General features: G+C 43.0%; 1 protein-coding gene across 1 annotated transcript; it reads right to left on the bottom strand.

Annotated features, from left to right (window-relative positions):
• Window positions 1-17717: 17717 nt before the first annotated feature.
• Window positions 17718-44594, bottom strand: LOC124554046 (poly [ADP-ribose] polymerase tankyrase-1-like). The gene is made up of 3 exons (XM_047128082.1): window positions 43831-44594; window positions 39122-39271; window positions 17718-18380 (listed from the first exon to the last, which is right to left on the bottom strand). The coding sequence occupies exons 1-3, from the start codon at window positions 44148-44150 to the stop codon at window positions 17894-17896; spliced, it is 957 nt and encodes a 318-aa protein (XP_046984038.1). The 5' UTR covers window positions 44151-44594; the 3' UTR covers window positions 17718-17893.
• Between the last annotated feature and the right edge of the window lie 27495 nt (window positions 44595-72089).

A 72089-nucleotide genomic window follows, 5' to 3' on the forward strand; every position in this document is an offset into this window, starting at 1 on the left:
GTTGAACATATTTACCACCAAAAGCTGGAATTTATCTCAATTTCCAACAGGATAACACATGGAACTGCCCTATGTCGTTCCACACCAGCACCTTTTCACAGACTGAGTTTTTTCCCACCTATTTTCGACTGGGAACTCTGGGAAGGGATGGAGAGTGGGGGAGGGCAGGTGGGAGAGGGAAAGTGGAAAAAGTGGAGGGTGAAAACCCGTGCCTTTATCGGTGTGATGTTGCGGCATCTACACCAGGGGGCAGGGGAGAGAAGTGGGGATCCATCATCTCGAATAAATTAAAAGTGTCCCAGGGCGAACACTATTCCCCTACTGCTGTACGGTATGTGGGGGATGGGAAGTGGCTCAGGGAAGTTTGACTAATTGTTTAGTACTCTTATGCATACCTGCACGTTGTTCAGTTATGCTTCGTAAGCTTATAACAGTAGATATGGCATTATTCACCTTACTGTGATCGTGTGTTAAGATGGCACTGCACGTCAACCACGCGGGTAAACATAGTAAATTATCCATTACTGAGTAATAATGTTATTTGATTTAGTCGGTTTACTTCTTCACAACAATAAAAAATGATACAACGTGAAATCGCCAAGGATGTACGTCATCGAGCAGAGTCTTACGCAACAACCCTCCATCGCAAAGGTAGTGTGACGTGGAAGCAGTTACTCGGCCTGACATCGCTATGCCTCTCTTCGTTGCATTCAGTGAACTCGTACACGATGTGCATGTTGGCCAAATACCTACCAGAAAACCTTTCCATCTTTCCGTGTATCTCTGCCGACGTTCAACGGACACCACTGGAAAAACAAACAGGAGGCAGGAGCGTGCCGTACCGTATGTAATCTTGAGGGCGAGATTTGAAGTAGGCATTAGTATTGTAAATAGCAGGTGCGCTGAATGAATGGAACAACTTTGTCTCCAAGCTAGGCACACACCAAATTCTGTCGCACTATTGCGCATACGTTTTCACTGTAAGAGATGTACAAAGCTAACTGCAGAAAAATACCAAACTAAATACAAAAACTCAGATAAAGCTACCAGAGAGAATGAGTCCCTTATACCGAAACACTCAGAAGGTTTCCCTGAAAATCCTCTGAAAGTTTGTAGGTGGAGATGTGGTTCACACTGTATGATAAACTACAGGGTGTCTTTAAAATTAATTCATTCATGTAGTTTCGTGAAAAACTGTATGGCAGAAAACACTATCATGCCGGCATAATTATTAACGTCCATTTTGGGTATTTTTATTGTGAGTTTTCGTATTCCAAGTCACAATAGGGCATGTGCTGGGAGATGCAAGCTACCTATGAAGTAATGAACTATGAAATATTTAGGAGAGCAATGCTTATCATAGAGTATTATGAGAACAATTTTGACAATGACACCGCATTTAGTTGCAGTTTCTTACCGGTAGCTCGTTGGTTCGATTAGGAAGAAGGGATTTGGTAGGAGCGTAAGGTATGATTGCTTTAAACTAACGTTGACATTTGTAGCAAGTACTGTGCATTGCGTGTTACAAGCTTGGTGACAATTTTTGTGACTTTATGCCAACACATGAAACATATGTTTTTCAAAGTGCTTACTTCAGTTACTTAGCGAATCTAGATCCGACATGTGAAACAAACCTATAGCAGAACAACACTCAACATTATACAGTTTTGTGACACGAATGTTTCAGTCGATTTTTCTACATCTTTTCTTGACCGAGTTAATGTTCGTCGCCCTAGACGACAGACAGTATTTGTGGAACGTACAGGCCAAAATGAGCACAGTTACAGGAAGCTTAATAGAGCCACCATGCCACAGGTTACCATCCACATGTCTAAAGTGCCCCTATTCCTTTAGTTGTTTCTTTCATATAATCAGAATATTTTTTTTATTGGGGGGGGGGGCGGGGTGTTCTCAGTCTTCTGACTGGTTTGATGCGGCCGCCACGAATTCCTCTCCTCTGCAACCGTTTTATCTCAGAGTAGCACTTGCAACCTACGTCCTCTGTTATTTGCTGGACGTCTTCCAGTCTATGGCTTCCTCTACAGTTTTTGCTCTTTACAATTCCCTCTAGTACCATGGAAGTCATTCCTTCACGTCTTAACGGATGTCCTATAATCCCGTCCTCTCTTTTTGTCAGTGTTTTCTACTTATTCCTTTCCTCTCCGATTTTGCACAGAACCTCGTCTTTTCTTTCACTATCAGTCTACCGAAGTTTCAAAATTCGTCTGTAGCACCACATCTGAAATTCTTCGATTCTCTTCTGTTCCGGTTTTCCCAAAGTCCATCTTTCAGTACCATACAGTGCTGTGCTTCAGACATCCATTCTCAGAAGTTTCTTCCTCAAATGAAGGCATATGCTTGATACCTGTAGACTTCTCTTCGCCAGGAATGCCCTTTTTGCCAGTACTGGTCTGCTTTTGATCTCCTCCTTGGCCGGCCAAAGTGGCCGAGCGGTTCTAGCCGCTACAGTTTGGAACCGCGCAACCACTACGGTCGCAGGTTCGAATCCTGCCTCGGGCATGGATGTGTGTGATGTCCTTAGGTTAGTTAGGTTCCAGTAGTTCTAAGTTCTAGGGGACTGATGTCCTCAGAAGTTAAGTCCTATAGTGCTCAGAACCATTTGAACCATTTTTGTCCTCCTTGCTAGAGCCATTATAGGTTATTTTGCTGCCTAGCTAACAGATTTCCTTAACTTCATCACTCCTGATGTTAAGTTTCACGCTGTTCCCATTTCTAATGTTTGTCATTACTTTCGTCTTTCTTCGATTTACTTTCAGTCTGTATTCTGTACTCATCAGATTGTTCATTGCATTCAGCATACCTTGTAATTCTTCTTCACTTTCACTGAGAGTAGCAGTGTCGTCAGCGATTCGTCTCGTCGATATCCTTTCACACTGAATTTTAATTCCACTCCTGAACCCTTCTTTTATTTTCATCATTGCTTCTTCGACGTACAGATTGAACAGTCGTGGGGAAAGTCTACACCCCTGTCTTACATCCGTTTCGGTTACAACGCTTCGTTCTTGTTCGTCCAATCTTATTTTTACCTCTTGGCTCTTTTATATATTGTATATTACCCGTCTCTCCCTATACCTTACGCCAATTTTACTCAGAATTTCGAACATCTTGCACCATTTTACATTGTCGAACGCTTTTTATAGGTCGACAAATCCTATGAATGTGTCTTGATATTCCATTAATCTTCCTTCCAGAATCAATCGTAATGTCAGAATTGCCTGTCATTTGCCTTTACCTTTTCCAGTGCCAAATATATCGTCATTTAGCACACGCTCAATTTTCTTTTCCATTTTTCTATGTACTATTCTTGTTAGCAACTTGGATGCATGATCTGTTAGGCTGATCGCGCGATAATTCTCACACTTGTCAGCTCTTGCTGACTTCGAAATTATGTGCATGATGTTTTTCTGAAAACCAGATGGCATGTCCCCACACTCATACGTTCTGCACACCAACGTCAAGAGTCGTTTTGTTGCCAATTCCCCCAATGATTTTAGAAATTCTGATGGAATGTTATCTACCCTTTCTATCTTATTTGTTGTAAGTCCTGCAAAGCTCTCTTAAATTCTTTTTCTGCTACTGGATTCCCTATCTCTTCTAAATCGAGTCCTGAGTCTTCTTCTATCACATCAGACGAATCTTCCCCCTCTGCATTTAACAGTGGAATTCACATTGCACTCTTTATGCTATCACCCTTGCTTTTAAGGTCACGGAAGGTTGTTTTGTCGATCTTACATTCTGAGTCAGTCTTTCCAATAACCATGTCTTTTTCAATTTCTTCGCATTTTTCATGCATCCATTTCGTCTTAGCTTTACTGGTCTTTGTGTTTATTTCATTCCTCAGCAATTTGCATTTTTGTATTCTTGAATTTATCTGAACATTTTTGTACTTCCTCCTTTCATGAAGTATTTCTTCTGTTACCCATGGTTTCTTCGCACTTACCTTCTTTGATTCTACATTTTTCATTCCAACTTCTGTGACTGCCAGTTTTAGAGACGTGCATCTGTGTTCAACTGTACTGCCTACTGAGCTATTCCTTATTGCTGTAAGAACTTCAAGAGTGTTTAGTCATCCATTAGTACTTCCGTATCCCACTTCTTGGTGTATTGGTTCTACCTTACTAATTCCTTGAACTTCAGCTTCCTCTTCATCACTACTACACTGTGATCTAACCTGTATCGGCGCCTGGGTACGCCTTACAATCCAGTATCTGATTTCGGAATCTCTGTCTAACTATGACGTAATCTAGCTGAAATATCCCTGTATCACACATTCTTTTCCAAGTATACCGCCTCCTCCTGTGGTTCCTGGACATAGTATCCGCTATTACCAGCTGAAATTTAATACGGAACTCAGTTAGTCTTCCCACTCGCTCATTATTTGTCCCAAGTCCGTATTCTCCTGTAACCTTTCCTTCTACTCCTTTCCCTACGACTGCATTCCAGTCCCTCATGACTATTAGATTCTCATCGCTTTTTAAATACTGTATTACAGTTTAAGTATCTTCATATCTTTCTCTATCTTTATCTTCAGCTTGCGATGTCGGCATGTATACCTCAACTATCGTTGTCATTGTTCGTTTGCTATCGATTCTGGGAAGAACAGCCCTATTACTGATATGTTGATCATAACACACTCTTTCCCATGTCTTCCTACTCATAACGGATCATACTCCCGTTATACCATTCTCTGGTGCTGGTGATATTACTCTATACCCATCTGACCATAAATCCTTGTCTTCTTTCCATTTCACTTCACTGATACCTTCTGTGTCTAGATTGAGACTTTCCCTTTTCTGATTTTCTAGCTTTCAACCACATTAAAGCTCCTGACATTCCTTTCCCAGCCTCATGGAACGTTATCGTTTACTTGCTTATTCAGTATTTCCCTCATAGTCACCTCCCCCTGGGCAGTCCGCCCCCCCCTCCTAGAGATCCAAATGGGGGACTATTATGAATTATTTTGCCAATGGAGAGGACAAGAGGGTACCCTGAACTTCTGTCCACTCCTGCGCCCTCTTTGACAAGGCCGTTGGCAGAATGAGGTTAACTTCTTATGTCAGAAGTCTTCGGCCGCCAATGCTGATCATTAATCAAAACTAGAGTGATGGCGTGTTTCGAACCTAGGACCGAGGACGTTTTGATTACTAATCATAGATGCTATTCCAAGAGCATGGGTGCATCAGTATAAATACTGAATCTCTTTCCATAACTTGTCTGATATCCTCATCACATGGTCTGTTCTCTTTTTCTGTCCACAGCAACTCATCAAACATATCATTTGTACTCAGTGGACCCTTTCTTTTATTCGCATTGTCAGTGTCCATTATTCTGCCTCGTGTGTCACAATATTTTGTACAAATAACTGGTACTGCCACTTCCTTGGAATTTTGGATGTATTTTCACTTCCCACCTTTCAAATTTTTACAGTCATCAAAACTGTGACACTACTGTGGGCTGCAAATTAATATCACACTATCTGTTATCAACTTCGTCATTCTATACATATCATGGGGCATGGGTCGATTACATTTGTTTGGAAGGTTCCTTCAGAGTGTTGTGCATATCAATAATAATTCGCATACAACAGACTATTGCAACCTAGCCGGCCGATGTGGCCGAGCGGTTCTAGGAGCTTCAGTGTGGAACCGCACTGCTGCTATGGTCGCATGTTCGAATCCTGCCTCGGGCATGAATGTGTGTGACGTCCTTAGTTAGATTCAAGTAGTTCTAAGTCTAGGGGACTGATGACCTCAGATGTTAAGTCCCATAGTCCTTAGAGCCATTTGAACTAATTGAACTGCAACTTACTCGTATTCTAGGGCAGTGAACCACTGTTTGCAGTCATTATCAGGCAGACGTGTCGGTAGGCAGGAAACGAGTTGTAGGTAAGTCAGTGGGACTATTTGTAAAAAAAATCCGCAGTTCTTGGTGTTAACGTTGCTGTCTTTGGATCACGGAGTCTTGGGTTCGATTCCCAGCTGGGTGGGGGATTTTCTTTGGCCCGGGACTGGGTGTTTGTGTTGTCCTCATCATTTCATCATCATCCGGGAAATAGCGAGACCAAACATTGAAAAGATTGGGCGCTCATAACTATGCCGTTGAGAACCTCTCAACACAAATTTTCCCTAAACCCAATTTGGATAAATACAGGGTTATTACAAATGATTGAAGCGATTTCACAGCTCTACAATAACTTTATTATTTGAGATATTTTCACAATGCTTTGCACACACATACAAAAACTCAAAAAGTTTTTATAGGCATTCACAAATGTTCGATATGTGCCCCTGTAGTGATTCGGCAGACATCAAGCCGATAATCAAGTTCCTCCCACACTCGGCGCAGCAAGTCCCCATCAATGAGTTCGAAAGCATCGTTGATGCGAGCTCGCAGTTCTGGCACGTTCCTTGGTAGAGGAGGTTTAAACACTGAATCTTTCACATAACCCCACAGAAAGAAATCGCATGGAGTTAAGTCGGGAGAGCGTGGAGGCCTTGACATGAATTGCTGATCATGATCTCCACCACGACCGATCCATCGGTTTTCCAATCTCCTGTTTAAGAAATGCCGAACATCATGATGGAAGTGCGGTGGAGCACCATCCTGTTGAAAGATGAAGACTGCGCTGTCGGTCTCCAGTTGCGGCACGAGCCAATTTCCCAGCATGTCCAGATACACGTGTCCTGTAATGTTTTTTTCGCAGGAGAAAAAGGGGCCGTAAACTTTAAACCGTGAGATTGCACACAACACGTTAACTTTTGGTGAATTGCGAATTTTCTGCACGAATGCGTGAGGATTCTCTACCGCCCAGATTCGCACATTGTGTCTGTTCACTTCACCATTAAGAAAAAATGTTGCTTCATCACTGAAAACAAGTTTCGCACTGAACGCATCCTCTTCCATGAGCTGTTGCAACCACGCCGAAAATTCAAAGCGTTTGACTTTGTCATCGGGCGTCAGGGCTTGTAACAATTGTAAACGGTAAGGCTTCTGCTTTAGCCTTTTCCGTAAGATTTTCCAAACCGTCGGCTGTGATACGTTTAGCTCACTGCTTGCTTTATTCGTCGACTTCCGCGGGCTACGCGTGAAACTTGCCCGCACGCGTTCAACCGTTTCTTCGCTCACTGCAGGCCGACCCGTTGATTTCCCCTTACAGAGGCATCCAGAAGCTTTAAACTGCGCATACCATCGCCGAATGGAGTTAGCAGTTGGTGGATCTTTGTTGAACTTCGTCCTGAAGTGTCGTTGCACTGTTACGACTGACTGATGTGAGTGCATTTCAAGCACGACATACGCTTTCTCGGCTCCTGTCGCCATTTTGTCTCACTGCGCTCTCAAGCGCTGTGGCGGCAGAAACCTGAAGTGCGGCTTCAGACGACCAAAACTTTATGAGTTTTTCTACGTATCTGTAGTGTGTCATGGCCATATGTCAATGAATGGAGCTACAGTGAATTTATGAAATCGCTTCAATCATTTGTATTAGCCCTGTATGAAAACTGGTATTGAAGGTAAATTGTGCTACACTTGATGTTGCTGCTTTCTTTATCAGTGCAGAGATCTCTGGAATACGATAGTGGGACTATTTTCTTTTTGCTGTCCACTCATGGTATCAGTAGTAAAGGCTACTGCAGTTACAGCATGATAAAATGATTGTAACCATACAATAACGCTGATACGTCTGCTAAATATGCTGTCAGATAATTGTTACTCAGAAGTAGAAGAGAATTTGAAAATTACGTCAGATAATAACTCACATCTAGTATAACCGACCGGTATTACTCCAAGAGCACTAATGGAATATAATTAAAACCAAGAGACAGTGATAGAACTACGATAACTTATGGTTGTCAAACCTCTCTGATGTATGTAAAAATAATTATAATAATGTATTCTAGTTAATATTTACCTGTAATTCTAGGAGCATTGTACCAAAACTATGTACCAAGTACTTGCAGATAATCTGACGATAGCTATTTATCATAGCAGGCCTATTGTAACGAATAAAACGATCTGCTGTAGCATCGCTTTTAGAAATATAATTACATATTGTCCTTGAATGACGTACTCAATGCAGCAGGTACCAAAGGCTATAAATTGAATCAGTACTTGTATGGAGTATACTCGGTGTTTTACTATACATTGTGCATTTGGGATTATCAACATTTCTCCAGGAATATCCGCACTCTTAAGAGTGTTGAACTACACGGCAGTATATGCTTCCCATTGTACGACATCGCGCGGCCGTCAATCCATTGCTGTCGGGGTATTCTGGGAGAAATGTGTGGTGTCACCGCCAGACACCACAGTTGCTAGGTGGTAGCTTAACTCGGCCGCGGTCCATTAGTACATGTCGGACCCGCGTGTCGCCACTGTCAGTACTTGCAGACCTAGCGCCACCACATGGCAGGTCCAGAAAGACGGACTAGCACTCGCCCCAGTTGTACGGACGACATTGCTAGCGACTAGACGTACGAAGCCTTCCTCTCATTTGCCGAGAGATAGTTAGAATAGCCTTCAGCTAAGTTAATGGCTACGACCTAGCAAGGCGCCATTTGTAACATTGTATGTATCTTAATGAGTCTCACTTGTATCATCAAGATTGCTGTATACCAAAGGATGCATAAAAGTTAAGTGTTCTAGTAGCTACGTTCTTTTCTTTATCGCATTCACTAATTATCCCGTTCCAGAAATCACGCCAGTCGGCGTGTGTGTACGCGTGCCTTTCTATCGGCTACCCGTCACTGTGGACTGTCTGCCTTGTCAGACCCACAACAAAATGCGTGATGGAAATCCGTTCTGGTTGCCACGTATGAGGTCTTCATTCGTTGATGATCATTCAATGAGAATACACTGAGGCGACAAGTGCCATGGGATAGTGATATGCACGTATACAAGTGGCGGTATAATCGCGTACACAAAGTACACTATGTGATCAAAAGTATCCGGACACCTAGCTGAAAATGACTTAAAAGTTCGTGGATCCCTCCATCGGCAATGCTGGAATTCAGTATGGTATTGCCCCAACCTTAGCCTTGATGATACCTTCCACTGTCGCAGGCGTAAGTTCAATCAGGTGCTGGAAGGTTACTTCGGGAATGGTAGCCTATTCTTCATGGAGTGCTGCACTGAGCAGAGGCCGGTGGGTGAGGCCTGGCACGAAGTCGGCTTTCCAAACCTTCCCAATGGTGTTCTATAGGGTTCAGGTGAGGACTCTGTGCAGGCCACTCAATTACAGGGATGTTTCGTGGTGTAATCACTCCGACACAGGCCGTGCGTTATGAACAGGTGTTCGATCGTGTTGAAAGGTGCAATCGCCATCCCCGAATTTCTCTTTAACAGTGGGAAGCAAGAAGGTACTTAAAACACCAATGAGGAAAAGTGCTATGGTAGTGCCACGCAAAATAAAAAGGTGTGCAAACGCCATCCATGAAATACACGACCACACCATACCAGCACCACCTCCAAATTTTCCTGTTGGCACTACAGATGATCCAGATGTTCACCGGGGCATTCGCCATACCCAAACCCTGCCATCGGACCGCGACATTGTGTACCATGATTCGTCACTGCACACAACGTTTTTCCACTGTTCAATCATCCATTGTTTTGGCTCCTTGCACCAAGCGAGGCGTCGTTTTTTATATACTGGCGTGATGTATGGCTTATGAGTAGCCGCTAAACCATGAAATCCAAGTTTTCTCACCTCCCCCCTAACGGTCATAGTACTTGCAGTGGATCCTGATACAGTTTGAAATTTATGTGTGATGGTCTGGACTGATGTCTGCCTTTTACACATTACGACCCTCTTCAACTGTCGGCAGTCTCTGTCAGTCAACAGATGCGGTCGGCCTGCACGCTTTTGTGCTGCATGTGTCCCTTCACGTTTCCACGTCACTATCACATCGGAAAAAGTGGACCTAGGGATAATTGGGAGTGCGGAAATCCCGCTTACAGACGTATGACATAAGTGACAGCCAATCACCTGACCACGTTCGAAGTCTGTGAGTTTCGCGGAGCGCCCCATTCTGTTCTCTCGCGATGTCTGGTTGCTACTGAGGTCGCTGATATGGAGTACCTGGCAGTAGGTGGCAGCACAATGCACCTAATATGAAAAACGATTGGTTTTGGGGGTGTCCGGACACATATGATCACACAGTGTATGACAGGACAGCGCATTGTCAGAGCTGTCTTTTATACTCAGGTGATTCATGTGGAAAGGTTCTTGTCGTGATTGGCCCCACGGCGTTAATTAACAGACTTTGAATGCGGAATAGTAGTTGCAGCTAGAGTCATGGGACATTATATTTCGGATATCGTAAGGTGATTCAATATGGCGAGATCCAAATCGTCAAGACTGGGCCGAGAGTACCAAATTTTAGGCATCATCTCTCACCACGGACAACGCAGTGGTCGCGGCCTTCACTTAACAACCGAGAACAACAGCGTTTGGCTAGAGTTGTCAGTATTGTCAGCCAAGCTAACCTGCGTTAAACGACTACAGAAATCATTGTGAGACGTACGATGAACGTATCAGTTAGGGCAGCGGAGCAGAATTTAGCGTTAATGGGCTGTACCAGTAGACGACCGACGCAGGCACCTCTGTAAACAACTCGATATCGCCCGCACCACCTCTGTTGGAATACTGACATCAGACTTCTGGAAATCCGCGAATTGATCACATGAGTCCAGATTTCAGTTGCTAAGAGCGAATCCCACGTAACCATGGGCCCAGGTTGACAGCAAGGCGCTGTCCAAGTCGGGGACGGCTCCACAATGTTGTGGGCTGTGTTTGCATAGAGCGTATTGGCTCATCTCGTCCAACTGAGCCGATCGTTGCCTGGAAACTGCTATGTTGTGCTGCTTGGACACCATTTGCGGCCATTCACGCACTTCATGTTGCCAAACAACAATGGAATTTTTGTGGATGACGGTGTCCCATGTCACCGGGCCACGAAAGTTCGCGATTGGTTTTAAGAATTTTCTGTACAGTTCACGCGAATAACTGCCCTCCCAGATCGGCCGACATGAATGGAAAAATATGGGACATAATCGAGACGTCACTTCGTCACAAAATCTTCCAATGGCAACATTTCCGCAGTTTGTAACGTATCTACAGCCAAAATTGCCTATGTTCGTCCTTGAAACTGGACTTGGTAAGCAATGTGAGCTGTCAGTAAGCGGAATCTAACCTTCATTACGCTGTGAGCGTGTTGTATGAGTGTCATATTCACTGTCATTTCAGCCCTCAGCAGATCGTTACATGAAAACCTTAAAATTGACATTTGGATAGGCTATCTGTATGCGTATTTTAATATGAAAAACTACAGGAACAAATGAACCTGATACAGTACCCAAATTATGTGATTGCGTTTTTGAGCCAGAATTTACAGGTGATGCAGAATCTGACTTGTGCAACGGAACTCACTGGATTAGAGTACATGACATGTTGTAGTGAGTCAGTGTCTCTGTTTTGGCCCTAAGTTCTGCACTCACCTCTTTAGATGACTGTCTTTTTCCGTGTAGTTTACAGCAATTCGAAGCAGCATGCAGCAGCAGTGGCTAAAGCTTATTGTTACTAAGAGTAAATTTAATAAAAAGTAGTTTACTCGGGCCCTGTTAACTACTAAATAACTTGTGAGAACGGATTTTATCAATTAAGTCTATTGTAAACTTCAGAATCATCATGAACAAGTATTAATAGTGAGAATGACAAATGACATACGTGTCAATAATGGCTGAGTACCAGGTTAACAAATTATTTCAGTTTCAGAATTACGTTAACATTTAATAACCACAGCATATTTATATACGCAGAATATTTATTATTATTTGGAAGATAAGGAGCCTTCTTTCACTGACAAGTGAAACATGGGATTATAGCAAACTCGGACTAACAATCACGAGTCTAACCTTGCAATTGCTTTTGCGCTATGCTTGCGAGTTTTACCTGGAATTCCATCTCCAAGCGTCGTTAAGCCATCTAAATCTCTCCTGGCTGTATAAATGACATCAGGCCTCGAGTGTGGTGAGATCTGCCGTCACAGCCGTGAGGGCAGCGTGACACGTCTTCTGTCTCCGAGGTGTCGACCGACACCACTGCTTCCACTCCCGCAGACACACCTCGTCTCACAACAATGCCCTCCCATCTATCGCCCTCATGTTGTTGCTACCGATATCTGAGTGCTTACACAATGGAAAGAGTAGCGTTGAGTTGGATACATTGTTTCATGTAGTGGAGAGTTCTGAAACACTCTTTACAAGTCAGTGGCAGCTGTAGAGGGAGCATGGTTCAGTATTTCGGCAGGGGCCTTCCAGCGACTTGTTGAGTCAATGCGACGTCGAGTGGCTACGCGCCGGCGAGCAAATGGTGGTCTGACACTGTATTAGGAGCTATCTCAAGACTTGTCACCTCATAGTGTTAAATCGTGAAAAAGTGTACATTCTGTCCTAGTGACATATCACCTGTACACTGTACATACAAAATATATGCAAACGTAAACAACCATTAAGAGGTTAAGCCTTAGGTCTGTTCAGTCTGGGCAACTTACGCCTACAAATCAGACTGGTGAGCTGTTTATGACCGTGGCCCTTGTGATCGGCATACAGCCAACAATTCCACCTGCTACTGCCACAGATGTATCCTGACGGTATCACCAGTTCTTTATTCAAGGAGCTACTCCACTGGCCTCAAGTAACCACAGCATATTTATATGTGCAGAATATTTATTATTATTTGGAAGATAAGGAGCCTTCTCTCACTGACAAACGAAACATGGGATTATTGCAAACTCGGACTAACAATATATTTAAAACATATATATATATATATATATATATATATATATATATATATATATATATATGTGTGTGTGTGTGTGTGTGTGTGTGTGTGTGTGTGTTGTAAATGAAAACGCACTGAGGATTGAATATGCAGCAGGATTTTGGAACATGTATTGTATTCGAACATTATGAATTACCTCGAAGCAAAGAGTCTATTGACACACAGTCAACAATGATTTACAAAACATCGTTCTTGTGAAACACAACTAGCTCATTATTGGCGAGAAGAGTTGAGTGCTATTCACAAAGCATTTGAGATTGATTCCCTATTTCTGGATTTCCGGAAGGATTTTGACAGTGTACCACGCAAGCGGCTCGTAGTGAAATTGCGTGCATATGGAATATCGTCTCAGTTAAGTGACTGAATTTGTGATTTCCTGTCATAGAGGTCACAGTTCGCAGTAATTTGATGAAAAGTCATCGAGGAAAATAGATGCTATTTCTGGCGTTCCCCAAGGTAGTGTTATAGACCCTTCGCTGTTCCTTATCTATATAGAAAATTTGGGAGATAATCTGAGCAGGCATCTTAGGTTGTTTGCAGATGACGCTGTCGTTTATCGACTAATAAAGTCATCCGAAGATCAACACAAATCGCGAAACGATTTAGAAGAAATATCTGAATGCTTCGAAAATTGGCAGTTGACCCTAAATAACGAAAAGTGGGAAGCTATCCACATGAGTGCTAAAAGAAATCTGTTAAACTTCTGTTACACGATAAATCAGTGAAATCTAAAGGCCGTAAATTCAGCTAAATATCTAGGAATTACAAATACGAAAAACTTCAATTGGAAGGAACACACAGAAAATATTGTGGGGAAGGTAACCGAAGACTGCGTTTTATTGGCAGGACACTTAGAAAATGTAACAGACCTACTAAGGAGACGGCCTACACTACGCTTGTACGTCTCCTTTTAGAACACTGCTGCACAGTGTTGGATCCTTACCAGATGGGATTGACGGAGTACATCGAAACTATTGAAAGAAGGACAGCACGTTTTATATTATGTCGAGATATGGGAGAGAGTGTCACTGAAATGATACAGGATTTGGGCTGGACATCATTGAAACAAGGGCGTTTTTCTATGCGACAGAATATTCTAACAAAATTTCAATCACCAACTGTTCCTCCGAATGCGAAAATATTTTGTTGACACAGACCTACATAGGGAGAAACGATGACCACGACAAAATAAGGGAACTGAGAGCTCGTACAGAGAGATACAGGTGCTCGTTCGTTGCACGTTATACGAGACTGGAATAATAGAGAATTGTGAAGGTGGCTCGATGAACCCTCTGCCAGGCACTTAAATGTGATTTGCAGAGAATCCATGTAGATGTATATGTTGTTGATACTCCCCAAGTGAAGGTCAATAGCTGTGCACCTGAATTATGAATTCCTAATTATCTATAGGTAATGATAGCTTAACTTTTACAAACGTTTGATAGACATATTACGCTTTATCATTCACGGAGAGTCAAAGAAGCTGTTTAGCTTCCATCAATATGGATATCAGCATCTCAGCTGACGGATCACTAACGTAATCACAATTATTTACATGAATTATAGAAAAAGTAGTAAATTGCTCCCTGTAATTGTGTTATTTGAATTACCACCTCAGTTGCACCATTCTGCCTAGGGTGAGTTCCATTTCATGTCTATCTTCGTGAAATTTGTTTGACTGTCTTGTGTTCATAGGTTGCAGTTTCACTTTTGTCTGAATAGGAACTCCTACCCTTTTGACAACTTTATTTGGATGATGAAATGTGTGCATGATGAAATGAAAATGGTATCAATTTCATTTTTGATGTGTAATATATTCCATTTCCCATCCACGGACCATAGACCTTGCCGTTGGCGCGGAGGTTTGCTTGCCTCAGCGATACAGATAGCTGATTTGTGTTAGTATTCCGCGTTTCTCTTACAGACCTATGCTCTGTTTTGGTGTGAGTCAACTGATGGACTATTCTGAGAAAACTACTGATTTGGCTGCTTCTTATTTATTTTTGTTGTTGTGTACTAATTCCTACTATTCTTGCCAGTGACTTAAGATCTAGTATAAATGTCCATTATTAAATAAAAATACGAATAGTACAGGCTTAAGCCAGGTTTTGTGACCAAGGTCATTACTTGTCTTAAAGGGGAGTCTGGCTAAGTTCAAAATTGTACTAATCCACGTAACACTGTTTATCCATCGTCACTCATTCTTTGTTCGTATCGTTTATTGAGGTATTTGGATATGTTACGTTTTCTTTAATAGTAACCGTAGGCCAGTGTGTATTAATTGCAAGGTAAGCTTATTTACTCTTCCTCGTGAGCCTCCTACAGGTATCCAGCGTAGTGTTAACTTTACTCTGTTTGTAACCTGTGGAACGCTGTTGGCTGTTGGGCACTACTCTGCCCAACAAGACTTCTGCTAAGTCGTTCCAGTTAGAGCAATTGGTTACTTAAGTTCATTTTCGTCTTCTTTTTATCTACTAGTTTCACACAATAGGTAGAAGTTTGTGCCAAATCATATGTATGGTCACATTTGACCGACATATATGAAGTTCCTTTTCATACATTCATTTATTTACAGAGAGAAGTTAAGCAAGAGCGCCTTATCTGATGCCTCTTGACCAGCTAAAACGCACACATCAAGAAAAGTTTTGCATCAACTCGGTTCGGAGAGTTTCGCAATATGTACAGAATCTGGAATAGAGCTCAACATAAACATCATTTCCTCCCTTTTTATTGCCCATAAAAACCACACGCTGCATGTTGAACCACCATAGAGCGAGACGTTCAGAGATGGTGATCCAGATTGCTGTACACACCGGTACCTCTCATACCCAGTAGCAGGTCCTCTTGCATTGATGCGTGCCTGTATTCTTCATGGCACACTACCCACAAGTTCATCAAGGCACTGTTGCTCCAGATTGTCCCACTCCTCAATGGCGATTCGGCGTAGATGCCTCAGAGTGGTTCAAGGGTCACGTCGTCCATAAACCGCACTACCTATCCCAGGCATGAGCGATTGGGTTCATATCTGGAGAACATGCTGGCCACTCTAGTCAAGCGATGTCGTTATGCTGAAGGAAATCGTTACAAGATGTGCACGATGGGAGCGCAAATTATGGTCCATGAAGACGAATGCCTCGCTAATATGCTGCCAATATAGTTGCACTATTGTTCGGAGGATGGAATTCACGTATCGTGCTGCCATAATGGCCCCTTCCATGACCACCAGTGGCGTACTTCGGCCCCACATAATGCCACCCCAAAAGAGCAGGGAACTTCCATCTTGCTGCACTCGCTGGGCAGTGTATCTAATGCGTTCATCCTGACTGGGTCACCTCCAAACACATCTCTGACAGTTGTCTGACTGAAGGTCCTGAGGGATGCATTCACATATTGTTGGGCCCACCTGTACCACACTGCATGGTGTTGTGGTTGCAAAGATGGACCTCACCATCGACATCTGGAGTGAGGTTGTGCATCATGCAGTCTATTCCACACAGTTTATGTTGTAACACGAGGTCCTGTGGCTGCACAAAAAGCATTATGCAACATGGTGGCGTTGCTGTCAGGGTTACTCCGAGCCATAATCCGTGGGAAGCGATCATCCACTGCATTACTGGCCCTTGGGCAGCCTGAGCGAGGGATGTCATCGACAGTTCCTCTCACTCTTTATCTCCTCCATGTCTGAACAACATCACTTTGATTCACTCTGAGACGCCTGGACACTTCCCTTCTTGAGAGCCCTTCCTGACACAAACAATGCGAACGCAATCAGACCGTAGTACTGACCGTCTAGGCAGGGTTGAACTACAGACAACACTAGCCATGCACCTCCTTCTTGGTGGAATGACTGGAACTGATCAGCTGTCGGACTCCCTCCGTCTAATAGGCGCTGCTCATACATGGTTATTTACATCTTTGGGTGGGTATAGACAACTCTGAACAGTAAAATAGACTGTTTCCGTGATACAGTAGCCAAAGTCAACATCTATTTTCAGGAGTTCTGGGAACTGGGGTGATGCAAAACTGTTTTTCATGTATGTAATTGGCTTAGAATAACATGTAAACATAATCTTAAATTACTCTAGATGAGATACAGCTCTGAGCATTGTTTGATAGATTGTTACATTGACTCTTAAGGCCAGATTAATAATGTTTTACCTTTTATTTCTTTAAGTTGTCGTGATCTTACGGTTTCCACTTTGTGCAGCATACTACACGGAAGAACCAGTCAGTAACTGTTTTACCAAAGATGATTTATTTTCATGTATGTGGACTCCTTCAATGAAAATTTCTGTGGGCGTATGCCTTATCATAAGTTTTGGAAATTGTTGCATTGTGAACACATTTGCATCTCCGCAAGACATGGACATAATTAGTGAGTGTGTTTCTCTTGTAAATGCTTGTCCTTGGCAAGTAAGAAAATTCTTGATGTTTTTAAGAAGCGCTGTAATATCTTTATGGTATTGTAAGAAGAATGGTTTGAGTAATCATTGTTATTTTTTCCACAGCTACTGTGATACTGTATTACATTATTCTGAGACACAAACTAAGCCTCTGGGGTTTCCTTGGGGATGACTGATGTTCCTTCTCAATACAACGTGCTCTTTTTCTGTTCAGACGACTGTCTTTGGACTTTCATCATAACTGTTTACTTAAAGTCATACTTGACGGACACTCACTGGCAGTGTTTGCAAATTGTGCAGTTGGCTGAATAAATAAATTGTTGTTGATTAAATTGAAGATTTATTGTTACTGTAGCCAGCAACTTACCGCAACAGTACAGCGCCTTACTGCCACACTGGCTGTGGTGTTATGTGTAATAGCATATTTTTACCAATTACTTTACAATAATGAATTTAGTTAAAAACATGTTTATTATTAATGATATACGTTTCGATTATTGTTGAGTTTTCATGGAAGGAAACTCGCTTCTTGCTACACACATTAGTGTATATGAATCTCACATTGTCGCTACTGTTGTGATTTTACTAGAGCAGTGTTCTATTTACTTCAGAGGTGTGTATTGTAGTGCTAGTGTCGTGTTATCCTGTCTATCCAGTGTTGGTGGTTGAACTGCCTGGCGCGGTCCACTGGGGTTTTCCCCTTGTGATTCCTGGCTCCGCTGTCAGCCCCTGCATCGAGTAGTGCAGTCGCCTCCTCTGTGCGGCCATGCTCAGCCGCGAAGTGCAGCGGCGTGTCCCCGTCCACGTTCCTGGCATTGGGGTCTGCAGAGGCCGCCGCCAGCAGCCGCACCACGGCCGGCCGGCCGCCCCATGCAGCCCAGTGCAGCGGCGTGTTCTGGACCCAGTTCCCGGCGCCCACCTCCGCGCCAGCCCCCACCAGACAGCTCGCCGCTTCCACGTGACCCTCCCAGGCTGCCCAGTGCAGTGCAGTGTTCTTGTTCCCATCCGTCGCACCCACATCAGCCCCAGCTGCCAGCAGCATTTGCAGCTCTTGCACTGTCCCATCGTTAGCTGCCTTGATCAGCCTCTTGCCTTTCTCCGCTGCAGAGAGGGCCCTACACAAAACACAGAAACTCTCATACTTTCCTTCAGACACACACTTCTGATGAAGAAGCGTATCGGAGTGGTACAACTGTAACCAATTCTAAAACTCATCTCTCTGACAACTGATAAATCTCCCATCTGTAATACAGAACACTGAGAAAGTTGTTTTATATTAACGTACAGATGCACATTTACGTCATTCTCTCAAATTCTTCATGCACTCTCCACAAAAAATTCCTACACTCCAACTCTCAAGATACAAAGTTATCACATTTTGTCACTTTAATTCGTGATCGTTAGTTTTTTGACCTTAGAATTCAGTCATTATAGAAGTTGTTGCCTTCCACTTCGTTCAGCCATAACTACGTCTCTATGTGCAGCAGTCCTCTCTGACACTTGAAAATGTGACACATAATGCTAATGACGTCTCCTGCTATTTAAAGAGAAGTTTCTGTTATTACAGGAGCAAAAGCAAACCCAATTATCAACAAGTTTCTTGACACAAACTCGTCAAACAGAGAAAGCTACTATTAACCAGGAAACCATTTAGTAGTGACGTTTAGGGTACAGCAATGATACCAAACTGGACTCCTCTACCCCTACACACAATCACACTCATTGACAGATGCACATACACACAAGAACTAACACAAACAAACAAACAAACAAACACACACACACACACACACACACACACACACAGAAACATACACATAGAGAAAGAGAGAGAGAGATAGAGAGAGAGAGAGAGAGGGAGACAAAGAGAGAGAGAGATAGAGAGAAAGAGAAACTTTCGTCTTATATTCCTCTGGCCGTGATGCGCCTTAAGGCGACAGCGAGATCATGAGAGTAAATTAAAGTTTAATGTACTTGTCTCGATATGACAACCGTTGGAAAGTAAATCTTGTTTCCTGGAAAGTGCTGCAGTATGTAATTTAGATGCGACAATCTCGCTAGCATGGGTCTAAACGAAAATACCTACATGCTGATACAACACACTGTGCGACATGTGTTCACGAGAAGAATTTAGTAACATTTTCTGAAACTAAAGTCAATTAAGAAGTAATGGTAAATGACGTATTAAATTAATGAATCCAATATCCGCTGATCGATAAAATATATAATTCCTTTTTCTAGAAATATTTTGGGCAGACAGATTTGCAAATGTTGCTGATTCTATTGAAAATCATACAGCTGACATACTCAAAACTCATTTTATAGTGATAACTGCATGAGATAATAATGGTTCTTTTCTATATAGATAGAAACAGACGTGAATCCTCAATGACTGTACAGGAACCAACAGCTCTGAAGCCCTTTTGACTCCCACAGTGTTTCACTTGGTGTGGTCCCGGTGAAGGCAGTGTATTTATGTTTGCCTTGCACACATGTTTGAGTGTGTGTGTCTTTTGTGCGTGTGTGTTTTGTGTGTGTGTGTGTAGTCTGGTGAAGGTGTTCCCACGGTGTGACACTGAATGTTTGAAGTAGTGCTACTTATTTTTTAAATGCACAGATCACTGACAGACGTCAAAGTCACATCTCCAGATTCAAAAAACTCCTACAGATGAGAGCCAGTCTCTGAGCTGTTTGGGCAATTTAATACGGAGCTGTGGAAGCTGCTTCACAAACAGGCGTTAAACTATCATTACTGGTACTTTAATGGTAATCATTTATAACCTGACCAGAATCAGTGACAATTTAAGACACTTGATCTACTACGGTTTCTCATTACTACTGAATATTTTATGGAATCCCCACTTTAATTACAGCTTGCTGCCTCATCAGTACACCCAGTGCATGATACCCTCTCCTCCAATCCAACAGATTTTCTGGGTGGACGAGATGCTGCAAGTCTATATTCTGTTAGATCAGTCGTATGTGGGCTTCTGGGCCACAAAGTTTATCGCTGTTAAAAAATGATCCGCTAATCTGTACTCTAAATCTGCTGCTGAAGCAGCCACACACAACTTATACAGAGCGATGAGTCTTTGCCTTTCATATGTGTGGTTATTGGGGCTGGTAGTGGTACCACCCAACATGGGCGTGCCTCAGCTGTGAACCAATGATAGCCACCTTCTGTACATGAGTGATCTCTGATGGGGTGTGGTGTAGCAGGCAATTTATTGAGTGGTGTTTCTAGCACTGATGTACAATGGATATGGTGGAGACCTGCAAACCATGCCCAAAATTGCATGCATGAAAATGAAAACTACACGCCATAAGCTTTCCTAGCATTTTCTCCCATATTTTTGACAAATATTACATACATATAAACTTTGTTAGTAATAATGAGTCACTCCCAATTCTTTCAGTATTTAGCAGCAGTCCTTCCACTGCCCAAAAAATTTCCTAACAGAACACAGCCAGTGGTGTGTCTCTATCTATGTAATGACAGCATCTTCAAGACTGCCTTTAGTGTCACAATGCTACAGTACATGCAGATGTAGGATCTCAAACCATGGGACTGACTGTGCTCCCATAAATCAAAAGTTAGCTCTCTGCATATGGATTACTGTACATAGAATACTAACAGGAAATGGGGTAACTTATGATTCACTCTGAAATGTAAGAATGACTTTATAAAATATTTGTTATACTTAACGGACTTTTAGCCGAATGATTCTCAAAACAGTGTTTTTCATTTATAATTTTGGCGCACAATTTTTCCTCTCTAGTGATGAAAAATAATGTTTCACCTCATGAAAGTAGCAGGAACACAAATCTACTATAAAAATGTAATTCACTTATAATAAGATGTTTTGAGAGCCCCCCGGCCAGGGTGGCCGAGCGGTTCTAGGCGCTACAGACTGGAACCGCGCGACTGCTACGTTCCTGCCATGGGCATGGATATGTGTGATGTCCTTAGGTTAGATCGGTCTAAGTAGTTCTAAGTTCTAGGGAACTGATGACCTTAGAAGTTAAGTCCCATAGTGCTCAGAGCCATTTGAACCATTTGAGAGACAGTATGTGCCATAAGCAATAATTGAAGTGAAATTAATCTAATGCACTAAGAAAGAAGAAGCCAATCACACTGAAAACAATGAACATGCACTGAAGTGAAATGATACCCTGGAAAACCACTCAGAAAAGTTGAATTTGCAAAGTAATGTAATGAACATTAGTGAAAGTTCAAATTTTGTTTCACATCACGACCGCAAGTTAGATTTCCTGCTTAGCATGAACAAGGACTTTAACAGATTTTTTAATCTTTCACTTTGAGAGACAGTTAATAGGATTTCTTTTCTTTAAAATAGTGATTTAGTGCATTGGTGATCAGTATATTTCGGTTTAGGAATGCACTTGAATTCCGTGTGTTTGTAAGTTGCTCTGTTGGTGAACATGTTTTTTCCATCATGCAGCTCCATTCATCGTTTGTCTACTATTCAGAATTGCAGGCAAAGTAAACTTGGAGGGATAGGAAACTGTATAATTTATCCGTTATGGTAACATTATCACAAATTACCTCCTACCTGCTGGCTCTGAGTTTTGTGGTCAGCAAGGGATTATTTAGAGTATTCCCTGAAAAAAAACTGTGTCCAACTAATACTCGGAAACAGAATCTAGCTTGTGATTTATTAGATCTACATTGATCGAAGTGTATCTGCTAGATGCTTCATATGGAATGAGAATGCATTTGGACATAGCAGTAATTTCTTGTTTTCGCGACGTTCAGTTCTGTGGCTTGAGATCCAATATCTGCATGTCCTGTAGCATTGTGACACTAAAGATGTTCTTGAAGGAGCTGTCATTACACATGAAGGATTACACCACTGCCTGTGTTCTGTTTGGAAATGTTGTGAACAGTGGAAATACTACTGCTAAATGCTTTTACCAATGGTATAAGTTTTCATGAAAGTTACCACTTGTATCTTATAAGTAATTTTTGTGTCACAGCCGTCTAGCCTCTGAAGCACTGACATACGGTTATGTTCCTAACTAACTCAAACCATATTGTAAATTGTGGGAAAATACATAAGATCCGCAAGCATTTATGGAGATGATATTTAGGCTAGTTTTATGAGCTGGAACTGTTTCGTAGTCAATTACTGGTCTCGCTGATCAAACGTGTGCAGTTTTCTGCAAATTTTAGTTCCTGTTGAACTGCAAACTTATTTATAAGCATTTTCCTTACATATCTTCTTCATCTTGGAAACCTGAAGTCCTTCTCATATTACGAGATGTGATTTAAAATCAGAAGCATGTGATGTTGCTGGCAGCAGCCATCCCATACTAATCTGCGTATAGTGGTGTCATAAGATGCTGACTAACGATGACTGTGGATGCCTCGTTAATTATAACACTGTATATCATGTTAGTCACTCATCCGTTAAATCGCATTTTGCTCACAGTCATATTAAAAATTGTTTTTCACTCAGTCATATGCATTGTCAAACCCAACTATCATTCTCGCTGGATGTGATTTACAAGCTGAGGTCTGATATAAAATATCTGTATATTCTGGCAATAGATCTGACATGTTCCTAGCTATAGTACTACGAAAACTGCATTGAGTTCGATTCTTTATGAGAGCAGTTTTAATTGGTTGGTTGGTGTGGTGAGTAAAGGGATCAAACTACGCTGTCATCTGTCCATTACCCAACATTCAAACAGTTCTCAGGTTAAAAACATTACCAAAACGATTTCGGGAAAGTAAAAGGTGAAAGACTGACTCGAAACCACACTGAAGAAGAAAACAAAAAAGGCTAACAAAAGTGGAAAACGTAAACTAAAAGAAAAAACAGTGGATGGTATCAGAACAATGCAGCAGATGGCCAGGACTGGGTGATCACAACAGGAATAAAGGATGAGCGAGCCACTCTGCAACACACTAAAACCTCCAGCCTTAAAGACAAGGCTAGACGAACTTGGACAGGGAAAATACGAACACCAAGGCTAAAAAACAGCAAAGAAAGAGTGAGGAAGAGTTAAAATAAAGATAGAAAAAGCCAGATGCTCACCATTAGATTGTGTGATAAAAATTACCCTCACAAATAAAACGTAAAACGATGTCAACTGGTAAGACTGACTCCCAACACCGTTAACAGTGTGATGGGAAGGTTAAAAGTCCACTGCAGAGCAACTAAACTAGGGCAGTCCAGTGAGATGAGGACGACAGTCAAGTGGGACCTACAGCAACACTGAGGTACGTCCTAGCGACGGAGGAGGTGTCTATGTGTCTGCCAGGTGCGGCTGATGTGGGGTTAGCAAAGGACAACAGACTCCCTGCGAGTGGCTTGCATGGATGATTATCACAGATTTGTATTCTCCTTGACAACACATAGTTTATTTGGTGTACTGACCGTGTGTCATTAAGCATCCCAGATCCTGAAAACTTTACAGCATAAGACCAACTGGAGATCAGTCTCCAGTGCGAAGATTTCCAGAGTTGGTTTACTGGTAGCATGTTTGGTCAGCCAGCCAGCAAGTTCACTGCCCAGGATCCCAGCATGTCCTGGGGTCCTAATGTAGGTCACTGAATGTCCGCTGTCGCCGAGGGCACAAAGAGACTGCTGGATAGTTAACAGCAAAGGGTGGTGAGGGAAGCACTGATAGAGAGCTTGTACGCTACTTAAAGAGTCACTAGAGATGACGAAGGACTCACCTGTGCAGGAATGGATATGCTGAAGAGTGCGAGAGATAGCTACCAACTGTGCAGTGAAAACACTGACGCAGTCCAGCTAGGAGCTCTGTTCAGCATCTCCAACGTGAGCATAAGTGAAGCCGACAAGAGCCATTGAGCCATCTGTGTAGACTGTTTCTGAGTCCTGAAACTCACCAACAATAGAGAAAAACTGCCAGTGGAGGCCACAGGTAGAACTGAGCCTTTTGGGCTTTGCGATAGGTCCAGACGAACCAGTGGCTGTGGTATGGACCACAAAGTGAACACATAGAAAAGTGATTTTTCTGACGTTTCGCCAGCACGAGTGGCTGGCATTGTCAAAGCTTCACCCTCCATTGCCGGTGGTGAACTGGAGCCGAGCTCGCGGCCGCAGACTATATGTACATGGCGCGCCAACGTCCCAGGGCTTCTCCGCGGTCATTTCCGGTGCGGTTCTCCTCTTGCTACCTGCGACGGTCGTTCGCTGCAGTACGGGCAGCCAGGATCCGTTTACCTTAAGGCTTTCCTCTTTCTTGTTGAAACTATCAGCGTGTTTTTGTATTTCTACAGCTTCTCTAAACAAGCGCGTGTGGTTGTGCTTCTCTACAGCCAGAACTTGCGTGTCGGCGAATTTTATTACGTGGTCGGTTTCATTCAGTGCATGCTCTGCCATGGTCGATTTCTCCACCTGCCCCAACCTGCAATGTCGCTTATGCTCTTTGATCCTGGTGTTAATTGATCGTCCAGTCATTCCGACATAAACTTTTCCGCATGTGCATGGTATACGGTATATTCCCGACATTGCAAGTGGGTCTCTTTTCTCCTTCGCCGATCTAAGACACTCTTTGATCTTCCTTGTCGGTTTGAAAATCGTCTTTACGCCGTGTTTGCGCAATATACGGCCGATTCTGTCCGTCACTCTGGGAATGTATGGCAGAAAGGCCGTGCCCGACATTTCTTTTTCTGGTTCCTTACTTCGCCGAGTGTTTGGCTCTGTTACACTGCTAATGTAATTTGTGGAGTACCCATTGCTCCGCAGAGCAGTTTCCAGGTGTTGCATTTCTCGTTTGAGGTGTTGAGGTTCACATATTCGTCCTGTTCTCGTTACGAGCGTACTAATCATGCCTCTTCTCTGGCTCGGGTGGTGGTTTGACAGATTGAACAGGTATCGGTCCGTGTGTGTCGGTTTCCGATACACGCTGTGTCCCAGGTTTTCGCCGTCCCTTGTGACCAGCACATCTAGAAATGGCAGTTTCTTGTCCTTTTCTACTTCCATGGTAAATGTTATGTTGGCATGGAGGCTGTTCAAGTGTCTTAGGAATTCACCGAGTGGTTTCCACACCACGAAAGTATCATCGACGTACCTGTACCACACCTTAGGTTTGCAAGTCGCCGAGTCCAGTGCCTGTGCTTCGAATTGTTCCATGAAGAAGTTGGCCACCACTGGACTGAGAGGACTACCCATGGCGACACCTTCCAGCTGTTCGTAGAAATCGCCATTCCACGTGAAATAGCTCGTGATGGGACATGCATGAAACAGCTTTTTGATGTCTTGCGGGAACATGGAACCGATGTGATCCAGAGCGTCACTGAGTGGCACTTTCGTAAATAACGAAACAACATCAAAACTGACCAGGATGTCGTTTGGCGCAAGTTTCAGTTTCTTCAGCTTCTCAATGAAATGTCCTGAGTCCTTAATGTATGTGTCGGTCTTCCCCACGTGTGGCTGGAGCAGAGAGGCCAAGTGTTTCGCCAGTTTATACGTTGGTGAGCCAGGAGCGCTAACGATCGGTCTCAGTGGAACGTTGTTCTTATGGATCTTGGGTAATCCATACAGCCGAGGCGGTAGGGCTTCTGTGTTGCGCAGGTTTCTCTGTATGTCCGCCGGCAGAGAAGACGCCTTGATTAATCGATTCGTATTCCGAGTGATACGCTGCGTTGGATCTGCGCTTAGTTTTCGGTACGTCGTCGGATCTAATAGATCTCGGATCTTTTGCTCATAATTTTCGGTCTTCATTACGACGGTCGCATTCCCCTTATCGGCAGGCAGTACCAATATACTGTTATCGGCGTTGAGATTCTTAATGGCTTGTACCTCTTCTTTCTTCATGTTGCAAGCTGGTGGTTTTGCTCGGCGCAGTATCCTGGCTGTTACAGTGCGTATTTCCTCTGCCCTTTCACAAGGAAGGGTCCGAATGGCTGCTTCGGTGTTGGCAATCATGTCCTCCATAAGTATAGTTCTCGGGATGATAGCGAAATTCCCTCCTTTTTGAAGAACAGACAATTCCACTTCGGTCAATTGTCGTTCAGTGAGGTTGACCACTGTGTGTGACATGTCGGGAATCGCCTTGTCGGTCTGCTTCCGGCATCTTTCAAACTTTTTCTTTTGCCGCTCGCTGCAGCGCTCGAGTTCGTTCTGCATGCTCCTGTGAGTGATGCTGTCGATCTTGTCCCAGTCGTCTCGATGCATTCTGCTACTTAGTTGATAGAAAATGTTCAGAAGTTCCCGATCCGTTCTTGCCAAGTCTCTCCGTGTTGTATGTATTCGCTCACGAAGAAAAGCTCGTTCCATTCCGTCGTAGATACGATGTGCTTGGGCGGTGGTGAATAGGCGCTTGCATCTCAAGAACTTCGGTGTAGCACATTCATCTCGGCACCGTGACAGAAAGGCGAGAGAGGACACCAGTCGCGCTTTCTTCTTCCGTCGTTGGTCAAGGCGTCGGTACAATCTGCAAATCTCCTCCCCGTAGAGGCATAATACAAAATTGTTAAGGCTTTGGTGGCCACTTGTTGACAAACTGCCTATTGGCTTCTGTCTCGGGTTCTTCGGCCGACGTTCATCTAATGATTTTTCTGACGTTTCACCAGCACGAGTGGTTGGCATTGTCAAAGCTTCACCCTCCATTGCCGGTGGTGAACTGGGGCCGAGCTTGCGGCCGCAGACTATATGTACCTGGCGCGCCAACGTCCGAGGGCTTCTCCGCGGTCATTTCCGGTGCGGTTCTCCTCTTGCTACCTGCGACGGTCGTTCGCTGCAGTATGGGCAGCCAGGATCCGTTTACCTTAACGCTTTCCTCTTTCTTGTTGAAACTATTAGCGTGCTTTTGTATTTCTACAGCTACTCTGAACAAGCGCGTGTGATGGTGCTTCTCTACAGCCATAACTTGCGTGTCGGAGAATTTTATTACGTGGTCGGTCTCATTCAGTGGATGCTCTGCCACGGCCGATTTCTCCACCTGCCCCAACCTGCAATGTCGCTTATGCTCTTTGATCCTGGTGTTAATTGATCGTCCAGTCATTCCGACATAAACTTTTCCGCATGTGCGTGGAATACGGTATATTCCCGACATTGCAAGTGGGTCTCTTTTGTCCTTCGCCGATCTAAGACACTCTTTGAACTTCCTTGTCGGTTTGAAAATCGTCTTTACGCCGTGTTTACATATAGTCTGCGGCCGCGAGCTCGCCTCCAGTTCACCACCGGCAATGGAGGGTGAAGCTTTGACAATGCCAGCCACTCGTGTTGGCGAAACTCCAGAAAAATCATTAGATGAACGTCGGCCGAAGAACCCGAGACAGAAGCCAATAGGCAGTTTGTCAACAAGTGGCCACGAAAGCCTTAACAATTTTGTACATAGAAAAGTGATAGAAGGAAAGTGTCGAGATCAGCAAGAAGCAAACACAAATTGCAATTGGCATCCCCAATGTGCGCTGCTGTTGTCAGGGATGGTTCAAATGGCTCTGAGCACTATGGGACTCAACATCTAGGCCATAAGTCCCCTAGAACTTAGAACTACTTAAACCTAACTAACCTAAGGACATCACACACATCCATGCCCAAGGCAGGATTCGAACCTGCGACCGTAGCAGTCCCGCGGTTCCGGACTGCAGCGCCAGAACCGCTAGACCACCGCGGCCGGCTTGTCAGGGATGGTTAGCCATATTGGGGAAAGGAGATCATAATTTGAATGGTAAGGCGAATAATGAATATGGGAAGTATAATTTGCAAGCAACTACTGTCACCTAATTCGCAATGGAGGAACACCAGCCTTTACAAGGACGCTGGTTTGGGAAGCTCCTGTCGCACAGTGGTGTATAGAGTCCAGCAGCTGGAATGCTGAGGGCAAAGCAGAACCACACACCAGGCATCCATAGGAAAGAAGGGACTGCAAAGTGCTTTGCACAGCTGCAGCAGTGTAGGGCGATCAGCACCCCATTCGTTGTGGTGCAGACACTGAATAACAGTAACATGTTGCCAGCACATTTCCTTAAGCTGACAAAGATGGGGAAGCCAAGTTAAGCAAGTATCAAAGACCAGTCCCAAAAAGCAGAATGTCTCCACTACATTAAGTAGTTGGTCATCAAGGTAAAGTACCAGATGGAGATGGCAGTACAACAAAAACAGAAGGACATGACAAGTCTTGGCAGCTGAACACTGAAACCTGTGAGTGAGGACCCACTGCTGCACCTTTTGTATAACTTCCAGCAGTCGACGTTCAGCCACACCAACAGAAGAGGAGCAAAGGGAAATACAAAAATCATCAGCATATAGGTGGGGAGATATTGAGGCATTAACGATGATTAAAAAGATCGGAACGCTCAGGACAGAGCCGTGTGGGACCCCATTCACTTGGATGTGAGGAGGACAGTGTGAGGCACCAGCTCGAGCTCTGAAATGCGTAGCGACAAAAAGTTCCGTATAAAAATCGGGAGCGGGCCCCAAAGACACCACTCATGCAGAGTAGAGAGGATGTGGTGTCACCAAGTGATATTGTAGGCTTTCGTCAGACCAAAAAAGGTGGAAATGAGGTGCTGACGCCGGGAAAAGACCATTCAGATCGCAGTCTCCGGGTAGAGTAAGTTGTCAGTGGTAGAGCGAACTCGCCAAAAACCGCCCTGGGAGGGAGCCAGAAGACGCTGAGACTTGAGGAGCCAACGCAACGGCCAGCTCACCATACATTCAAGCAGCTTGCCCAGAAAGTTGGTGAGGCTGATAGGATGATAATAGTCCAAATCTAGCAAGTTCTTACCAGGCTTTAGCACTGGGATCATCATACTCTCCTGGCACTGCGATGGGGAGTCGCCATCGCTCAGGATTCAATTGATGATGACAAGGATGTGGCACTGATAATCCACTGACAGACGTTTAAGCTTTTGGGAATTGATGTGGTCTGCCCCAGGGGTTGAGTCAGGAGACTTGGCAAGGGCACTGAGCAATTCCCACTCACTGAAGGGAGCACCATATGTCTCGGATTGGTGTGGAGTGCGAGATAGGAATTGTCGTTTCACCACTGTTTAATTCTCAGATGCTGAGGTGCGAAGATAATGATCCACGAGACAGTCTCCAATTATGTGTGGATTGGCATATACAGCTCCATCTCGAAATTCCATGTATACCTGCACGAGTCTCATATCCGTAAAGGCATCTGAACTTGGTCCAGACCTGGGAAGGAGAGGTTCTTGTGCCAATGGTGGAGTTGTATCGTCCCCAATACTACCATCATTCAATGAGCTGACATACCTGGACACGATGCTGTTTGAAGGCAATGACGTGCTCTAGAAATCCATGGTGCTTATAATGTTTAAGGGCCCACCTAGTCTCTAATGGCCACAGCGATTTTGAGTGACCACCAAGGCACTGACTTCCACTGGGGCAACCTGAGGAACTAGAGATTCAAGATTCAGCTTGGGCAACAATGGTAGTAATGGTGGTCCTATAAAAAGGAGATTCTACAGTTGTAGTGCACTTGAAAGCATCCCATTCAGCCTTGGTAAGAGCCCATATGGGCAAGTGTCCAGGCGATGCTGGGGTAGGGACAGAAAGAGTGGAAAGTGGTCACTACCACACAATTCGTCGTGAGATCTCCAGTGGATATAAAGGAGCAGACCAGGACTGCAAACCAAGGGATCAACGGCTCAGTATGTGTCATATGCCACACTAAAGTGAATGGGGGCACCTGTAATGAGGAGGCAAAAACTGAGGTGAGTTAGTAGATAATTGAAAACCTTACCACAGCAGCAATCTTGGTTCCACCCCAAACAAAGTTAGGGGCATTAAAATCACCCAGAAGTAGGAAAAGTGGGGGTGGGGGTGGGACTTGAGAAATTAGGGCAGCTAATACATGGTGCAAAACTTCATCGTCTGGAGGGACGTATATATTGCTGATGGTAATTTCCTGCATTGTCCTCACAGCTCCTAAAAGTGTTTCAAAGGGCATAGGTTCGCTACAGACATAGATAGATGCAGACTCCACCTTGCAGTCTGTCACAGTCAGTACATTTTTTGTAGTACCCATGTCAGGCAGAAAGGGCTGGGGTCGACATCACAGGAAACCACGTTTCCTGAAAAGCAATGCAAAACGCAAATGTAATGCTCAAAAGTTGTCATAATTCAGCGAGGTGGGACAAAAAACCACCGCAGTTCCACTGGAGCAATAGGTAGTCAGTCATTTGGGAATGCATGAAGGGATCAAGGAGACAGTTTATGCCTCAGTGTCACCATGAGTGCTGGTATCCAGGACTGTTGCATCTGAAGCGTCAGCAAGATCTAGGACCTTGAGGGATTCTACGATCTCCACCTCGTCCTCAGACCTGGAACTGCTAGGGACTGGTGGTGTTGGAACCACTGGTGAGCCATAGTAAAGTTAGCTTTGAAAAGCGCGCCACAGCACGTAGCGTGAAGCAGTCGCCCTCCTTTCTCTGACGTTGGTGCTGTTGTCGCAATTGAAGGCTTCGGTGTCTCCCTCTAGAGGGAAAGGGGAAAAGCGGGCTGTTCGCGTGGGTTTATGATTTGGCTGTATGGGCTCTTGTGGAGAGTTTGCAGTTTCGGCATGAAGAAGCGACTTCTCTGCCGGTGCCAGAGGGACAGCGCGCAGACCGCGGCATCAGCGTAAGCGACACGAACAGCGGCTCCATGGTATGCGGCATTAACTGCTCGTCGCGAAAGGAGTCTTCCTGAGCGTGGGTCTGCGAGGGGCCTAATTTGCAGTTCGGCCGTATGCTGTCGACCGGCGTGGAGGTTCTGAAAATCGGCGCGCCTTCCTGCGTCCGTTGAAATGCCTGGCAGCGGGCGGCTCGGCAGAGGTGTTGCGTTGGTTCAGCCTGGGAGTCGTAACGCACCAGACGTTGAGTATTGATTGTTACAGATTTTCTGAAGTTTAATTGAATTCAATGTACTTATTCACGTTAATTATATGAACCGTATATTTTGGGGGTTTCCCGCCATTCATTCTCGTCTGCCCACCTGCGGGAAGGTGGTAATATTAGAAAGGGAGGTCCGTTTGTCCCCTTTTGAGGACCGAAGGGAGGCGAGTCAGAGTAAATCTGTGGTTCGGATTGCTTCTTTCCTCTCCCAGCTTACCTACGGGTTTGGTTCAAATGGCTCTGAGCACTATGAGACTTAACATCTGAGGTCATCAGGCCCCTAGAACATATAACTACTTAAACCTAACTAACCTAAGGACATCACACATCCATGCCCGAGGCAGGATTCAAACCTGCGACTGTAGCAGTCGCGCGGTTCTGGACTGTAGCAGTCGCGCGGTTCTGGACTGAAGCGGCTAGAACCGCTCGGCCACCGCGGCCGGCCACCTACGGGTTTATTCGACTGTTAGCCTCTGCTATGTCTGTGAAAGTCTAAGGCACCAATGGTTGTACTGTTTAAAATGCAAGGCACTAAGAGTGATCCATTCTCTCGCCTACCATAACTGGTATTACTAGACTCACATGTAAAAGGTACTCCAAGAAAGAAGAAAAAATTCCTTTTTCCTCGTAGTAAGAACTAGTCAATTGCATAAGGAATTCCTGCTCATCTGGAAGCTCTAACTTACGTAAATTTGTGTTTATGTATATATGGCTATAATCAAGCAAGGTTGTTAATGTATGCCGTAGTGGATTATTTTATATTGTTTATAGCCAGCAAGAACTGTTGTGTGTTTTTTCTATTCAGTACCTTTTAAGGCTTTTACTCAACGTGCTTACGTGTTTTATACAGTTAGTTGGTTATGAGTGTGTTTTCTTACCATGCAAAAGTTTGCCATTTCATTACGGGTAGAAATAGTTGCCTTGAAAGGAGAATGTTGTAACGGTTTGCAAGTCTCAACATGTGGTGCTGGAATTGCTGTGGGAAAACATATGCCCAAATTACCAGCAGTTCAAGCACCATATAGGGGGTAGGACGTATGGTTTTACATCACATCGATATACCATCACCTTGATTTTTTGGGAAATGAACCAACCTCAAAGGGCAAGATGTAGGCACCAGTAGCAACCCTATTGTTTTTCAGTCCCGTATAGATATGCCGAATGAAGTGAACACCCCACTGTTCTAAATTGGTGTGGTGCTTGTCGTCAGATTGCAAGAGAAGGTCCTGGTGGAAAGTAATCCCCTCGACCATGTTGTGGGGGACCATGTTGATGGGGGATGACAGGAAGAGGAATATGACTGAGCAGGTCACAGGCGAGCAACGCCCAGGGCTGGGCTCAGGATACTGTCTAATTTAGGACTGCCGCATTTCTCATTTTCGATAATACAGCCACTTCGTCAAACTCGTCCTCCAGGTTCTTGATAAAGAAAATAGAGGCTTTATAGCCAGAAAGCAGTGCTCATCTATTCTGCTGCAGACTAAATAACTTGGCGAACAATGTTCTCTCTTTTCCATACTCCTTTCTTCCTCTCATGGTGTAACTACGGAGGAGAACAATTCAGGATCATATCTGTCAACATTATAGTTTACCCTGCCCTTCTTAGAGATTGCTGGCGCCAGTCACCAACAAGAGATGACTTGGTGCACTTTATTGTAGGTCGTGCGCCCTGACGCCACGCACTCTGATCAGAGGGTCTCTCCACAGGCGCCACCCAGCCACAGCAAAGGCCACCTGGCACGATGGCTGTGACCAGGAGTCCTGATTCCCCAAGAAGATGGGCATGTACTGCTTGGCAAATGTGGGGTGTTTGCAGCTCAGACATCAGCAGTGCGATCCCTGCGTTGTTAGGGGGCAAGGACCAAGAGGGTACCTGACAGCTGCCCAAGATGGATGGCTACCACGCTGGATAGTAGATGCAGAGAAATCCTCTATGGTGAGGGGGATGAAAGAGGACAGTGGGGACATGTTGTGTAATTCCTTACTATGCCTGCTGTTGCGTTCCGTCCTCGGCCACTAACTGTTCTGTTGGCACCTACTTTGCTTTGCTTGTAGTGTGCAATGTGTAATGCCAAAGAATCAGATTCAATGTAACTGTCACCGTTATTTAGCCTTCCTGTGCATAATTCTGATTACATTTATGTGTGTGTTTTCTCTACATTTACACAACACCGTGCTCTCGAAAATTATGGACTACTGCTTTGTATTCGTGGAGGTGACGTCTGATAGCGAGCTAGATGTTTTCCATCAGGTTCACACGCTGCAAATTATGTGGACGAGACAAGAGGTGTTCAGTATCATTCTCCTCCAGTCACTGTACCAGAATACTGTCTTCGTGACAGGGTCATAGTCGTTGAGGAAGACATAAAGCATGAAAATGTACAGGTTATCCGCATTAGTGTACAGGTAATCCTCAGCTGTCATGGTGGCATCGGTGACAGATGTCATGTAAGCCCAGGTGATAGCACCCACCACATACTCCGGCTCTCACTGTGCAGCCTATATGGACCTGTGCATCTTTTGGGTAACTGTCCACCTGGACGATGGCATGACTGGACATGGCCATCAGCATAATGTAACCAAAAGAACATGATTCATCCTACTAGAACATACGTTTCCAGTGATCCACTGTCCAGTCTCGATGAGCCTGCTGCCACTACAGTGGTAGTGACGGTTCTGGCATAACCACGAGCGCCAGAACGAAGAAAAAGAACGCAAGACCAGAGAAGGCAGTGAAACGACATGGGCCAATGGTGCACTGATTAGGGCCGCATCATACCTGCAAGAAGTGTATATAAGCGCCGCTCCTGACAGCCTCGCCTGGACATTTGTGGACAGAATTAGCATGGCATAGCAGAGAGTGCTACGAGAGCTGATAGTTGTGATCCACAAATTTTGGGACAGACTTGCCTGAACACTGCATGTTACACAAGATCCTGATTTATATTGCATGTCCCTCATCGTTTGCGACACCTTTGTACATTAAAATTATGCGTTGTCAATCTGCTTTAACGAAGTGAAACTATTAAAGTTATTAACTTGAATTGTTATATAGAATTCCGAGAAGGCAGCAACCTATACGAGGCGAGTGGGCAAGACCCAACAGTGGGCGACAAGGATGGGATGGTCCATCGACTTGGCGCTTGCATGTATCTTTTTTAAGTTCCAGATGCTTTGCAGTGCCGCCATCAAAATCAACTTCGCCACTGTCCTGTACACAACGATTTTTGAGTGTCTCTTCCCCCTGATTCACGGGTCCAGATAGCAAAGTGGCCACAGCACATCAAGACACTGCAGGACGACCCCATTGAGGTGGAGCCTTCGCCTCCTCCGTCCCCTCTCGTCCCACCTATAGAGCTGGATCCGCCCACAACACAGCAGTCGCCGCCTTCTATATGTTCTACACCAGGAGGTGGACGCATACTCTTATGGTCGTTTTCTGGGGGGCAATTTTTGCCCGGGCACAGGCCGGATGGCGGGGTACGGCTGGAAGCTTGATGTCCCCTGCAGCCACAGCTTTCGGCCCGTCGTTGCGCCTACACTCATGCATCCCCCACCATGGTCGCACTTAATACAAGACCCCTTTAACGAAGACGAAGAACGCAAGACCAGAGAAGGCAGTGAAACGACATGGGCCAATGGTCCACTGATTAGGACCGCACCATGACTGGATTGACACCTGCGAGAAATGAATATAGGCGACGCTCCTGCCAGCCGCGGCCAGACATTAGTGGACAGCATTAGCATGGCGTAGCAGAGACTGCTACGAGAACTGATAGTTGTGATCCACAAACTGAGAGACAGACTTGCCTGAACATTGCATATTGCACTAGACTAGTTTATATTGCATGTCGCCCATCGCTTGTGACACCTTTTTACATTAAAGTTAAGTATTGTCAATCTTCTTTATAGGAATAAAACTACTAACGTTTTATGCTTAAGTTATTGTGTAGAATTCTGAGGACGCAGCATCCATTAGGCACCCTATAGGATACGAGTGGGCAAGATCCAACAATGATGATTTAATCTGTCCACATGCAAACTTGTATCAGATCATGCAGTATGCATATTCACATTCAACAACGTGTGCCAGGTTTTTGCTGTGAACCACTTGTGCCGGCACCAGAATTCTACTGTGCCGCCGGACCACCACCTACCCTGCTGTACAAAACTCTGACCTCAGTGTTCTGAGATGAGATGTGGGCGCTCAACACATCACTGTCCGCTCGTGGTTTCACTGGTCTCCAGCCACTTTCTCTAGATGCCGACGACTCTGGCACGTTCGAAGCCTCTCCGTTTCTGAGGTTATCGTTCGTAGGCACTTAGTCTTTCATAACTTGTGATCTTTTATGTAAGATGTTTTACGCGTTCGCACAGCCGTCAGTGAGGAAGGTCTTAACTTTCTTCTACCTGTACATCGATGTGCTTATTGGAACCATGCATAACAAAAGTCTTTCTCGACACACGTTCTGCTCTCTTCTTGTTATCCTTACTAACACAATTCTCGACCAGTCTTTTAAATACTGTCGTAGTTTGTTTTGTGTTCTGTTCTAACATTTATTTCCTTCTCCAGTAGTTCCCCCATCGCTTTTTGATATTTTATTAGGATTGCATCCCTCAGGTTTTCGTAACTCTATAAATTGGTATAATTCCTTTTCTGTCACGTACTTTACTGAGATTCACTAATTTTGAATATACTACATACAATATATTTTAAACTTTTTCCTCGACAGTATGTACACTGTGCTTAACGATGTCGTATGTTTTGCGGTGTGCATGTTTGCTTGTCACCTCAAGCAGAGAGGTACTATGCATTTCTACAGATTCCCGCTGTGGTCTGTCTCTTTAATAATTTTTTTGTATACTTTCTTCTCGTTGGCTGTTAGCATGCACCTCTTCTTGTGTTACATCACCTGCATTAATTTTATGCACGACATTTGGCAAATGCTTGTCTGTTACCAGTTCGTGATATAACTTCAGAATAAGTGTTCTGTCTTCTTATGTATCATTGTGTGTGAATTGTATTGTCCACCTATGGCGTACGCGGCTTTTAAATGTAAATTGAATCTACAGTTTATGCATGCCCATGGCTGATTGTCCTGGTTCACCAAAGCACGAAGTACTGGAATCTCTGTGGAGCAGGCGTTGTGTTTCCTTAAATTCACGTATGGACTTTGTACCAAAATATAAACTTTACAATTCTTCTTTCGCTCCCATATATCCCCTTGAATAATAAAGAAATTCGTATGTCACACAATAGCTTATTTTAGTACGCCTAATTATATTAAGAAAGCATGTTGAATACTGTCATTGTTGCTAATTGATGGCATGTATACGCATTGTTCACGTGCAAAATACATAGTCTTTGACTTTAATAGTAAGTGCATTAGCAATGAAATCACTATATGGTCCTGCAGACATGAGTCAATTAAATAACAGCCACCTTGAGACCTGAAAAATGGACTGGGAGATGACCGACAAAGGCCTTCTTCCACAATTTACAGGTACAGCTTCATCAGAAGCATACGGATCCAAGCCGTGCCGTTGTTCACATTGCGACTGCGCTTGAACAGAGTGGGCCTTAGCTAGAGTACTACACGCACATGTGTGGCATATGGGTCTCCTGAACATGTGACATTACATTCAAAACCCTCACACACATAAGATCTGTAACAGAGCATAACGACATCAAAGAAATGCTACGAGACCCAGACAAATAGTGTGCTCTAAGCAACGCAACTGTTAATGTTTCAAGAATACTGCACGAAATCTACAGACGAGGAAACTCATAAGGCAGATCTCAGACAAGCACATAACAACCACAACAACACGATCCTTGGGAGGACACAAACTCAGACACACCACAGACATTGACGTAGATGCGGGAACAGAAAATGACACAAGCACAGCAATAACATCAGACAAAGACTCATATTATAAGAGGTTCAATACCTAAAACAGACAAAAAAAGATAACTATAAGAAAGGAGGCATCGCATGTGATTTTTTTAATTTACCTGATATGCATTTTCAATGCAACAGTTAAAAATGGGAAGGAAAACGACTAATTGAAGAACTGAGACACTCATTACATCTAAGGAATATGCTATATGGTGAGGCGAATCTTTAGGTACTGTGGTTCCACTCCAGCCTATGACATTGCTTAAAGATAAAAACATCATGCTCAGAGACATACAAGATGACAGCACACATACGACATGTATATGGGTAACTACATCTAGCCATGGCAACACAAATAGTGCAATAGTATGCCCTAGATAAGATCTAATTAGTGTCCCTACTCCATAGACAGTATAAACAAATACACTCGCAATCACTTGTGACGTATTTCATTTAGTAAGGTTTCTGCCAAGGCCCTCCCACATGGAATGGCAACCACACAAATCATAATTTATATGTTATATTTTGTTTTAACAGTAAAATAATATTTGGAGATCAATCCTTTCCCATGTTTCTATTTTCTGTTCTAATTACTATCATTTATTAATACTCTATTTCCTACAACTAATTTAATTTACTTTGTAATTCATTGTTATTACCCTCCTTTTATAGCTCAAAACTAATTTTACTAGTGATGTAGAACAATGCAGTATTATATGTAAAATTGCACAATGCACGACATGCTTTTTAAAATGTCAGGTGGCAGGTCTTTAAATATGCAACAAATGTAATGCAATGTGCACTCACAGTTTTTCGTAAAGTCATCTACCATTATCTGCTACCATCGATAATCGATTTGCATAAATATAAGTCGATATCAGGATCCATTTACGCAGAAATTTCCACATGCTGAGTCAAGATCTGTACCCACAACACCTGTGACACACTGTCAATTGCAGGGATTTGTTTACAGAAGACGTCGTACGCCACTACACACGACTCGACCTGACCACACGTGCAGGAGGATTGCCTGATTAACATGACCAGCCATCTTGACCATTATGTAGTGACCACCGAAAATTTGTCCCATACAGGATGTCGAATACATATTTCTCGCTCATCACAAGCAGTCGCCTTTACTACTAGGCTGCCTCGCAACACGATGCACGTGTGACTCCCAGTTTCGTTGAGGCTGATGTTCCAACAAATGATTTCCAACAACTACTGCTAGACGACCTCATATTCAGCTCTCGTGGCAGACTGAACCTCCGTCTCTTACAGACGCCATTCATTCAATGGTGCTATTCCGGCTCATCCCGTGAAACGTAATTAGAGTGTCTGCAAAACAAACATGGAAATAAAACTGACAGCTGAAAGTTTGAGCCAAGTGAGGTCGTTTGATAGGATGACCTACTAGTTAAGGCCGCTTGTTCCAAATGTACAAGTATTGTACACCCAGTATGGCGCAAGTTTTCAACTTTTACTAAATACTGAAACGTCAAAAACTAATTTGAAGAAAAAGTGCAGGAAATCACATAAAAATTAAACTTCACTCAACAACATTCCATAACCTTATTCTCCTGATGGATATTATTTTTACATCTTTTCCTTCATAATGACCCATCATCATTTCCTTTTGACGACCATAACGAACTTGTACATAATTATTTATTCGCATTAAAGTAATATTTTAGTTACAATGCATAGATGTAGCTGTAACACTAGTTTGATACAAATTTACTTTAGGAGATGGGAAACCACCACTGAAATGATAGCTTTCACCCGACACACCTATTCATTCACTAAATTTGTAGAGTAAAAGTTGTTTATGGTACCTTTGTCAAATAAGTGCATGAGTGGACCAATTGTGGTCTGAACAGGTTGTAATTCACACTCTGTTCCCACAAAAATATCTCGAGAAACACTATGATACATGCTTACACAAACATCAAAAATTAACAAATAAAATTCCGTTTCTTGACAGTTATGACTTCTATTTTATCGAAAAATACAATAAAGTGAAATTCTGTGTTTGGATAAGATCACTTGGCTAACGCCCTCATAAGTGGTATAGTGAATGTGGAAATCGTGCATGTATAGCGACAGTACTCACCGCAGGAAAGAGACGGAAGCATCGTCAAATGTGGGAGTGGGGCAGGTAGCTGTGTGCTTTGCAGCTGGAACAGGAGCCCTGCTGCAGTTTTTGTGGCCCATGTGCAGCTGACTGGTCCGGGTGACCTCGCTGTCTCCAGTGGCTGGAGTGCTGTGCAGAGACACAGGGTGTGGTCACGCAGTGCACACGGAGGACAGAGGGCAGCCCACTGCAGACAATGCTGCTGAGAGTTTGTCCAGATACAACTAATAGAACACACACTTTCAACATCAGTAGTGGGTCCTCTGAGACGAAGGACGTACCCCTGTGCTAATCGGTTTAGCCCCCACACTAGAAGCATCGCTTAGCAAACAACAGGCTGAATAAATTAAAGTACAAATAAAAGATACATGCTATGGTCAACATTTAGGTAGAACTGATATGACAACTAGTCATCAGCGTAGTTTAAATACATAAAAACAACATTCCCACAGAAATAAAAATGGAAATAATCTTTACATGTACAACTTGTACCATTATCATCAGATAGTATCGGTAGCTGTTAGCGACTTGGCTGTAGGATGCACAGTTGGTAAACTACAGAAGAGTAGATTCTGAACTGTGCACCAAAGGAAATATAGAGAAGCAAGGGTTACAGAATGTGTGATACTGAGCAGCTATTCCCTTAATACGTTTAACTGTCACCAAAATAGGCAAGTAAATATATTTGTTTCACATTGGCCAACGAGCATTCTCAATAAACTAGCGAACATTGAGCATTAAGATAAAAAAAGGCAAAGTACTCTATACATACACTTATGCAAGATATGTAATCGGAAGTTGTTATTCGAATGAAAATAGAAATTCTGTTTAATTCTTATATTCTATATATACAGTTCTATGAGACTGTGATAAGGAGATTTGCTGTAGAACGAAGGAAAGAGTTGGATTTAAATTAAGGGGACATGGGTTACATAACACAGGAGACACTGTAATGTTGTGTAAAGACGCATTAAATCATTATTAGTCATTACATGTGACTAAAGTAAACTGTGGTTGCTACAAGTGAGGAGAAAATACAGATTGATAAGTGGAAACTCTATCAGTGATGGAAGCATACATCGGAAATTCTCTTTACAAACTACTAGGACTTTTAAAGGGGAGAGATTACGTAACATTTTGTACAGGAACCCCGTCTGGAAACGTACTGTATGCATTCTACGACAGTTTGAGTTCACATGTTTAAATCATGCAATTCTGCTTCAGGAATTGAATTAGGCATGATGTAGTACAGTCATTAGGTAACAGTCCGAAAGTAAACATAACGAAGCATCCATTTATCAGTTCCGCACATTTGTTTTCATGAAAACTTAAACATTACCTTCTGCATGTACAGTATGCTAGGTTGATTTTTTGTTTTGAGGTAATGTGAACACACAATATTTAAGTGATAATACAAACAAGAGGCTTAGCTGATAAAGGGATCTTTCGCTGTGTTTCTTTCGAATTGTTATCTAATAACTGTACTGCATCACACCCAACTCAGCTGCTCAAGCAGAAGTGGATGAGTTAAACATCTGAACTGAGACCTTCGTAGGAGGGAAACGGTATGTTTCTGGACATGGATTCCAGTTCTCACTCCCCTCTACAAATCATATAAGTCTCTAAAGGAAATTTCTGAACACACACACACACACACACACACATATATATATATATATATATATATATATATATATATATATATATATATATAAAATTGAAAACTATTGGGCATTAGGATTTAATGGTGCATTTGTTAAGTGATATAGCATTTAAAAATGATAATGAGACAAAAGGTCTTATGAATACTCATATTGTGGGAGATGTATCTGTAACTGCAATGTATGGGCTAGGGAAGGTCCTAACACTGTGAAGTTCTTTGGGCAGCCTTTATAAACAGCATAGAGAAGTACAAGCAAGGCCGGCAGGTTGCTAGACAACTGACAGATGTTCCACCAAGAAGGACATACAGCGTTTTGACTAATAAAACCACCTCTCCTAATGTGCTAGAGAATGGGAATGTCCAAATTACAGCATATATCCTTTGGAACAACTGAACAAAATGCGAAAGGAAATGGGAAGCGTTGTGTGGATCTGCGCATTTTGTGGATCTTTCTGAGTTGTAGAGACTGGTCTGCTGTCTCCTGAAGTGGCCGCAGGCTGTTTGAGGAGTAAGTACCTACAGCTTCCTGCAGACGTACTTGTGTCACGTCCTGCAATGGAAGTCTTCTTCATGATTCGATTCAGCACCGCACCCTTCTTCTTGGAACCTAGCACACATCTTAAGACGTGTATCTTATAACACTGTACTACTTGGGGAGAATAAACAAAGTTTGTTCTGTAACCGTAGGTATATTTCAGAAATGAACATAGAAAGTGAAGGAGAAACATAGAAATCAAGCTGCAGTAGTAATGTGGAAATAGCGATCAGTCTGACCGTTTTCTGTACAGCACCTATTTTTTCCAAGGTTTAATATTTATGTCATGACAACATCAGAGATGGAAAGTTTTAAATTCTTTTCTGATCTCTTTGAACTGCGCTGCAGAGTTCCTGGTGTTAATGTCGGACTACACGCTTGTTGATCAACGCCATCTTTCCTTTATGCAGCATATGTCACTTGTAAGTATCTCATTGTGAACACCAGCAGATACAGCAGAGAACAATATATGTAATACTGAGTAAAGAGATTTATGGTGAATTGCACAGCAAACAGAATAAAGCCTGTAGGCTCGCTGCCCTGGCTGCTAACACTACACATCGTTGTGTCCGGTGTACATCTGCTGTGAGCAGCATATCACTGTGTCCACCACTGATGTGGCTCCTGCCGTCTTCACAGCAAATTTACCACTTATTCAGATACTTTACACCAGAACCTATAAGCCTCTTCCACATATGCAGTTCAGTACAAGTAATGACCGCAAATAATGTTAAAACCACTTATAAATCAACGAATAATTTAGTTCTAAGACGATTTTTTTAAGCTAACCTATCCGGTAATAAACCCAGTTGGATCTAGTACTTCTTTAAATCTAACAGGTGTGTATATTACAGTTTAACAAGTCAAGGCTGCATAATATTAAACACGAATTCTTTACAGACAAATGGAAATGGTAGAAAGTGAGCACGGGAAGACCAGTTTGGATTCTATAGAAATGTTGCAAGACATGAGGCAATACTGACCCTACGACTTATAAGATAGATCAACGGTAGGTAAACCTACGTTTGTAATATTTGGGGACATAGAGAAAGCTTTTGAGAATGTTGAGAGGAATACTCTTTTTCTAATTTTGAAGGTGGCAGGGGTCAAATACAGGGAGCGAAGGCTATTTACAATTAGCACAGAAACCAGATGGCAGCTATAACAATTGACAGGCATGACAGGGAAGCAGTGTTTGGGAAGGGACTGAGACAGAGCTGTAGCCTATCCCTGATGTTATTCAATCTATATATTGAGCAAGCAGTAAAGGGAAAAAAAGAAAAATTAGGAGTAGGAATTAAAATCCATGGAGATGAAATAAAGACTCTGAGGTTTGGCGACAACATTGCAATTCTGTCACAGACAGCAAAGGACCTGGAAGAGCAGTTGAAAGAAATGGAAAAATGGTTCAAACGGCTCTGAGCACTATGGGACTCAACTGCCGAGGTCATTAGTCCCCTAGAACTTAGAACTAGTCAAACCTAACTAACCCAAGGACATCACAAACATCCATGCCCGAGGCAGGATTCGAACCTGCGACCGTAGCGGTCTTGCGGTTCCAGACTGCAGCGCCTTTAACCGCACGGCCACTTCAGCCGGCGAAAGAAATGGACAGTGTCTTGAAAGGAGGATATAAGATGGAGATCAACAAAAGCAAAAGGCGGATAATGGAATATAGTTGAATTAAATCAGGTGATGCTGAGGGAATTAGATTAGGAAATGACAAACTTAAAGTAGATGATGAGTTTTGCTATTTGGGGAGCAAAGTAACTGAAGATAGTCGAAGTAGAGGGGATATAAAATGTAGACCAGCAGTGGCAAGGATAGCGTTTCTGAAGACGAGATATTTGTTAACATCGAGTATAGGTTCAAGCGTCAGGAACCCTTTTCTGAAAGTATTTGTATGGAGTGTAGCCATGTATGGAAGTGAAACATGGACGATAAATAGTTTGGACAAGAAGAGAATAGAAGCTTTCGAAATGTGGTGCTACAGAAGAATGCTGAAAATTAGATTGGTAGATCACATAACTAATGAGGATATATTGAATAGAATTGGGGAGAAGAGGAATTTGTAGCACTTGACTAAAGGAAGGGATCCGTTGGTTGGACATATTCTGAGGCATCAAGGGATCACTAATTCAGTATTGCAGGGCAGTGTGGGGGGGGAGGGTTAAAAACTGTAGAGGGAGACCCAGACATGAATATATTAAGCTGGTTCAGAAGGATGTTGGTTGCAGTAGGTACTGCACACGATAGAGTAGCATGGAGAGCTCCTTCGAACCAGTCTTTGGACTGAAGACCACAACAACAACATTAATCTAACATGAGAAATCAATGAAAGCATCGCGAGATATCAAAAAATGTCTGTCAGTGATGGTGTATTTTGCAGCACACATACACGTAAAGATACTCAGGGGCTGGAAATACACGCACACAAACAGAACTACACAGGACTGGACAACGTAGGCATGTAGCTTGTCTTGTGCTTACCTGGTTTCTGCTGCTGGCTCAGACAGCAGCTTGAGCACTTCAATCAGATCTTCAGGCTGACAATGTAGCGCATCTGCCCAGCCCTTCGTGGCCATCACGTGTAAAATATGAGTCTCTATGAAGGCGGCGGCGGCCTTCTTAAGGCTGCTACAGGAGTTCCGAATAGCGAGCACAGCTGTGGTCACCGCAGTCTCAACAGACAGCTGTGAGGCCAACTGCTGCTCGCACTGTGCCTTCAGGCCTGACAAGCCGTACTTATCAGCCACGACCAGCAGCTGGGGGGCCATTTTGGCCAGCTGCTTGGCTTGCAGGGTATACATGTAGGCCACGAGGTGGCGCAGCAACTGGCCCCCCACGTCTGGGACTGTGGCCTCCAGCGTGCCGTGGCTGAAAATAGAGGCGAACACGGGACTCCTGGCGGCCAGAACGGCCCTGTGGGCTGCCAGACGGGTGTCGCCCGCCACCAGAGTCACCACGGCGCTGTCTCCAGCGTCCAGCAGGGTGCCCAGGTCCACAGTGGGAGCCTCTTTCCCCTCCTGGACCTGTCCTGCTGTGGGCGATTCTGAAACACAGCGTCACTGAGTAGACCCTTCCCCTTGCACAGCACCCTCCATGTGAGAACATGCTTGAGCCACAAGTGGATCTGCGTCAACCATCACTTCCTAACACTAAATGAACTAGACTTCGCCATACCCCTGGTAATACCATGTGGGTCATTTTTACCCGCAGTAGAAAACCACCATTTTGTTCGTATCTGGGTGGTATTATGAATGTCTTCATGTTGACAATACGTCTCTAAAATGAATAGTACACGGTCAAATATGAATTTTCTCTAAGTAAACATTTTTTTTATTTTAAATGTTACAGAAGAAATTCCACAATATTTCGTAAATTTGGTAAAGGATTGTTGTAATGTTTTTCTTTATAAAAAGATTGAAACTGAATCAAAACATATTGTTTATGTGAGTATCAATAGTATTTTTCCTTTTATAGAAAAATAAGATAAGCACCAAATATTAGTGAAACATTCTAAAAAGCAGTAGGTGACTAAAATGCTCTGCATTTTTTGTAGTTATTGCAATGAAGGAAATAAAACATAAGAACAAATTACTTCAGCCTATAATTATAAATATTTAAGTATATTTAAGAAAAAGGACGTGACAGAATTGCCTACTCTGAGATTCAGAAAGCCGACAACAGTTTTTGTTCGGCATCTTTTGCACACATACTTGTTGCACTTGACGTTTTATTTCCCTTTGTAGTTTTGTTGTCTGCAGGAAACCTGAATTTGAGAAGACCTTCGAACTCCGTATTGGCCAATGCCAGTATGGAGTGCCTGTAAGGGGAGACTGAGTTTTGTCTGAAGTGTGTAAGAGGCAGCGAGGTCATCTGCTACTCTGAGGATAAGGTCCCGCCGTGAAATCTTCTTAGAGGTTTTTTTTTTTTTTTTTTTTTTGGTCATTAGTCTGCTGACTGGTTTGATGCGGCCCGCCACGAATACCTTTCCTGTGCTAAACTCTTCATCTCAGAGAAGCACTTGCAACCTACATCCTCAATTATTTGCTTGACGTATTCCAATCTCTGTCTTCCTCTACAGTTTTTGCCCTCTACAGCTCCCTCGAGTACCATGGAAGTCATTCCCTCATGTCTTAGCAGATGTCCTATCATCCTGTCCCTTCTCCTTATCAGTTTTTCCACATATTCCTTTCCTCTCCGATTCTGCGTAGAACCTCCTCATTCCTTACCTTATCAGTCCACCTAATTTTCAACATTCGTCTATAGCACCACATCTCAAATGCTTCGATTCTATTCTGTTCCGGTTTTTCCACAGTCTATGTTTCACTACCATACAATGCTGTACTGCAGACGTACATCCTCAGACATTTCTTCCTCAAATTAAAGACGGTATTTAATATTAGTAGAATTCTCTTGGCCAGAAATGCCTTTTTTGCCATAGCGAGTCTGCTTTTGATGTTCTCCTTGCTCTGTCCGTCATTGGTTATTTTACTGCCTAGGTAGCAGAATTCCTGAACTTCGTTGACTTCGTGACCATCAGTTCTGAGGTTAAGTTTCTCGCTGTTCTCATTTCTACTACTTCTCATTACCTTCGTCTTTCTCCGATTTACTCTCAAACCATACTGTGTACTCATTAGACTGTTCATTCCGTTCAGCAGATCATTTAATTCTTCTTCACTTTCACTCAGGACAGCAATGTCATCAGCGAACAGTATCATTGATATCGTTTCACCTTGTATTTTAATTCCACTCCTGAACCTTTCTTTTATTTCCATCATTGCTTCCTCGATGTACAGATTGAATAGTAGGGGCGAAAGGCTACAGCCTTGTCTTACACCCTTCTTAATACGAGCGCTTCGTTCTTGCTCGTCCACTCTTATTATTCCCTCTTGGTTGTTGTACATATTGTATATGACCCGTCTCTCCCTATAGCTTACCCCTACTTTTCGCAGAATCTCGAACAGCTTGCACCATTTTATATTGTCGAACGCTTTTTCCAGGTCGACAAATCCTATGAAAGTGTCTTGATTTTTCTTTAGCCTTGCTTCCATTATTAGCCGTAACGTCAGAATTGCCTCTCTCGTCCCTTTACTTTTCCTAAAGCCAAACTGATCGTCACCTAGCGCATTCTCCATTTTCTTTTCCATTCTTCTGTATATTATTCTTGTAAGCAGCTTCGATGCATGAGCTGTTAAGCTGATTGTGCGATAATTTTCGCACTTGTCAGCTCTTGCCGTCTTCGGAATTGTGTGGATGATGCTTTTCCGAAAGTCAGATGGTATATCGCCAGACTCATATATTCTACACACCAACGTGAATAGTCGTTTTGTTGCCACTTCCCCCAATGATTTTAGAAATTCTGATGGAATGTTATCTATCCCTTCTGCCTTATTTGACTGTAAGTCCTCCGAAGCTCTTTTAAATTCCGATTCTAATACTGGATCACCTATCTCTTCTAAATCGACTCCTGTTTCTTCTTCTATCACGTCAGACAAATCTTCACCCTCATAGAGGCTCTCTATGTATTCTTTCCACCTATGTGCTCTCTCCTCTGCATTTAACAGTGGAATTCCCGTTGCACTCTTAATGTTACCACCGTTGCTTTTAATGTCACCAAAGGTTGTTTTGACTTTCCTGTATGCTGAGTCTGTCCTTCCGACAATCATATCTTTTTCGATGTCTTCACATTTTTCCTGCAGCCATTTCGTCTTAGCTTCCCTGCAATTCCTATTTATTTCATTCCGCAGCTACTTGTATTTCTGTGTTCCTGATTTTCCTGGAACATGTTTGTACTTCCTCCTTTCATCAATCAGCTGAAGTATATCTTCAGTTACCCATGGTTTCCTCGCAGGTACCTTCTTTGTACCTATGTTTTCCTTCCCAACTTCTATGATGGCCCTTTTTAGAGATGTCCATTCCTCTTCAACTGTACTGCCTACTGCGCTATTCCTTATTGCTGTATCTATATCGTTAGAGAACTTCAAACGTAACTCGTCATTCCTTAGTACTTCCGTATCCCACGTCTTTGCGTATTGATTCTTCCTGACTAATGTCTTGAATTTCAGCCTATACCTGCTCCTAGGTACGCCTTACAATCCAGTATCTGATTTCGGAATCTCTGTCTGACCTTGATGTAATCTAATCTTAGAGGTACGTAACTTAAAAATTGTGCGAGCGTTAATCATGGCGAGGTCAAGGAAAAGACACTTACAGGGCATCGTTGGGTAACAACTCGGAGACTGTAGTATCTAGCGATTTGGTCAAAAACATCTACTCCATCCTTAGTGTCATTATAAAACTTCACTGTTTCTGGAAGTTACTTCTCAATATTCTCAGTCTTCTGACATCCAGCATGCATGTTACGCAGGATACGGATATCTTTTACCATTTCCCATCGTAATCTGTGAGGAGATGGTCGCCTGACTTGTGAGTGAGTTGCATACAGTGTGTCGTCTCCACTTCAGCGCTCATCTGCCTGTTTAATGGAGGTGAAGAAGCTGTCAGTCGTGACGTTCCATAAGGGCGATGCGACTGACATCTGCTGTAGTGTAAGAGAGCAGTGCTCCAGACAGTAGTGTAGGAGGGGCGTTGGGATTCTGCACTGTATAATATGTTGTCTCGAATGAAAAACAGCCCACAGTTGCTCAAAATTTTGTTTATTTTAAATCTAGACCAAGGTTTCTGCTATAATAATATAGCCGTCTTCAAAACTCATACACACAAATAAATGAATAATGTCTTAGACCAGCAGCTGTGTCAAGACCAATAAAATAGTTTCAAGACACATAAGCCTGTTTCGAACATAAATAAAATTACACATGGCAACGTATGTCCCCCGCCACTACCTCTGTTATACTGTCGCTGCCATGATGAAAGTAATGAAGTATAATATGCCACATGTTATTCTGTAGTTTTGCAGTGTTACTCCGCGTAGTTCTGCATGTCGCCAGTCCATAGAAAACGGAAAGCCTCGCTGACATAATGTATCATTCGACAACCGAATACTTCGTATTTAATGTTCTTTTTGGCCCAAAGTATAATATACTCTAACAGCTCGTGAATAACGTCGAGGCGTGCCCAGATCATATTTAGTGACAGCAAACCGGTGTTACCTCATATCAAACTGTGCGTTAAATAGGTATGGGTCAAAAATGACCCACATCGTACTACTGGTATAACAGATAAATTTTTCATACTTCTAGGTGAGTGAGCTAGGGGGGATGAAATTTTGGTAAGTTGTACAACCCCATAAATGATGAAAAGTCACGGGAGCGATTCGTCATGCGATGATTATAGAGGCGGGTAACGGCCTCGAAAATCCATTGTGGGTCAAAAATGACCCACATAGTACTCCTAACAGAAATATTGTTCTTCACAAGTCTGTACAACAATACGACATTCTTCCTGTGTCAAAATAATAAGTCACGTGAATACCCACATATCCTTAACGACACCATTTGATCCAGCACATCTTAGATTCCACCTTCAATGAAGTGGACAAAGTCATGACGAAACTGTATTACTAATGGTTTGTGACAAAACGGCGACAAATCAGCGTCCATGTACCTGTCGTGGATGGCCACGTACTCCGACACTTTGTTGCTGATTTAAGAAATAAAATCGCTGGAGGAGTAAAAAGCGAGGAAAAAGTAAGAATCCGAACAAAACATAGAAAAAAGATGTTAGCCTCTAAAACTGACTGCTAACACGCCAGTAAAATGCTTCCAAAAGCGCGTTTGTTGTGTTGCATCTTGTAAATGTGTGACCTGGACTCTGTGATGTAAGGAACTGAAAAACGGAATACTTTTGAAATGTGTTGTTAAAGGCACACCGTGAAAAGTCAAAGGGACTAATAAGATAACAAACAACGGAATCAATAAAATAATGCTGGCTAGAAGGGGTTTGTTGATTATCTGTTTAGGTGAAATGGACATATATATATATCATCAGAAAAATACCAGAGGAAGTCCACGCTTCAAGTTCGAGAATCAAACTACGAGAGATGCCAGCTGCTACAGCCACACAGAGGTGGCAAAATCATGAGATAGCGGTATGCCCTTTCACATATGGCGGTAGTCCAGCCTACAAAAGGTATGAAGCGGCAGTTTATTGGCCGAGCTGTCGATTGTATTCAGGTAATTCACATGAAAAGGTTTCCAGCTTGATTATAACCGCACGACGGAGATTAATAAACTTTGAACGCTGATTAGGAGGAGGAGGTAGACAAATGGGACATTCCATTTCGGAAATCGTTAGACAATTCAACATTTGGAGATCCACGGCGTCAAGAGTACCTCTGACCACAAACAAGGCAGTGGTCGGCGGCGTTCATTTAGAGGCCGAGAGCAGCGGCGTTTGTCAGTGCTAAGAGGCGAGGAACACTACGCGAAACAACCGCAAAAGTCAATGTGAGACGTACGATAAACGTATCCGTTAGGACAGTGCAGCGAAATTACGTTAATGGGCTATCACAGCAGGTGGCCAACGTGTGTGCATTTGCATAACGGCGGGACTTCCCCTGCAGCCTTTCTCCTGTGCTCGTGATCCCACTGGTTGGACCCTAGACGACTGGAAGACGGTGGTCTGATTGGATGAGTCCCGATTAAAGTTGGTAAGATCTGATTGTAGAGTTCGAGGATGGTGCAGACCCCGACGAAGTCATGGCGCAAGTTGTCAACAAGACACAGCGCAAGCTGGTGCTAGCTTCATACTGGTGTGGACTGTGATTACATGGAGTGGACTGGGTCCTCTGGTCCAACTGAGCCGATCATTGGCTGGAAATGGTTATGTTTGGCTGCGTGGAGACAATACACGATCGGGCTGTAACTATGAGATAAGTATTTGTTCGCTAAGTATAAAAAAAAATTGATTATCACATGAAGCTACAACAATTCCAAAACTTTTCTGTGCCTAATGCAATTTATATATTTCCCCTCACTTTGCAAATTTGCCAATATCGTACATTCAACTTTATTTAGTATACTCTGCCAAAGAGGACGGTGTCTTCTGTAAGTACTGTTTGTTTTTCGCTATGACGAGTCTGGTAAAGGTAGTAATCAAAATGTTACAGCCCTGGAAAACTCCAGGTTTCTGGTGTGGAAGCATGATCTTCAATATTTCAAAATGGTTCTAATGGCTCTGAGCACTATGGGACTCAACTGCTGTGGTCATAAGTCCCCTAGAACTTAGAACTACTTAAACCTAACTAACCTAAGGACAGCACACAACACCCAGTCATCACGAGGCAGAGAAAATCCCTGACCCCGCCGGGAATCGAACCCAGGAATCCGGGCGTGGGTTCAATATTTCAACATCCAGGCGTGCAGTACTTACTATATAGCTACTCTAATCCATTGTCAAAATTTTGTTCACATGATGATGAACAAGGCAAAAGATATGAAACATCGCCAGAACTAAGGCTTGATGGAGCAGGTGGGAAGGAAACAGAAAAGGGCTAGACCCTCTCATCGATGTGGTGATTATCTGTGGATGTCAGGAGATTGCATTAAGGCCCCCTTAATGACTTAGATCCTACTGAAATTGATAAACAAGATGACAAGTACATTGGTAACTTTCGTGCAATTATAAAGCACGTTTCTGAGGACAGGCCTATGACTGTGCTGCATCTATGTGGGGGAATTCCTGTGGGCCTTATGCATTCATACAACAGAACTACCATTTAGCTGTTTATTCTCACTGTGGAGCTCATAATTTCTGCAAAATCCATCTGTTTTTCGTTATTGAGTATCCCAGTTGAAGCAAAAAAATTTCTTAGTTCCATTATTGTCTGTTTGAAAGGAAAATTAACTGTCACAATTTATAATTACAATCAGACTATACCTCCTCTGCGTTTCCGAACAAAATACAATTCAGTGGATTTGGCTCCACCTAGATCCCTGGAGCCGGAACTCAACATTGAAATGACCAACAATCAGTGAGAGCTGTTTTCCAACTCAGAAGCCTACTTCTCGCCGCTAAATTGTCGTCATCGATAGCGTAGAGACAGTAGCATGAATCGGCCAACTCTCGTCGATGGGAACTGTCCACAGTGATCCCTGGGTTTCCTTAAATAGTTATTCTCCAGGAAGAACCGTGCTGTCCCACTCTAACTCGTGACCGTATACGGGCACGGTATGCGATAAGGCCAGCGACCTCTTACTTTTGCCTGTCGAGATATCTATTGGTCTGTAGTTCTTGGTGCGCCTTCTGAAAATCTTGCGTGGCTGCTATGGACTGCATGAGTGTTACATTCTGTGGCATACATGGTACAACCATAATTCATGTTGCCACTGCCCGCCATTCTCCCCCAAAAGTGCATCTAGGCCACAGCAGGCCCTGGAGGCCTCGACCGTGTTGGAGCATTCACCATTCTGGGGAAGGGGGGAGGGGGACGATCCACTTCTATTCATATGGGATGAGAGAGTGACGAATTGTGGCTGGCCACAGGAGGTCTTGGGTTGGAGGAAATGGTAGATGGCGCAAAGAGAGTCGCATTACAGGCATCTGGAGTGCAAGAAGGAGTTATGGCACCCATTAGTGGTTTGGATCCATGATGGGCCCATACATCATACATATGCCAGCAGCAACAGCCTCTTTGCAGCAACTGGAATTCAAACATTGCCTGCCAAATCAAATGGAGAATAAATGGAGGGTGTCCACAGCTGCACTGGATCCTGCAAAGAAAACCTACACAATCCATTGATACAAGAAGGTATGTGGCTGTTCTGATTCTAGGGAAAATGGTGATTTGTGAGGATGACCATGTGGACTGATGAAATTAAATTGAATAGCAAGAATCAGAATTCTGCTGATGATAATTGGGGCCATTGTCAGTGACAAAGGCTTGTGTGACGCCTTTAAGGGCGAACAACCATGCAACAATCTGGATCGTCTTCGCTGAGGTTGTGAATGGCATGAAAAACACAAAGCAGAACCCACTGCTCACAATCAAAATCAGACGCCACACAGATCCAAGGAATGGGCCAGCAAAGTCCAAATTGAAGACAGGACCAATGAGTCACCATAGGAGGCCATGGAAAATACTGACAGGAGGGCACAGCTTGCTTGTTTTGACATGTGAGGCACCTTTTCACCATTCTCGCATAAAATGTCTCCATACCCTTCCAGTGGATGTATTGCTAGGAGAGTCAAAATGACTTCCCAATGCCATAGGGTTCTGGGAATGAGGACCTGAGCATGGCCCATCGCGACCTTTATCAGCGCAATGTGATGCAAGGATAAAGACTTTTGCTGCGTGCTGGCCGCGGTGGCCGTGCGGTTCTAGGCGCTGCAGTCCGGAACTGTGGGACTGCTACGGTCGCAGGTTCGACTCCTGCCTCGGGCATGGATGTGTGTGATGTCTTTAGGTTAGTTAGGTTTAAGTAGTTCTAAGTTCTAGGGGACTCATGACCTAAGATGTTAAGTCCCATAGTGCTCAGAGCCATTTGAACCATTTTTTTGCTGCGTGCTACAGAAGGCTTGGAGGTCTGGGTACATGAGACATTACTTTGTCTGCAGGCTGTCTTTCTGTTGTATAATGCAAATCCTCCTGGAGGACATGGCCTGTCACTGTGTGATATCCCACAAAGCGTGCATCACTTGGAAGATGGGTTTTTGATGATGGCAGTCTCACTGTCCTCATGAAAACAGACTTCTGGATCCTCAAGAAATTCTGGGTTGTGACTAACATGAAATCGCGATAGGATATCGGCATTGGCATGGGCGGCATTAGGGTGATATTGGATACAATAGGCATATCCTGAGAGAAACGGGGCCCACAGTGGCAACTTGCTGAATACTTGAAGAGACGCATTAGAGGCTTATGATATGTCATGAGTGTGAAACGGTGGCTATAGATGCAGGCAGGGAAGCGTTTGCTGCCAAAGATGATGACCAAAGCCTCCTTTTCTATGTAGTTCCTCTATCCTGCTGTAAGTGTCTTGGATACAAATGCAGTGGGTCGCTCCACGCCATTCTCAATATGGGACAAAAGTCTGCCAGTCAGCATCGGCCACTGATACCAATGGTTTCGTTGGATTGTATGCCATGAGACAGGTAGGTCGAAGAGGCCCTTCTTCAGGTTTTGGAACACCTTATTGCATTAGGATGGCCACTTCCAGGGAACTCTGTTACAGAGCGAGTGGTGTCAGCATCGCTGAAGCATGGGGCATGAATGGTCTATAACAGTTTGGCTGACTTCGGCTGGAATGCATCTAACGAGGCTAGTAATTTTTGGATGGTAGGCACACAATGTGGTGTAAGCCATATGCCTGAATATGTGTCCTAAATATTCGATCTGGTGGATGGAAAAATAACATATGCCAAGTTTACAACGAAGGTAAGCTTCTGTGAATGGGGAGAAGAGCAACATCAGCAGTATACTTTCCTACAACCAGAAAATTGTCAAGGTAGCTCATGGTCTCTGAGACGTCCTTTAAGTGTTACTCATCGCCACCCCCCCCCCCCCCCCCCGTGAACCATGGACCTTGCTGTTGGTGGGGAGGCTTGCGTGACTCAGCAATACAGCAATACAGATGGCCATATCGTAGGTGCAAACACAATGGAGGGGTATCTGTTGAGAGGCCAGACAAATGTGTGGTTCCTGAAGAGGTGTAGCTGCCTTTTCAGTACTTGCAGAGGCCACAGTCTGGATGACTGACTGATCTGGCCTTGTAACACTAACCAAAACGGCCTTGCTGTGCTGGTACCGTGAACAGCTAAAGCAATGGGAAACTACAGCCGTAATTTTGCCCGACGGCATGCAGCTTCACTGTATGGTTAAATGATGATGGCGTCCTCTAGGGTAAAATATTCCATTGGTAAAATAGTCCCCCATTTGGATCTCCGATCAGGGATTACTCAACAGGATGTAGGTATCAGAAGAAAGAAAATTGGCGTTCTACAGATCGGTGTGCGGAATGTCAGATCCCTTACATGGGCAGGTAGATTAGAGAATTTAAACAGGGAAATGGATAGGTTAGAGTTAGATATAGTGGGAATTAGTGAAGTTCGGTGGCAGGAGGATCAAGACTTTTGGTCAAGTAAATACAGGGTTATAAATACAAAATCAAAGAGGGGTAATGCAGGAGTAGGTTTAATAATGAATAAAGAAATAGGAGTGCAGGTAAGCTACAACAAACAGCGTAGTGAAAGCCTTATTGTGGCCAAGATAGACATGCAGCCCATGACTACCACAGTAGTACAAGTTTATATGCCAACTAGCTCTGCAGATGATGGAGAAATTGATGAACAGTATGATGAGATAAAAGAAATTATTCAGGTAGTGGAGGGAGACGAATATTTAATAGTCATGGGTGACTGGAATTCGAGAATAGGAAGAGAAGGAAACATAGTAGGTGAATATGGATTGGGGATTAGAAAAGAAAGAGGAAGCTGTCTGGTAGAATTTTGCACAGATCATAACTTAATCATAGCTAACACTTGGTTCAAGAATCATAAAAGAAGGTTATATACATGGAATCATCCGGGAGATACTAGGAGGTATTAGATAGGTTATAAAATGGCAAGGCAGAGATTTAGGAACCAGGTTTTAAATTGTAAGACATTTCCAGGAGCAGATATGGACTCTGACCGCAATCCATAGGTTATAAACTAGATTGAAACTGAAGAAACTGCAAAAAGGTGGGAATTTAAGGAGATGGGACCTGGATAAACCGACTAAACCAGAGGTTTTCCAGAGCTTCAGGGACGGCATAAGGGAAGGATTGACGAGAATGGGGGAAAGAAATACAGTAGAAGAAGAATGGGTAGCTCTGAGGGACGAAGTAGTGAAGCCAGCAGAGAATCAAGTAGGTAAAAAGACGAGGGCTGGTAGAAATCCTTGGGTAACAGAAGACATATTGAATTTAATTGATAAAAGGAGAAAATATAAAAATGCAGTAAATGAAGCAGGCAGAAAGAAATACAAAGGTCTCAAAAATGAGATCGACAGGAAGTGCAAAATTGCTAAGCAGGGATGGCTAGAGGACAAATGTAAGGATGTAGAGGCTTATCTCACTAGGGGTAAGATAGATACTGCCTACAGGAAAATTAAAGATACCTTTGGAGAAAAGAGAGCCACTTGTATGAATATCAAGAGCTCAGATGGAAATCCAGTTCTAGGCAAAGAAGGGAAAGCAGAAAGGTGGAAGGACTATATAGAGGGTCTATACAAGGGCGATGTACTTGAGGACAATATTATGGAAATGGAAAAGGACGTAGATGAAGATGAAATGAGAGGTACGATACTGTGTGAAGAGTTTGACAGAGCACTGAAAGACCTGAGTCGAAACAAGGCCCCAGGAGTAGCCAACATTCCATTAGAACTATTGACGGCCTTGGGAGAGCCAGTCCTTACAAAACTCTGCCATCTGGTGAGCAAGATGTATGAGACAGGCGAAATGCCCTCATACTTAAAGAAGAACATAGTAATTCCAATCCCAAAGAATGCACTTGTTGACAGATGTGAAAATTACCGAACTATCAGTTTAATAAGTCACAGCTGCAAAATACTAACACGAATTCTTTACAGGCGAATGGAAATACTGGTAGAAGCCGACCTCGGGGAAGATGAGTTTGGATTTCATAGAAATGTTGGAACACATGAGGCAATACTGACCTCATGACTTATCTTAGAAGAAAAGCAAACCTACTTTTCTTGCATTTGTGGACTTAGAGAAACCTTTTGACAATGTTAACTGGAATACTCTCTATCAAATACTAAAGGTGGAAGGGGTAAAATACAGGGAGTGAAAGGCTATTTACAATTTGTACAGAAACCAGAAGGCAGTTATAAGAGTTGAGGGGCACGAAAGGGAATCAGTTGGTGGGAAGGGAGTGAGACAGGGTTGTAGCCTCTCCCCGATGTTATTCAATCTGTATATTGAGCAAGCAGTAAAGGAAACAAAAGAAAAATTCGAAGTAGATATTAAAATCCATGGAGAAGAAATAGAAACTTTGAGGTTCACCGATGACATTGTAATTCTGTCAGAGACAGCAAAGGATTTGGAAGAGCAGTTGAACAGAATGGATAGTGTCCTGAAAGGAGGATATAAGATGAAAAACAACAAAAGCAAAACGAGGATAATGGAATGTAGTCGAATTAAGTCGGGTGATGCTGAGGGAATTAGAGTAGGCAATGAGACACTTAAAGTAGTAAAGGATTTTGCTATTTGGTGGGCAAAATAACTGATGATGGTCGCAGTAGAGAGGATATAAAATGTAGACTGGCAATGACTAGGAAAGCGTTTGTGAAGAAGAGAAATTTGTTAACATCGAGTATCGATATAAGCGTCAGGAAGTCGTTTCTGAAAGTATTTGTATGGAGTGTAGCCATGTATGGAATTGAAACATGGACGATAAATAGTTTGGACAAGAAGAGAACAGAAGTTTTCGAAATGTAGTGCTACAGAAGAATGCTGAAGATTGGTAGATCACATAACTAATGAGGAAGTATAGAATAGAATTGGGGAGAATAGAAGTTTGTGGCACAACTTGACAAGAAGAAAGGACCGGTTGATAGGACTAGTTCTGTGGCATCAGGGGATCATAAATTTAGCATTGGAGGGCAGTGTGTAGGGTAAAAATCGTAGAGGGAGACCAACAGATGAATACACTAAGCAGATTCAGAAGGATGGAGGTTGCAGTAAGTACTGGGAGATGAAGAAGCTTGCACAGGGTAGAGTAGCATGGAGAGTGCATCAAACCAGTCTCAGGACTGAAGACCACACCAACAACATAGTACCTCCAAAAAATTGATGTAACTTTGGCGATGCCAAACGGAAGCTATGTATATTGGAGCAATCCAAAAGGAGTGGCTATGATGTTTATGATTTTAGTCTCCTGGGAGCCGTGACGCAGTGTGAGGTGTAGATACGCATCATGAAGATCATTTTGGGCAAATAAGCATAATGAAGGTCATTTTTGGCAAATACCATAGACCCAGCGAGATGTAAACAGTCTCCTGAAGCATGGGAGTGGTATATCTGACGACTACAGATTAGGCATTCACAGTGTCCTGGAAGTCATCACCAATGCAGCCAGCGCCTGATGGTTTCTCCACAGTCAAATAGGAAGGGCCCTTTGGCTGTGTGTTACTGGGATGATGACGCCCTCATCCTGAAGATGTTGCAAGTCCTGTTGATGCTTATCCTGGTATGCAAACTCGACGCTACGGACCTTAAATAATTTTGGAGTTTGGAGCTGCAGCAGGTGTAAGGGATATATGCGACTGGATCCCCAGGATGCTCACTGGCAGAACACTGGTCCTAATTTAACCAAGATGTAGGTGGTGTAGGGAGAGGCCCAGTGCTTGGACTGCATCAGAATTGGCGCAGAACTGAAGCCCCAAGGCATGGAATAAGTCTATGCTGGACAGGTTAGAGACCTGAGGGGCCACAATCATCAGAATCCAAGCTGGAGTTACTGTAACGCCACAGTAGCGTTTGCTATGGAAAAGTCCTCTAACAGGTATGTCCTGTAACAGAAATGGTGTTTTTACTAAAACTACATAACTCTGTTGTGAAGAGGTGCCTGGAGGAGACTTAATGGCTTGTGTAGCCCAGTCGATTACTGTAGCTGATGACCCAGTGTTAGTCTGGAAGTTGACTGGCTTGCGTTACAACTTGACTTGTATAGACAGCAACTGAGTGGACTGCAAGAGTATATATAGGTACCAGCGCCGCTTTTGTAAAATATGGTTGGGAAGAATATTCCTTGGTGTCGCCCAGTCACCAGTCCACAGACATAGAAGTGGAGGTGTGGCAAATTTCAGCTTTGTGGGCACACTAACAGCTAGTAACACAATTCACCTTGTGGAAATGGCATTGAGGACTGTCCCTGACTTGTGCTACAACCAATGTTCTTCCAATTTGGGTTATGTGGCAAATACAAGAATTGGGTCTTCGATAAAAGCTGCTGCTGTGGCAGCCTGCTCAGAAGCTCGAATGATAGGAAGTCATGAGATTAGCAATGGATCTTTGAGGTTCAGAAGATTCTATTGGAGGTTTTCATCAGGAAAGTGAGCTAAAATCTAGTCACAGATGAGAGCTGATGCACAAGGGATGCATTGTGGCACATGGGGACCAGCATTCCTGGGAGAGATCCCGGACCCTAGCTATTGATTTAGGAATGTAGATTCTGACAGCTAAAGAACTTGCATTGAGCCGCAGCAATGTGTATCTGAGCATTGAAGTTTTATACGGCTTTCATGCATTCATGGCTGGACTATGGGTGCATGGTTCATGCATTGGCGAGGCCTTTTGATTTGAATTGACACTGTCCACCTTGAGGGTCTCCAGTTGGCCACAGGTCGCTATAGGACAAGTCCCATACCCAGCCTATGTGCAAAGGCTGGGGAGGGGGGGGGGGGGGGTCACCAGCAGCTCCACCTACTGCATCAGGCATGCAAGTTCCTCACAGCTCCAACTTCACCCACACTCTATAATGTTGCTCATCCCACTTATTTCCAACCGTTTAAGAGCCACAATGCCACTTGCGATCCACGTGCAACATGTGCTGGAGTCCCTCAGTGAGGAGCCAGTACTGCTCCAAATCGAGGGTTTTAACTGCCTGCTGCCATGGTTACTGGAGAGACCCAGAGTGATTTTAGATTTGGGGCGCTACAAGAGAGATTACACTCCTGCTTCCGCTTTTAATGAGATATTTTCTGACATTTTACCTGGGCACCACAACAATATAGCTGTTTTTATGCACGCATCGCTACAGGGGGATCCTGTTGGTTGCTACGTTTTTTTGACAGATCTTGTCCTCAAGATCAGACTGCCTTAAGCGTTTACTGTCTTTTATGCAGAATTTTATGCGATCTTGCGGTCATTGGAGTAGGTGAGACGTTCTTCCAGTGATAAATTTCTTGTGTCATCCGATTTTCTACGTTCCCTTCACCCTGTGAGACGTTTGTACTCAGCAGGGAAGCTAGTCCCTGCTCCAACTACAACGACTGGGGATTTAGGTGTCTTTTTGCTGGGTACAAAAACACATCGGAATTGTGAAGAATGAAAGGACAGATCTGGCCGCCAAGAGGATTGTCTCGATTCTCAAGTATTACAGTGTGCCATCCTCCTGTATGCTATCACCTCGATGTTGAGCTTAAGAGAGTCTTGCATCAGTGGGAGGGTGAGTGGCTGGAGGAGACTTTGGTCCACAAAGAAAGCTCTGTTCTGGAGAACAGATGTAGCGTAAGTGCATAGGAAACACGACAGAACCCAAAACACATGTGCTGCATTCCACTTCGTAATGTATTCAAGAGTTAATAAGAATCTAGATACTTGTATAGAATTCTTCTACCTAGGAAAAGCGTTCTACAGCGTGAAATGACTAGAAATACTGGGAAATTTGGGTATACAATAATATATATAGGAACACAAAAGAAGCTATAAGAACGGAAGACTATGAGAAAAGAGATGTGCTTAATGAGGGTGTAACTTAATGAAACGGTGTTTCTCCGCCACTGTCTAATCTGTACATTTAGGAAACCGTAATAAAATAAAAGACAAACGTAGGAGTAGGATTAACAGTCATGGTTATAAGTGCCATGGGGAAGATTCGCTGAAAACATTACTGTCAGTGAAGATCGGGAAGAATTATTAGGTCTGTTGTGTGGAATGGGGAGTCAAATGAATGCAAATATGTACTTAGTGTGAACAAATGAACGATTAACGTAATGAGGAATACCAGAAACGAGATTAGCGTTAAATTTAACTTCAAAGTCTGGGATTACAAAATAGATGAAGGAATTTTGCTTCCTTGAAAGCAAAATTACAGATGAAGGACAAAGTAAGGCGGATTTCAGAGGCAGACATGCAGAGGGAAAGATGGCTTTCCTCCGTCGAAGGTGTCTACTACAACCAAACATAAGGAAAATATTTCTAAGATTTTACGTCCTGGTACGAATTTTCAACATGGAACGTGAGATAACCAGTTCTACTCTGAAGGTAAGAGGTTGGCACAGGGAGGAAGTTGCGACAGTGCATCAGACTAGGCAGAAGGTAAATGACACAAACTGAACAGATACATGAGATGCTCAAATGTCACTGACATTAGACTTGCAGTGTATATCCTACAACAACTAACTCCCAATATTTTACATGAAAGTTATGAGTCACCTGTCTGTAACCACTGGGTAACTCAACCAAACCATCCTGCCTTCCAGAAATATACATCACATGATGTGGCAGTACATCATGTAAACAGCTGAAAACCTACTCTGGGGAACTAGATGGAATACATAGATTTCATTCATGTTTTAATGCAACACTTCACCACAGTTTTGGTCTTATCAAAACGAAATACACCATTATATGAACTCTTTAGAAAAAGGTGCCCTACACAAAATTCCAGGGAACTCTAATTGGATGTTACAAATGTGGAAAACCTCAAATTATTAAAATAATTAATTCATACAATCAAATGTATTGAATTCTTTGCAATTAGGAATAAAAATAATTTGGCTTTCCGAGGAATATTCCTATCTTTGTATTTGTGTATACCTTAGAGCGTTGACACAGAAATTGTTCTTCTGTAAATAGCTTGCGTGATTTGACTAAAGCCTTTGTGCTGTTCAGCCTGCTATTAGCAATTATAAAATCAGTAACTCATCAGTTAACCGGCTAAAAACTTGTCTCATCACAGGAAGTTTCTGTGACATCAGAACAAGGAGTTACATTTTTGTATAGCCTAGCGTCCCCTTATGCTTCAAATTTCTGGTAACAATCTGCACACAGCAGGCGTTAAGTATGTGTGAAATTAAATTAATGCTTACAGACGACACCAACGTGGTTACTTAAAATTTATGATCTACAGACATCAATTACGTCCCATTCTAGAATGACATTTTGTTTACCATGTGGTTCCTTTGAAACAGTGTACATATCAACTACATACTGCCGGCCGCGGTGGTCTCGCGGTTCTAGGCGCTCAGTCCGGAACTGCACCACTGCTACGGTCGCAGGTTCGAATCCTGCCTCGGGCATGGATGTGTGTGATGTCCTTAGGCTAGTTAGGTTTAAGTAGTTCTAAGTTCTAGGGGACTGATGACCACAGATGTTAAGTCCCATAGTGCCCAGAGCCATTTGAACCATTTTTGAACTACATACTTCTTCGAAAATGTGGATCAACTTGTAGTTACTTTCTGTAACGTATTGTTACAGAAAGTAAATAGCAATAATTTGATGGACATTCACTCAGATAGCAATCATAATAGGGAACATGACATATCTCACACTGTGAAGAGGAACATGGTTTATTATTGATTTACTATTGTTACTAACAAGAGAATCATAATGCTACTGGTATAGTTACAGCATGTGCCATGTAACTGGCTCTTAAGGTCATACCTGTCTTCCTAAAATAACCATTATTTACAAGAAAAGAGAAACTAGTATGTTGTTCAAAATAAACTGAAGGAGTAAGTGCTACAAGTTATCTATATAGATGGGAATACTTAACACTCCTTCAAAATTTACTGTTTGTGTCCATGTGAAGGTTCTATGGAACTACGTTTTACATGAAAGCAAATCTTCAGCTGAACCACAATGATGACATCCACTATTAATTTAAAAACTCTGCCACTGATGAAAGGACACGTTGGAAGCAAACGTACCATAATTTTGAACCCATATCTCAATGAATTTAAACAGATAAGAAACAGGATTATAAGGTAGTCAGCACAAGCATTACAATTTCTGATGGATACCTCCTGAGATGATTACCATTATCAGATTCCTGTTTTTAATTGGTTATATAAATATTGTGAACGTGAGAAGGTTTTTCTGTACTCAATATAAATTTATGGAAGGCGATGTACAATGTACTACTGTAATCCTGGAATACATGTCAAATACCTGTATATCACGACTACTTATGTGAAATAGATTCTGTTTAGCTTCGTCTATTCATGTGTTATATTGATCTAGACGGGACCACTAAACCTTTATGAAAATAATTTAGAAAAAGGCCATGATTACCACTCTCAAGGTGTACCAACACGTATGTAACACATATGTAAACTGTATTCCAACTCATACCGACTATAAAAACAAAAGTAATAATATAGAAACTCAGTGAACTTAGAGATTTCCTCATTACTCGGATACCTAAGCTTTGTCGAAAGTGGTGACCTTGTTAGAGATATGTCACCCATGCCTTCTGTCATCAGCACACCCCGAAGTCTCATGTTATCACGCCTGACGGCTGTATTAAGATGAGGCAGATCGTGACGCTGAAACACTTCCACGAAACGCACATTCATGTTCCCAGTCTGAGTGGCTATCTTTTCCAGGTCACCATTTATGTCATACTCTCCATCCCCATCGATACTATTACCAGCCCCACCCACAATCACTACCTGATCCTCTTTAGTAAAATGCGTACATAATCCCCCTATGCTAACAATCACCTGAGCCAATCCTGCATTAGGCTTCACAATGCTGGTGACCTGGTACTCACTCCCCAACACTTCCTGCAACTGTTAGCCTACACCTCTGCCATGAGAACTACCTAACAGCAGAACCTTCTTCTTTCTCTTTGACTTTGCAACTTTCCTAGCCACCGTAACTGCTGAAGTCTGCTGCATACTTCCTACATCTACAGCTACTAGAGATTCCTCTCCACTAGACTCTGACAGTTGGTCATATCTATTGCAAACACCAATAGTAAAACTATCTGAAAATCTCCTTCTCCTAGCAGATCTCTTGCCAACAGCCACCTCCCATTCTCCAACCCCCTTCTCCCTCCTCATCCTATGTAGCCCCTCCTGTGCGTTTTGCAACTGCACCTGAAGGGCACAGATCTTACGCTCCTGCTCCTCTATCAACTTACTCTTGCTACATAACCTTCAGTTCCAGGAAAGGATCTCACCAGAATGCCCACTGGCTTCCCCACTGGATTCCCCCTAGTGAAAAGACTTCGAACAAGTCTCACACCGCAATCTACTACTCACGAACCTACGGCAAAGCCCACACTTCTCACTCATGCTAAAATTTTACAGTTATTGAAACAAGAAAACTACTTTATCTAAGTTCCGCTACTACAATAAGAAGATGTTAAAAACTGACTACAATAATCACAAACTTACTCTTCAAGGGAAGTAAATACTATTACTAACGGTATTAATCAACAACAAATGAGCACATAACGAAAGTCTAACACAGAAAGAAAATCAAACGTCTAATGAGACAGTAACGAAACTGAAAACAGCTCCCAAAAAGTTCTTCTGAAATTATTTCACCAGAAAACACCAAAGACACCGGTTGAAGACTACTAAAGTTCTTAAATAAACCACTATACACAAACAATTAATTAGTACTTAGCTTTGGACGCACCGGAACAGCTGCAACTGGTCAGCGCGGAATGTAAATACAGGTAAGAGTTTAAGTTGCTCGATACGAAACACTCACAAATATCAGGTCACAACACAAGAAAGGCAGAGGTGAATGAAGAAGCCACTAATAAGTCACTTATATAGTAAATATTATCACAAAAACTGTTAAAATATGTGTATGAAACCTAAAAGTATATAAAAACTTAGAGAGCGATCTGACACGCAGTCACGCGCTTATGACGTCACACCAAACGTCCTTATAGCGCAAAATGTGAGAAACGCTATCCATATAAATTTTTTAATATCAGGAAAACAGTTGGTTCAGAGAGAAAAAGCTTGCGTCGGAACCAAACTAACAAAACGAGAATTGCGGGAAAATATACAGTCTGTGAAGATAAAAACAGGTTTTACTACAGTTACACCGTCAGATTTTTATGTTTATAGCTCTGGAGCAGGAGGAAATGATGAACATATAAAGATTCATTAATATTTCTAAATTTCATGTAAGGGAACTTTTGGCTAACCATGAAATGACAAATGCTCCTCAGTGAACGATCGTACAGGGTGTATCAGAAAGAATCATCCAATTTTTAAAAAGTCATAAATATTATGTAATTTGAGATATGTGCCTGAACAACGTACTGTTGGAAAGAGCAAACTCACGAGTTTTACATGGTTCCCGCTAGGAAGCAACAGTGTGGGCCCGCTACAATTTTACTAACAATGCTGCAGGGACAACAGAAAGCGTTCTGTGTTCTACGTTTTGCGCAGTGTGGGTGAGTAATAACTGTTAAGCGTGATTTTCGTTCTAGGTATAGTGTGGTTCCTCCCACAGCACAGAAACATCTGTAGGAAAGACTACGTTCATTTTTTTAACGAAACGAGTGGTCTTGGAAAGAAACGGCGACTTTCTTTGTTTATGATTCACTTCTGTTTTGACATTCGCTGTACTAAAAGGTATGTTGTCGAAATCCCCGTCTTAAATCTTGTTTGTGGAATAATAATATTATAGTTCATAAATATCGGCGTCTGCAGCTGTTCTGGCGAAACTGTTAATATTGCCGTACTGAATTTATTTAATGATTTTATGTTTATCAGGAAGATGTATCAGGAAATTGTGCTCACATTATTTGAAGTCAAAGCGACGGATTGCTTACGCGTCGTGTCGTTTTAAGAATATTATTCTCCACAAGTCGAACCTTAAGATGAAGTTTCACGAAGTGCGATCGAATGCTGCCTTCTTACGTGGAAGTCACAATAGTACTTTCCGCCCAAGGAGCCTTCAAACAGTAATGGTACTCTTTAACCACCAGAGTCTGATGTATCAAAAGAATACAACGGCGATGGCCCAAAGGTACAAAAAATTGTAATGGTTCAGTATGCGTGGGTAAGGCTACTAACCACATCGTATCATCGCATTTCGGGGAAAACTCATACTCCCGCATAGCATTCTTTTATTAATTTAAATATTTCTCTCACATTTACCCGCCAGTAACGACAGATGAATTACAGCAGACACTACACTGTTTTCTTCCTTACGTAAGTGGAATATCGCGTTGATTAAATTTCCTTTGTATGTTAACTGAAACTATTTATCATACCCCAACGAATGGATGCACCGAACACCTCAGCCAAAACTCAATACGCTGCACAGTCCCAGAAACCAAGGCTTTTCGTATTAAAATGTAAATCCGATGAGGGCAATCTTGACTGGGAAGCCTGCCCAGAGAGTTTGCTTCCGATATGTAGAGTGCGAGAACTGTCTGACATCGAGAAGTGTTCGATTTCGATTGCTAGTACGGACGGCGCTAGAGTCGATACACGCGGTATTTGCCATACTGCTGCGCCCCATTAGCTCGTCTAGCGGTGACTGCTGTGGTTTAGGCGTGTGGCTTACCGCTGTCATTTGCTGTGGGTCTAGTCGTAGTATCAGAGCTTACGGTGATGTGCGCGTACGTCGTGTCGTGGACGGAGAGTTCGGGCGTTAGGTGCAATTATTTTTTATTTAGTGCCACGTTGACCACTTGCGTGTCAATAATGGAATAAAGACGATGACAAAAGCTTTGGAGGCAGCTGTTGCCTGTATCCGACGAGCGGAATGTTCTAGGTCTGTATCTCATTGCTGTTTACTGGTCGATGCTGCAGTCCTTGGTAAGTACGTAGCATGCTTTGCTGATGTTCTGCACGGCGCAGCTGTTACTAAATGTGGCCTGTTTGAGAGGCTACGGGAAAGCTAAGTCGTGATGTTGATGTACTTTGTAAATCGACATTTGTATCACTCTAATTATATCCTTACAGCTTTCTCACGTATGTATTCGGAAAAATGATGTAACGTCAGTTACGTCCATGTATTTAGTAGCTGAACAAATTTTGAGCAGACGTTAATTTTTTCTGGCGGTTTGTGCAATAACTGTTGGAGCTTAGCATCCTAGTTGCGCTCTGTATTGAAGCGTGGAAGAATTTTTAATACGTAGAAGACTTGCTTCAAAGTTGAACCGCAATTAGTGTTACATGTCAGGTGCGAAGTGTGTCCCGTAAATGCTAGTAACTAATGGTGCGAAATACGTTGAGAACTTGGTCGAAAAGCTATTATGTGGCGACCAGAACGTCAGTTTAAGGCGGGGTGGGGTTGAACAGCGGCTGCGTGAGCGACCCCCCCCCCCTTTCATACATTATCTAACAATTTGCTAAGTTTAGTGCGTTTGCGAAACAATTGAACGTTTACGGTGTGTTTTGATGTTTGTGAAGCGTCTGTGGATTTCATTGCATGTTTAGTGAAAAATCTTCATTCAAGTAAGTGTCACTATATCGTTAGTTCCCAAACTATAGGAACAAAATAGCACTGTCTCTTACTAAAATGGGAACGGTGTTGCGTCTTTCCCAGCCATGTATTACGCATGACGAGGTTAAGAACATTAATATTCTACATTTAGCTTACAAAGTACTAGCGGGAGTAAACTGAAATGAAAAAAAAAATGGAAGTTCTCAGTTTCTTCCACGAATGATATGGGCTATGTAACCACGTAGCGCTATGTTAATGAATGTCGTTAGAGCACAATTACAGTGGTTTTTCATTGCGACTGCGAGTTAACATAAAATTGCTCACTATCCACTTGCAGGAATATCATGTAATTATCAGGTGCTCAGCATAACTTTCCATTTATCTTCCATTTTAAACCAATCCTTACACTGTCTTGTTTACTTCTGTAGATTGTCTGAGTTGATGTTAAAAATGTTTAATGTCCATTTGTAGTTACTTCCCCTAATGTCAAAATATAGCTCACACTAAAACCGTCTGCTTCAAAAGTAACGTAAAATCGTCAAACTTTCTTGGTACACGAAGGGCTCGTTCAAGAAATCCGCAGCTAGAAAAGGGCGAATTCTGCAAAGTTTTTGCGTTTACGACGGTTTAACTCAAACGCAAAGGTTCGGTGATCCCTAGGTACAGAACACGGTCAAGGCAGCCAGCTCTGAAATACGGGCGGGGGGTGTGGGTGTATCTGAAACCAACCATCTTTCACCCCCCCCCCCCTGCCAAGGAGGTCTAAATTCTTTACGCTCGCGATAGCAGATGACCATTTTGTGGCGTCTTTACTAGAGGTGAATTTGTGGTTTCAGTGACAACTGTTCCCTCTGAAATTTTGTGAATGTATGAACTGCAAAAGTGATACGCTCCTTCCCTTAAATTGTTATCAGAAAGATCGATCTGCAGCTCAGATCGAAGTCCAGGTTATGTTTAAAGGATAATGTGCTGAGAGATAAAGCCGAAGGAGGTTGCTGAGACTGATCTTTAGTGGAGCCTAATGTTCCACGCCATGTTTCGGTGCACCTTTCATCATAAAAAGGAAAACAACGTACACTCAGGAAACATGTAATAGGTGGTGATAGAGTATCCTAATGCGTATTACGCACTTAGAGCACACAAAGTACTGAAAATGAAAATGGGGTCCGCTGCAAAATTTTCTCCAGGTGCCACCCAGCTTCGACGTGTGCTCATTGTTCTAACTAGAAAGATATTAGTACGGCATGGAAGTTTCTTGAAAGAACTGAATAAGGTAGAATTGTTTTTACGAAGTATTCGCAATAAAAGATGCTTACAGCCATTTCTTGGATTTTTCGTGAAACAAAATTGAGTTATGTCGTGCTTCCATGCAGGCAGGTTTTCCTTCGGTTGAAAAGAAACATATCGTTGACAGCAGCTTGAACTTTGGCTTCATGCTAGTTGTTTCATACACTGCTTGGACGTTAACTTCTCTCGTTCCGTCGAAATCAAAATGTCTTTGCAAATATTAAAACGTAAGTTACTCGCCGTAAATACTTCAGCATTTAATTTTGGTGTGAACGTTTACCTCATACAGAAATAGGTAACTTCATTATAGTTCGGAGGTGAGAGACATTTCACGTGTTGAAATCTTTGTTGGTTGACCGAAAATTTCGTTCCCGTAATGTTAAGATTATAATTTTCCGTAAGCGCGCAGCTATTGGTATCAGGTTTTCTGTACGAATGGAGAGATTCATTCACTGCTGCGTATATCTTTGCGTTCGAATTAAAAGAAACACTGTAACACAGGTGAGGTAGTTGGTACGTCTTACGTGCCAATAAAGAAAATTGCCAATGCTGTATTATCAGGTAGAAAATAAAATCTTAATTGGTGAAACATTAACCACTAGAGTTTGAGAATATTCTGCTAACTGAAACCTTAGGAGGATGTCAGTCGAAATATGCTGAAAGCAGGAAATGGCCACGCAAGCCAGAAAACACTTAGAATCGAACGAGTGGGTGTGGTTAATGTACGATATTCTACCGTTTAATACGTGTGACAGTACGTTACTTACCCCCGTAGTTTCTCTGATGTACAGCGTGAACACAGATCTCACTATTTTGCAGCTTATTAAACGAAGATAAGTATTGCCAAATTTTAGCTACATAGTACTTGGAACAGCCTCACGTAGCTCTACAGATAGGTATACTTTGTTTTAGCCGACCTTGCAGCAAGTCCTGACGCCGACGGAACTGTTTGTCACAACTCCCACTTGCTGTAGGTCATTAAGCAGCAAAGCAGGAGCAGTTTGTTGTTTCTGTGGATGAAGTAATAAGTCTGCTCTTTTGTCGCTTTCTATATCAATGTTCTCGTTGTTTGCTAACCTGGAACAAGAATACAAAGTCGTTAATTTTGATGTAATTTAAAACAACACGTGTTACGTGAAAAATGAAACTGAATAAAGTAAGTTTTGTTAAACATATTGAAGAATTTCGACATATGTCCTGGGCTGTAGCTGTAGAATATGGTAAGCCTAGTATTGGAGCAGTCGTTACAACGTTGCGTTAACTTGTATATCTGATGTAAGTAGTACTGAACTGTTTACGGCCAGGCTATGACCAAGTCGTGCTTGTAGTGTACCATGGATCACTTCGTATTCCCTAAGATAATTTTTACTAACGTATTCGGAAAACTTCGGTAGCGACATTAAACAATATTTATTCGAACAAAAGTGAACTCCGTAAGTACAATGCTTTGGATTATCGGTTTGTGCACTAACTGCTGAGTCAACTTAAGCATCGTTGTAGCGCTGTATAGTCAAATGTGGTAGAAGACGAAAGATGAACAGCAGTTGGCATTGATGTTATAAGTCGGGCACGAAAGGTGTCTGGTAATTGCATGGAGATCGTTTAAACTTGTACAAATGGCTACGTGGCAACTGGAATGCGACAGTTTTGGTTTGGAAAGGAGGTGCAAGGGAAGAAAGGAGTAGGAGTGAACTCGGGTTGTTTTAGGTAACGATAAAGACCTCTATTACCTCGTCCACGGTACTGCCAGCGCAAACTTCAAGTAACAGCACATAGGACTTGACCAAAAGTTTTGTGCGCTGAGATTTACTCCTGTTGTGCTTGTTTCGTTATCTAATTTTCAAATGAGTGAAAATACTGACCGCAGAGTAAGACCCACACAAGACGTGAACGACAATCCTTACGAATTTGATTCAGTTCTGGTTTAGCAGAAGCACAGAAAACGAGTGTCCACCAGTCATGCGATATGGAGGCGGTGCGTTATCCGCCCACCATCCCTTGAGGTGTTTTAGTGGAAATACGGAAGCGCCCGATCCCACCCATCGGCCTTGACCCATGACGTCACAAATATGGCGGAAACGACCATAAACGACAATTCCAATATGGCAGATATAAAATCGTTGCATATGTGTCATAAAGACGAAAATACATAGAAAAAAACACACACAGGTTTCACAAAAAGGCTAATGACTCTAACGGGACAAGCGTGGGAAATTGGGGGTTTTTGTGTGGGGAAACTAAATATAAACAAATTTAGCCACCTTAACAAACACTATACAACAAAATAAACCACCCACCCCACCCTGAACCACAGCCACCCCCCTACCCAGCCCACCCTAACTAACCACTTTCGGCCTATACATTTTACCCACAGCCCTTAAGAAAACTCGAACAATACAATAGCCCTCTGGGACACTCTTCCACCAACAGTACTCATTTAAATGAGACTGAAGGTTGGAAGAGCGCCTCTTCCCTCTCCCAAGAACTGATTTAACCGCCCCCCACATCCCCTCTATTGTATTAGTACATGCCCCTGTCTCATAATTCTTAAACTCTAAACTATGGTTCACTACTAAATGATTGAATCCTCTGTCACCCAACCCCCTATGAGAAGAAAAAGCATCAGAAACTATTATGAACCCCGGCTCTATATATTCCTCAATTAACCCCACTAATTCAGCCTTCGACCTCCCTTCCACAACTCTAAAAACACATTTGGAACCCCCACCCCCTGGAACATCAGCCCCCAGACTTCCTCTCCCATACTTCCTTTTCCCAAACTGTGACTCGTCCACCTCCACAACCACCCCATGCCCCCCAACTTACCCCTGTACTTAATAAATTCCGAACACACTTCACGATAAAAGGTATACCAATCTAAAACAGTCCTCTCACTCGCACCAGTCTCATGCGCGCAAAAGCTCTGTGGAGATCAATAACAAAAATAATATGTAACAAGCACAATCTCACGCATGCCCAATCTAGACTTCTCGAACCAGGTACCGCGCTGTATGGAACGCCATATGTCATCTTTGCGACAGCGCCACATGTAACCGTCCCTGGTCCGAGAGGCCGGAACTTTAACCAATTTCATAGGTTCATGGCACACACCGCACTTCACGACCTCGGCAATTAAGCCAAATAGCTGAAGAAATTTAATCAGCTCTAAAGCTCTCTCTCCCATCATAGCCCTCAACCGAGAACCATTAATCTGGTATTTCATATCCATTCCTGAACAAAAAACCACAACCGAATACACTTAATAACAAACCCACCTGACGTACAGCAATCATCATTACATTAACCATCACACAAAACCGTTAACTCACTGATACAAATTCCGCTTCAAAAAGACGCACGCAGCACTCACCACTGAGCAACATCAAACTGAGCCCAACACACCAAACAAACGAAAACCATGAACATACCACCAGAGGGCACAACAAACACATCTACAAACACGCCACACTCACAAACCAGACTCCGCGCCGTAATAACGTCACACACCACAACACCCTTACGTCACGGGTCAAAGCCGACGCGTGAGATCGGATGTTTCTGTTGATCCGTTTTAGTTCTCATTTGTTTACCCTTCCGCGAGACCACCATGTTTGTACTGTAGGCGAAGTTTATGGTTTCGGTGACATATTTTCTTTCAAATGATGGGCACGTATAAAGAGCAGTGTGAGGTATTGCTGCTCCCCCCAAGCCTTACCTTCCGTGAAATCATGGTTGTGGTGAGATAGATCTGTAGCATAGATCGAAGTTTGTTAGGCTGGATTGCGATAATTCGGTGTCGTTGGCGAAGCCAGCGAATGTTAATGCCAAATAAAGGAAGTGGTAACACACTGACCTGTAGCGTAGCCTCAAGTTTAAGCTAGCGCTGTATTTCAACGAACTTAACTGTTTTCTGTTATAAAAAGTGAATCTGTAAATTCAGAAAACGTATATTAGGTGTCGACAATTCTCGGAGTACGTTGTCACGTTACGCACACTTTCGTATTTAAACAACGGAACATGTAAATATATTCCGCTGCTAAATTTTAACTACAGTGCTGTGTCAATTCTGTCTGAGCCTCTCATTCATGTTAAATTGTGTATTTACTATAAGAGCTGATTCAGATATTTACATATGTTTGATGAAATGTTTATAATGAAAGCTACTGACAGTGTGTTTTCGTAAAACTGATCTATTTGTTGAAAATGCCAGGAAGGCCTTCTTTACGTACAGTTGCGCTGTTTTTCATTAGGTCACTTCAACTACTTCAGGTCTTCAGCATAAGAAATTTTCATGACTTCATTTGTCTCATGCAGTGCTTCAATGTTCACTAATTTCTG

This window comes from Schistocerca americana, chromosome 11, assembly GCF_021461395.2.
Source record: "Schistocerca americana isolate TAMUIC-IGC-003095 chromosome 11, iqSchAmer2.1, whole genome shotgun sequence".
Taxonomy (NCBI): Eukaryota; Metazoa; Arthropoda; class Insecta; order Orthoptera; family Acrididae; genus Schistocerca; species Schistocerca americana.

What these genes read in the sequence shown, in the direction of transcription:
- LOC124554046 (XM_047128082.1), bottom strand. Translation starts at nt 44,150, where the DNA reads ATGTATACCCTGCAAGCCAAGCAGCTGGCCAAAATGGCCCCCCAGCTG. An exon ending in GAGCCAGCAGCAGAAACCAG is followed by an intron (nt 39,272 to 43,830) that starts GTAAGCACAAGA and finishes GTCTCTGCACAG; the next exon opens with CACTCCAGCCACTGGAGACA. An exon ending in GCTTCCGTCTCTTTCCTGCG is followed by an intron (nt 18,381 to 39,121) that starts GTGAGTACTGTC and finishes TGTTTTGTGTAG; the next exon opens with GGCCCTCTCTGCAGCGGAGA.